The following is a 72,089-nucleotide window of genomic DNA, read 5'->3' on the forward strand; positions in this document are numbered from 1 at the left end:
ATAAAGAAATGAAAAAACAAAAGAAATCCTAAAAAAAATTTTTTTTAAAGAAATGCAACAATCCTCACCCCCCAAACCCCTTTCAGTCTCAGAAGTATTTGGGAACTGACTTCATCTGGTGGTGAACTTCTTAGATTTAAAAAAAAAATTAGCTAATAGTGAACTTCTGAGAGCTGATTAATAAAATTTCACACAATATAAAGATCACAAATGTTAAAATATAACAGCAAACCTCCTTTAATTCCCAGACTTATTTCAGAATCATGCACTTGTCTGTAATATTCTAAATTCTAAAATAATGACACTGAATTATCTGGTAGTGATTGTAGTCTTCAGAGAATTAAGTACACAATATGTACCAAAGAACCAAACAAGACTTCCTTCAAATAACAATGTACTTAATGCTTAAAATCAAAATTAGGGTCAGAAGCATGTTCTTCAGACAATAAGATTTGGACTGTTTAAAATAAATGATTTAAATTGTTTTAAAATCAAAATAACTTCTTTTTTAATTCAAAGAAGCAGGAAGGTGGGGGGGGAGAGAAAAATGACTAGAGAGTAGCTCAATGACAGCTCGCCTCTGTGTGTTCAGTTTTACCCTCTTACCTACAAAGTGAAAACTCTTCTTTGGCTACGCCTTACTTTATCCACAACAGTGCGTTCTTCTAGTGTTTGAACATAGCACTTGCAGCAACTAGATTGCCTCCATCTCCTAGATTCGATTAGGGTAACCCGAACAAAAATTTTATTCTTCAACATCTTTGCAGTCAGTTTTGTATGGAGAAATCCTAAATATAAAATACAGCCTTGCTTTTATTCATAGGTCCCAGTACAGGGCTTGAACTGAAGCACCTAGAACTCTGGCTCAGTTTTTTGTTTTTTTTTTTGGCTAACAGCTAGTGCTCTACCACTTGAATCACATTTCCACTTCTGGCTTTTTGCAGATTAACTGAAGACAAAAGTCTCATGGATTTATCTTCCCAGGATGGCTCTGAACCACGATTCTTCCACCTCAGCCTCCCGAATAGCTAGGATTATACATGTTAGTTACTGGCACTTGGCTTCAGGAGGAACATAGCAAACAAGATTGTCCCACATGGACTGATTTCTTACCTCATTTCCTAGCCTTATCTGTTAACAAATTCCTGTCACTAACACTGACTGTTCAGTTTACCAATGATAGTTATGCCCTCCACCCCAGGGCTTTTTGCACATGCTTTTACCACTCCCTAAAACGTTTTTTCTTCTGCTCCTTCACTTGGTTAGCTCTTTCTTTCTGTAGTAGTTTCATTCACTTTTCTGTTTCTGTGGAAACCTAAGTCTCACTTTATAGTATGTCCATGGACTTTTGAAGGACTTGTTAGGAATGCTTGTGCAGGCTGTTTATCTATGCAAACGTTCCCCCACTGAGGTCATGAGTGGGGCTCAAGTCAAGCTTAAATTCCACCAACCTAGCCTTGCATAGGAAGAAGCAAAGCTGTATCAACTTGGAACAGGGCATCTTTTTCTAACTCATCAAAAACACAGGCTTGCCAAGCTATGCCTACTCCAGGCTGTTTTAGCCTAGGGGAGTGCCTTTTAAAAATAGCACAAAGACACCATATGGACTAGCAGCAGCCTAACTTTTTACTTGTTTTCATACCACTTATTACAGTTGCAATCCTATTGAAGTGCCAGACTTTGAAGTCAGGCCCCACTTTACTACACGAACCCCACTTTACCACGTGAACCTGAGATAAGTAGGCCCTGTGAGCAAACCCAGGACAAGCTTATTAGGGACCAGTAGGTCAAGAACTCTAACTGCTGGGAATGCTTAACTCTAACCACCCCTAGAATGCCTCGAGCCCTGAGCCAATCAGATTTGTACCTGTGTTCTAATCTTGCTTGCTTGAACACCTGATTGCTGTAACTTTGTTTTTTGGCCTTTATAAGCCCTGTGCAATCGCAGCTCGGGGCTCCCTCCTAACCTCCGCTGTGTCGGTGGGTAGGACGAGGCCCGAGTTGCAGCTCGCTTAAATAAAGCCTTGCCTTGCTTTTGCATTTCGGAATGTCTGAGTCTCGGTGGCCTTCTTGGTGGTGGTCTTGCGACTTGGCACAACACTTTATCTATTTGGTTGTATCTTACTGGACAATAAACCGTATGCCTGTAGGAGCCTATTATTACTGGATTTCATGGCACCTGAAACAATGCTTGTAGTGAGCCCTCAGTAAATATTTAATTCATGAGTTTTATTTTTTTTTAATGCTGGAAGGATATTAGGCATTTTTAAAAGTAGAAACTGTGTCTTATTTTCCTTCTTATTGTAGACCCCCAGACATGGGGAGTTACCATCCTGCTTTGCTCATAAATAGCATTCAATAATTCTTTCTGAATAATTTCAAAATATTAAAAAAAATGCAGTGTTTTGCTCATGGAATACATCTGCCTGTATATGAGTTTGCATGAATGATGAATAGCTGCTGTTTATGAAGTACGAGACAAAAATGTTCAATGAGTGAGAAATAAGAGTTGAATTAAAATGGGAAGAATTTAGCTTTTGAAACTCATTTCCTGATGTAGAGCTGACAAAACATAAGACAATGCCAAGAGATTGTGATTTTCTTTTCTAACAGGGAAAAATTTCCAAGATAGTACAGCCACTTTCTTAAAGCCCAAGGGCTTTTTTCCCCCCTCTCAATAGGTTAATAAAATAGAATTTGAATTTTTACAATACAAAAGGTTTTTGGGGGAGATGGGCTTTACAGAAAAGTGGATAAGATAGTGTGAGAGTTCCTATATTTTCCTCATTGAATTTCCCTCACTAGTAACAGCTTATATTCCCCTGATATCTAAGTAAAAAAAAAATTAAAAAACATATTATACTGAAGACTTTGGATTCTCCAAGGTTTCCCAACTTCAGTCATCTTTCTGTCCTAAGTGAGGTTGTGTTTAGATGTTCTTTGATGGTGCATTTAAGATTGTGTCGTCTAACGACCAAATTTTTGTTAGTAGAATTACATAAATCAAGCCAGGCCTTGGCTCTTTATAATGAAGCAAAAGGACTTTGGCTTTCTAGTTAACTGAATATAATCTCTAGCTCTACTACTTGAAGAATTGTATATCTCAGTACAAAGTAATTATCCTAATCAAGTCTGTTTGCTCATTTGTAAAATATATGTAGTAATACTACTCTTCAACTGTGATGGCTACTGAAATCCTCATAGTTAAATTCAGTATTGAGAAACAGAATTTGTGTGTGTGTGTGTGCGCGCACACGTGCGTACCAATCCTGAGGCTTGAACTCAGGGCATGGCACTGTCCTTGAACTTCTTTTGCTCAAGGCTGGCTCTCTACCACTTGAACTCAGCTCCACTTCCAACTTTTTCTGTTAATTGGAGATAAGAGTCTCTCAGACTTACCTGCCTGGGGCTGACTTTGAACTGGGATCCTCAGATCTCAGCCTCCGAAATAGATAGGATTTTAGGCATGAGCCTCAGCGCAGGGCTGAAATTTAGGATTTTTAATAGATAAGACTATAAGCTAAATTAGTAAAATTAAATTATTTATAATGAAACTAACAAAAATAGTATAATATTTTAAGTTAGTGAAGAAGACTCTTTCCTTGATGAAACTTCAGTCAAGAGTCCCTAAGCCCTCTCCTAAAGGAGGCCGTTAGACCCTGATTTCAGTTGCCTGACTCAGGTGTAGCAAGAACTATGCTAAGTCAGTTTAGAAAGAACCTATCACCTTTTATGGTGGGCCATCTGGTCTGCTTTCAGCAAGAATACTGTTAGGTCTGTTTAGCAAGAATCCCCATACTTGTGCTATAAAACTTTCCAACTATGGATGGCCCTCTCCTCCCTCCCTCCCCTCTCCTCTTTTTGACTATGAATACCCACTTTTTTTTCTTCTCCAGTATTCAGTGTTGATAAAGATCTATTTCAATAGTTTTGACATCAAAATAGTCCTAAGTGAAGGCCTCTGTACTATTTTAACAAGTATCAGAATAACCTTCCTCCCCCACCCCCACCCCCCTTGTCATGGGGCTTGAATTCTGGGCCTGGGTACTGTCCCTGAGTTCTTCAGCTCAAGGCCAGTACTCTTAACACTTTTGAGTCACAGGGCCACTTCTAGTTTCCTGGTGGTTAACTGGAATTAAGAGTCTCAGAGGCTTTCCTTGCCTGGGCTGGCTTTGAACTACGATCCACAAATCTATCCTCCTGAGTAGCAAGGGTTACCCACTGGCATTTGGCCAGCATGTTGTTTTTTGTTTGTTTGTTTTTTTGCCAGTCCTGGGCCTTGGACTCAGGGCCTGAGCACTGCCCCTGGCTTCTTTTGCTCAAGGCTAGCACTCTACCACTTGAGTCACAGCACCACTTCTGGCCATTTTCTGTATATGTGGTGCTGGGGAATCGAACCCAGGGCTTCAAGTATACGAGGCAAGCGCTCTTGCCACTAGGCCATATCCCCAACCCATGGCCAGCATGTTTTAACAGTAGCAATAATAACTTTTACACTATTAGTCCTGATGGATAAGAAAAAAATTAAGAATAATCCAAGTCTTAATAAGACTATCAACAATTTTTGCTTTGTTACTGAACAAGAATACAAAAAGCCATTTTCCTCTCATGTCTTTTATTCAATGTTTGTTCTAATTTTATAACTAAATGTTGACTCCCAAGTTCTTACTACTTGACTCTGAAATGTTTTTGATTATCCTTTACGTGTAAAACTTTATTTCACAAACATCCGTCTCCACAGAAGTGTGCTTCAGCCCCTGAAAATGTCACACCAAAGCACATCTGATTTTCTTGGTAGTAGCCTCTACCTATACCTGTCTCATTTCTCTCACCAACTGACAGTAACTGATAGTGTCTGGCACACTAGAAGTGTTCAGCAATAACTACTTTACTAACATACGAACTTGTTGTTTTTCGTCATTGTAAAACCCTTACTCATTCTGCTGTCTTCCTTATTTCTGTTCTTTTATACAGCTCTCTTTTTTAAAAATAGTTATCTCCTCATCTCTGAAAGAATGCTGTCGCAATCTGCAGATAATGGAAATCTTGGTACGTTATAGACAGGGCACTCTTCACTGGTAATCCATGGGGAAAGGGAAGTGACATCTAAAAGAAAATATATAATGCTGTTAACGTGGGTACTCAAGAGATGTCAGGTCCTTTCTTACCTCCTCATTCTATTGATGAAGCTACAGAGGGACGGAAAGAGAAGTAGTCACAAGTATATCCTACGGGAGCACCTACCATTCTCCTTCCCCTGCTCTTCACTATCTCACGCCTGCTACTTAGGAGGCGGAGATCAAAAGCCAGGTTGGCCAAGAAAAGTCCCTGAAACTCCCCCAACTGACCACCAAAAAGCTGGACGTTGCGCTCTGTTCAAATGGTAGCGCACCAGCCTTGAGTTAAAAAAGAAAAAAAAAAGCCCCGAGACAGGGGACCGTGCCCAGACTCAGCGATGAGGTCCCAGCCCTGACACACACACACACACACACACACACACACACACACACACACACACACACAGCGTCTGACTTGCAGGAACACACACACCCCCCCACACCCCATATGACTTGCAGGAACAGCCCAGGTCGCCGTGAGACGTTTCGGGGGTCAAGGAGGGCAATTCCGATGCTTTTCCCTAAAATAAAATAACTGTGTCTGTCTAGTGCACACGTCGCCCGCCGTCAAAGTGTGACAATGGGCCTCGTTGGAGATGACCCAGGATGTATACTAGGCCTCGATCACCTTTCAACCCTGGGGCTGTAACTCCTGGGTCCCGGGACACGCTCGCGTCCAGCGATTTCTACTTAAACCCGTCGCTGCCAACGGGCACCAGCCAACCGGCCGAGGAGCTCTCGGCTGCCGGCGAGCCCGCGAGCGAAGCCGCCCGGCAGGAGCTCCCGGCGGCGCCCGGCATGCCGGTCGGAAGGCGGCCGCAGCCCGACTACCTGGAAGGGCGAGAGCTGGGGCGCGCGGAGGAGGGGCGGCGGGGGCGACTCCCGGGGACGCCGCGCGAGCACGCTCCGCGCAGGCGCGGCCGGGCGGCCGGGCGCTACCATTTGCCGGACGGGGGTGGCGGGCAGCCGGCCGTCCACCGCCGGGGAGCTCCCGTCCCCGAGGAAGCACGGGGATGCCCACCGCGCCGCCAGGGGCTGGACAGCGCGGTCGTTCAAGCTGACAGTGGAGGACAGCGGGCCTGGATGGAGGGCTGAGGCGGGAGACCGGTCCCCGTGCGTCCCCCACCCCCCCCCCGCCCCGGGGCCAGCAGTGGTCCAGGCCATTCCACCGACTTGCGCTCCCTCGCCGCGGGTCGGAGAGCCAAGGATTGAGCCAATTGCGGCCGAAACGTCTTTGGAAGGAAGCAGGGGTGAGGGAGCCACCCCCCCCCTTTGAGTTCCGCCTCGTCTTTTCGGAGGCGGTGGTGGGGGAAGGGGGTGCCCTCCGCGGATACCGCAGCCTTCCATCCGCGGACCCTAACCCCTGGCGCGCGAACCGCCGGGAGGGCGGCGGGAAAAGCCGCGGCGTCGGACGGGCGTCGGGAGAGGGAAGCCAGGAAGCCGCGCGGCTGGGCGCGCGCACGCGCGCGCGTGGCTTTTTCAGCAGTGTGGCGGGGTCGCACGCACGGCCGCCCCGGCGGCTGGGCGCGATTTGCGACAGTGGGGGGGGCGGCGGAGCTGGCGGCGGCGGCGGCGGCGGCTTTGCGGCAGGCTCCGGCCGGGCGTGCTTGACGGCGGTGTGGCGGAGGCCCCGCCCGAGGCGGCAGGAACCTGGAGGGAGGCGGAGGAATATGTCCGAGAGGGAAGTGTCGACAGCGCCGGCGGGAACAGACATGCCAGCCGCCAAGAAGCAGAAGCTGAGCAGCGACGAGAACAGCAACCCCGACCTCTCCGGAGACGAGAATGTGAGGAGAGTTCCCCCTGCGCTCGGGGGGCCCCCGACCAGAAAGTTTCCAGTTCTTTGGAAACTAGGCGCCCCGGGGGCGGCGGGCGCGCGGGGAACGCGGGCGCGCGGGCGGCGTGGGGGGCGGCGGTGTCCCCGCGCGGGGGACGCCGGCCAGGCCGCCTCGGGCGGGGCGGCGGGGGTTGGGGGGGGTCCCGGGCCGGGCGCGCCAGGGCTGCGGGGACTCGGACGCGGCGCGTGGGCTCCGGGGTCGGCGAGGCCCGCGGCGGGCTCCGCGCCCGCCGGGAGGAGGGCGCGTGGGGGGCCTCGGGGCGGGAGGCGCGGACCCGATCTCGCGGTCTCCGTGGCGAGCTCACGCCGCGGAGGTGGGGGGGGTCTTCTTCCGAGGAAAGTTGGCGAGAGGGCGCGGCCGGGGCCGGGTCCCGGTCGGGGCCGCGGGCAGCGCGGTGGGGAGTCCTGGAGTTCGTTCCTCCCTGGCTCCTCCTGACTGGGGCGTCCCCGGGCGTCCTCTTGGCGCGGAGAGAGAACTTTAGCCGGAGGAGGTCGATTCTGACTTGGGGAGGGGGCATAGTGGTAGAGTGCCCGCCTAGCATGCGTCCACCGTGGGTTCGATGCCTCGGCCCCACGTAAACAGCCTGAAGTGGCGCTGTGGCTCAAGTGGTAGAGTGCTAGAGCCTTGAGCACCGGGAGGCTCAGGAGCAGAGCCCAGGCCCTGAGTTCAAGCCCTAGGACCGGCCATAATAATAATGCAAAAATAAATAAAAATAAAAAGGGGCAAGTCTTGGAAGATTTTTAGCCCAGCAGTGGTAAAGATAGATACTGTTAGGGAAGTGTTAAATGGAGTGTTAGGCTTAAGGGAGGTAATTGCTCAAAGAATACCTGCCCATAAAAGTACTAGAAATTTTCCTGTACCAAATTACTGTACCAGAACTAATTACAGTACCAACTCTACACCTACTGTAGAGTTACGTTTCTGACCCTTCGTTTTATTTATGGCAGTACTGGGGCTTGAACTCCAGGCGTGGCATCTATCCTTTAGCTTTTCGATCAAGGTTGGTGTCCTACCGCTTGAGCCACAGCTTCACTTTAGGCTTTCTGGTGGTTAACTGAAGAAGTGCCTCAGATTTCTCTGCCTTGGCTGGCTTCGAACCATAATCCTCGGGTCTCAGCCTCCTGAATAGTTAGGATTACACAGGCTTGAGCCACTGGCATCCAAAAGCTTCCCTTCCACTTACTTAATGAACAGACAGAATGTAATAAAAATAGCTAACTATTTTGTAATGAGGAACATTTTCAGGGGACAAAATAAAATGTAAACTTACTATTTTGCACTTCTCAAGAGGAATACGTGTGCCCACGCACACTCATTCATTCATTCATTCATTGTGGGTCGCGGGGCTTGAACTCTTGCTCTTCAGCTCAAGGGTAGCGTTGTTCTACCACTTTGAGCCACAGTGCCACTTAGAGTTTTCTGGTAGTTAATTGGAGATCAGAGTCTCACCTTATTGCTCTGGATGGCTTTGAACCGTGATCCTTCCATCTCAGCCTCCTGAGTAGCTAGGATTACAGGTGTGAGCCACCATCTCCTGGCTGGGAAACGTATTCTATAACGCCTTCTAAAGCTATTCAGGACCAAATGAGTGGATTAATTTTTCCTTCCCCCCAAATGGAGTCAGGCATAACTATTGATTGAGTGTTCCTTGGACATAAAATGAGTCCTTTGGAACCTTCTGGATTGAATAATACCTTTAAACATACAAAACAACAAAGTTAAAATCAATTACAAAATTGTAAAACTAGTTTAAAAAATTTTTTTAATTGAGATTGATAGGAGGTTCTGGATAGCCCTCATCCAAAAAAAGTTTCTAGAAGTAGTAATAGATGTATTAATCTATTAGCACAATAAGGAGCAATGTCTAGCAGAGGCTTATTTTGTGACAGGCTGATTTTCAAGATCTATGGGATTGTCATGTTGACATTCAAAATGTTGAGGGTTTTAGATCATTATGAATTGAGGTGTTTTGTTTTTTTTTTTAATCTAGGGAGGCTCAACTTCTAAGTACATACTGATATCCCACAATTAAACAGCAACAACAAAAAACAAACTCAGATTGGAAACTCCTGGGGTCCCAAGCATTTGGGATAACGATTATTCATTCAATATGCTGTGAAAATATCTGTATTAAAATAGAATGAAGTACTAAATTTAAATTTCCTTTGAAAGTGGTGGAAATTAAGTCACAATTTTTCCCCTACTGGATTTGAGAAACCCTCTGAATCCAAGACTGTAAGATCAGGACATAGGGAAGAGGGTCAAAGAACATTGTATGAAAAATGACCAGTACACTGGTCCTATTCTTGATTGAGCAGATAAGGATAAAAGGCCAAAAGCCAGTAAGGTGAGAATCCGTTTTTAAGCCAGAGTTGAAGGTTGCCTAATCAGTTATAACTGTTAAAGACTTGAAGAGCCTATCTTAACTTTGTTGGATATATTGTCTTCCATTAATATTGAACTTGTAAAGTTTGTGTGCCCGTAGTTAGTTTTTGAAAGAGTACTAATGGTTGTGGTTAGGAAGATTATAGGGCTCAATCTGGATGCTTGTCTTTTGCCTTAGTAACTTGTGGTAAGATTAAGAGACAAATTGCTATCCAGTCTGTTTCCTTGTTGAGCAAATAAAGATGGTATTATGTCTGTTGAATAGTATTATTCAGTAATTTGAGGAGAGGGTATGGGGGAAGTTAGCCTGGATGCACACCTACCATTCAGCCGACTTCTAAGGATGAAGTGAAAGCATTTTGATGGTACTGTGTTTTTGTCTGGTTCTGGCTTGGTTTGCCTTTGAAGGTGATAGATTAATGGTCAGACGAAAATGTCAGTGTGCTCTTTTGGACAGTGTTTTGGGCAGCCTTCTTGATTGGCACCTATTTTTTTTTTAGCTAGAATATAAAGAAACTGATATATGTTTTAAGAGTTTTTTTTTTATTTGTTTACTGATAGAAGGTAATTCTCCAGAAAATAAGAGAACATTGTTAAAAATGTTATTTTTGTGAAAAACTAGGCATATGTTATAACGGGTTAATTAGAAAAATCCAAACATTAAAAATTTATCCGAAATAAGTGGTTGCAGAGAATTACAAATGATGGAAATCTTTTCCCATGGAGCAAAAGAGAAGCATATTTAGAGTTATAAGATGCTTTATAGGACTGGGAATATGGCTTAGCAGCAGAGTGCTTACCTTGCATGCATGAAACCCTGGGTTCAATTCCTCAGCATTACATAAACAGAAAAAGCCAGAAGTGGCGCTGTGGCTCAAGTGGTAGAGTGCTAGCCTTGAGCAAAAAGAAAGTCAGGGACAGTGCTCAGGCCCTGAGTCCACGCCCCAGGACTGGCAAGTAAAATAATACAGAAGATGGTTTATAGACAGGGAGAAAGGATCTGATTACTTGAAAGGGTGTGTATAGTTTTTTTCCTTGGTTGACTTTTCCATACTTGATTTTATTTTATTTATTTATTTATTTATTTTTTGGCCAGTCCTGGGCCTTGGACTCAGGGCCTGAGCACTGTCCCTGGCTTCTTCCCGCTCAAGGCTAGCACTCTGCCACTTGAGCCACAGCGCCGCTTCTGGCCGTTTTCTGTATATGTGGTGCTGGGGAATCGAACCTAGGGCCTCGTGTATCCGAGGCAGGCACTCTTGCCATTAGGCTATATCCCCAGCCCACTCCATACTTGATTTTAACTAAATACAACTATTAGTTGGGTAGAAACAGGAAGAGAAAAATCTGTCTTTCCCTCTTTTTTTTTTTGTTAAGGCAGATTTTGCTCTGTAGCCCTACACCCTTCCATCCTTAGTCTAACTCCACTACACCTGGATCACAACATGGGAACCCAATTAAACAGTCTTATACTTCCTGTTTCCATATATTTATATTAAGCTATAGTTTGAATGTTAGTTGCACATTTACTTTGTACCTGTCCTTTTCATTCCTTTTTTTATGCTAGAAAATCAAATGTTCCAGGGTAGTCTGTTTTTTAAAAAGATAGTTCATTTTGGGAGCCATGTGAAGTTTGAAAAACCTAGAACTCTACATCATACTGTTTTAAAGTGAAGTAATGTTTTTAATATACCTTTTGACACTTTTTTTACCTTCTGTAACATAAAACCAGCTTTAGGAAGCAATTATTTAGAAATGGACCCTAAAGACCATGTTAACAGCTATTAATAGGCACCGTTGAAAGTAGGTTCCTCTGGAGTGCATTTAGGAACTACTCTAACTTCATAGGTTTAAATTTTATTTGAAATTCAAATACATCTTTTTATACCACAAAAGACATTAGTCTTTTGGACTGGAGATAAGAAACTTTAGTGGAAGTTTCCAGGTTTCCTTTCTGTATTTGGAAGGATTATACTTTAAAATACATCTCTACAGTTTAGGCTTGATGTGTTAGCTTGAGGCTGTGATTCCATCTGAATGTTAGGAAAGAAGTCTGAGAGCTGGCCCCTGTCACCCTCTCCCTCCCCCCCCCCCCCGAAGATATTTATCTGGAAAAGGAAGAAAAAAGGGTAAAAAGTGGTGCAGTGTCTGCCAGCTAAGGTTTAAATCTCAATGCCCTCCCCCATACTCACAAAAGACAAGTTCTAATGTATGATTAGTATTATTACCTTGGAACGTAGAAGCAAATTTGATTTACAGATAGCATAGAATTTGTAGGACTTTCAAAGATTCCAAATGGTTTGTTACTCATATGCCCAATCTGATAACAGGTGTGTGTGTACGCGTACACACACGTGTGCAGTCCCCTGAGCTTTTTTTTTTGTTTTTTGCTCAGGTTAGTAGTGCTTTGCCATCTAAGCCACAGCTCCACTTCTGGCTTCTTAGGGGCAGATAATTGGAGGTGATAGTTTTAGGAGCTTTCTTATCAGGGCTTTGAACCTTTATCCTCAGATCTCAGCCTCCTGAGTAGCTAGGATGACAGGCACGATCCATTCATGCCTGGCTAATAATAACAAGATTTTTAAAGCTACATCTAAAATAGGAATTGCCATCATAAGACTTCTACCCTAGGTGACCACCTTTCTACAACCTTTGTGTCCCAAACTCAACAGCAGCAAGTAGATCACAAGGGCATAGGGATTAATCAGATTATTAGTTATGGTTTGGGGATTGAATCTTGGCAGGGTTTACCAGCAAGAGTACAATTCTATTCTCTCAGTAACACTTCCTAATTTAGAAATTCTTTCTGAGAAGTGTGGTTAAGTCTAAATGATGGGTAGTGCATTACAGTATCTGATACACTGTCTTACTATGCAAAGACCATGTTACATATTTTTCCTCATATACTCTTACAGGATGATGCCGTAAGTATAGAGAGTGGTACAAACACTGAACGTCCCGATACACCTACAAATACGCCAAATGCACCTGGAAGAAAAAGTTGGGGAAAGGGAAAATGGAAGTCGAAGAAATGCAAATATTCTTTCAAATGTGTGAACAGTCTCAAGGTAAGAACAGAAAGACAGACTGTGAGCTCAATGCTATATTTCATAATTATTTCTCAGGGATGTCATGCTTTATAATGAAGTCCTCTCGGGTTTTACTTGGTGTTTTGAATTTTTTTAATATTTTAAAATTTGTATTGAATTGCCAGGTGCCAGTGTCTGTAATTCTAGCACTCAGAAGGCTGAGATCTGAGGATCTTGTCTCCGAAGCCAACCCAGGCAGAAACGTCCTCATGAGACTCTTATTTCCAACTAACTACGCAAAACCCAGAAGTGGCACTGAGGCTCAGGGACAGCACCCAGGCCCTGAGTTCAAGCCCCACAACTGATCCCCCCCCCAAAAAAAATATATATTATAGCCTATCCCATGTTTAGTTGTTCTGGCTTTGATTTTGTTGTCATTTTAATTTAAATGTGTAAAATACATATTGTAAGCTGGTTTTACTTAATTGATACAAATACAAGAATTGGGGAATGTTAGTTTACTCTTTATATTCTGGTAAAACTTGACATGAGCTGTTTTGAGCACCAGTTATTAGAAAAGCTGACTATAACCTGGTAGTTGAGTCACTATAATTTAAAACACGTCTTTGTATAGTTTTTTAAAAAAAAACACATTTGTACTTTTATATAAAAAAGCGACATTTTAAAACTTAAAATTTTTAATACTTGGGGAAAACAAGGGTTAACGTATTTAAATTACTGCCTCAGCATTTTCATTTATAAGAAAAGAGTACTGGTGTGCATTTTAGATGTTTTCTTTTTTATATGTCTACTTAGTCTTTTTAAAATTTGGGATTATTTTTCCTCAGGAAAAATATGTATTACATTGTCTCATATGTGTCTACACCTTTTCTGAATATGTAAATACACGTGTAGGTCTTGGCAAAGCATAAGCATTTGTGACTACATACATTTTCCTGTCTATAACAGAAATTGTGTTGGACATGTTGAATTGTATCATAAAAGTGAAGTTCATCTTAGCATATTGAAAAGGTATCCATTATGGTTTATGTTCATAGTTACTAGTTTTAGGTACTGTCTCTGGAAAATATTTTTAATTGCAACTTAAATATTTCAAAAGTCTAAAGTTACAGCTTCTCAAGTGATTAAATGAAAGCTGTGAATTTTAAAAGGGAAAGCAATGCCTTTAAAATGAACATGGAAGTTAGTGTCGGAATTGCCAGTGAAGTTCTAACACTGAAATATAAGGAAGAAAACAAAAGTGAATTATCTTAGGGTGTGCTTGCCTAGCATTCATGAGGCTGAGGGTCAATACTCCAAAAAAAAAAAGTGAATAATCTCCTTACATAATGTCCATACATGAGCTCTCTCCATGAACATCTGTAAAGGTATAGTCCATTCTCTCCCCCAGATCCTCTTGTTCAAATGGTATTGTTCATTATAATATTTTTTGAGAGGATATTTTTCTTGAATGACCCAAATTTAAGATTACTTAAAGGTTGATTACTCACAATGATCTTAAAATTACTATTATTATTGTTAGGTCCTCTGCCAGAAAGAAGGGAGAGAGCGAGCGACCCCCACCCATCCCTGCCTTATATCTAGGTCAGGGGCAAGGGGTGTGGCCAGGTGGATTAGGATGTGACCTCAGGGAAAGGGGAGGTAACTGCCTCCAGGTCTGCAGGTTACCCAGGTAACTGGGTGGAGACTTAATGAGGTGGGGGCATCTACAAGGAGCCCTCAGGGAGAGGACCTAACAATTATTATTATTGCCAGTCCTGGGGCTTGAACTCAGGACCTGAGCACTGTCCATGGCTTCTTTTTGCTCAACTAGCACTCTACCACTTGAGCCACAGTGCCATTTCTGGCTTTTTCTGTTTATGTGGTGCTGAGGAATGGACCCCAAGACTTCATGCATGCTAGGCAAGCACTCTACCACTAAACCACATTCCCAGCCCTAAAATTATTTTTATAGGCCTAATAAAAAGCAATGGTTTGGGTGAAGTGGTATACTTCAGTTGGAAATTTAAGCCTAATTTAGTTTAGTAAATGCAAAGGAAAAAGAAACATGTAGGTAACTAGGGGCTAAATGGTAGTCGTTGCTCAGTGTGTACTCTAACCTGTGCTTAGTTTCCACTACCACCAAAAAAGAAAAATTAGTAAACAACAAAGAAATTGTATTTCACCTTTAAAGCCACTTATTAGCTTCTTATTTCACAAACTGTGCCCTCATGGCCTAAGAGGTTTAATGAATCTGCCAAAATTATTCAGTTTATTGTGACTTAGAATAAGATGGTTGAGCTTAAGACAATGGCTGGGTTTAAGCTGAGTGGGGTTGGGGTGGGGGGAAATGACAAAGTGACTATTCAAGATGCATCGTATTTATAAACTGACAAGTTGAAGTATAAAATCCCTTTGTACAGTGCAGGAAGGAAGCTAGCTACAAGGCAGATATCAAAGTATTTTCATAGATAAATAGCTGTCCCCTATCTTAGTATGTCTTTGCTTGTAAGAAGACTTTATCATACACATGGTTTTAAGATGGATACCTTAAATTTGATACCTTAATTTTCCTGTTTAAAGCCAGGGAGTACAGGCCTGAGTTCAAGACCTAGTACCAGCCAAAATACCAGCAACAAAAAAGTCAGTATACTGACTATAGTATAATAAACAAGATAACTGACTGTATTAAGGTTAGTTTAATTATCATTTTCTTTTGGTTTCTAAGATCCATTAACATGTTCCAATTTTTTTATTGTTTTGTAGGAAGACCATAACCAGCCATTGTTTGGAGTTCAGTTTAACTGGCACAGTAAAGAAGGAGATCCATTAGTGTTTGCAACTGTAGGAAGCAACAGAGTGAGTTTTAAGGGGTCTTGTTTGGCATTTTTGGCTTGATTATTTAACCTGTGATTAATAATTGTATAGAAATGAAAAGACTGAAATAAATTTTATGACTTTTAATAACATGATTTTATGTAAGAATGAAGTTTTAAGGTAATTGTCAAGTTAAATGTAATAGTCTTAGTTGAAGAATACATCTAGGTTTTATGTTTTTCCTCATAAGTACTTTGAGTGGTTAAAGGAATAGACCTTTTTTCCTTTTTTAACTGATTTTAATTATTATTTAAATGGGATAAGTCTGTGGTTAAAAATGTAATGAATGGCTGTGTAAATGAAAGCATAAATCCTTTAGACTTAAGTAACAATACAGGGTATGGTACCATACACACTGAAGCTCAGCATTGGCGGGGGTGAGGGCATGTAATGATGGAGAATTTTGAATTAGAGGCTAGGCTGTGTAGGAGTTCAGGGTTAGCCTGGCATATAAGTGAGATCCTTACTCATAAAAGTAATAAGCAGCATTAATAATAGTAATGGAAGTGTTTCAGTTAATTTTAGTAGGTATTTGAGCTTGCTTTTAAGGAAGCCAGATGTATTTGGAATGGAGAGAAATGGTGAAGAGAAGAATCATGTTATCAAATTTTAACATAAGCCATTATTTAGTGTTTTAGTCAAACAAGGGCTGAACAGTGAGTTGCTAACACATATATTCATTTTATTCGCTTGTAAATGAGTGAACAAGATTTTTTGATTTCTAGTCAAACACCTTAGGAGAAAATTGTTCTCTTAAGTCTATAATTAACACTTTTAGTGCCCATTAGTACTGTGGTAGCAATAGCAGAAAAATAGGTTAAGGAACCCACAAAAAGGAATATGTGGAGGAAATTGACTGAGTATGGGTAATTGGATATGATTGTATTTGTGGACAAATACAAGTTACCTCAGCTTAAACGGGGAAAGAGACATGTTCCGTGGTTATTGAGTAAAATAAAAATGTATGCTGCTTTAGCAAATATATTGAAATTTTTAGAAAAATCAAAGACTGATCTTGAATGTGTACCACTTGTTTCCTATAATATTGGAATTCTATTCTTAATCAAAATTAACCAGCTTATTTTTCTAATGTCAGCAATTGCCTAAGCTGGTTTTGTTGTTGTTTTTGTTTTAGAATATAGGATAATGTAGCCATCTGGTGTTGAATTTTTGCTATATGTTTTCTAAAAAGTAAAATTTAGCTTTTGCTCATTTTTTCCCCTGGGTATTCTTTTAAGGGAGTTTGAATAACATAGAAGACTCTGGTGCTTTTACTGTTTGACAAAGTTGTTGAAATTCTAAACATTTGAAAGTTACCACTGAAATGATAAAATGAGATAACTTTTCTTGGTGATTAGCCAGATTAGGCTGTGTTTTGCAGTTGGCTTATCATTTTGCTTAGTTCCCAAATTCTTCAAAAGTAACAATTCAGAGGAATGTAATGTAGGTAAGAAAAAAATTGAAGTTACCTTTTTCTTTTTTTGGCCAGTCCTGGGGCTTGGACTCAGGGCCTGAGCACTGTCCCTGGCTTCTTTTTGCTCAAGGCTAGCACTCTGCCACTTGAGCCACAGCGCCACTTCTGTCCATTTTCTGTATATGTGGTGCTGGGGAATCGAACCCAGGGCCTCATATATATGAGCCAGGCACTCTTGCCACTAGGCCATATCCCCAGCCCCAAAGTTACCTTTTTCTTGTTGGCAATGTAGTCCGATAATTAACTGTGGCTTGGGAGGATGACTATATCTTTCTTTTACCTTGCTTTCTGGGAGGCATATTTTCACATACTTAAGGTCAGGGAAGGAGGACTCAGAAGATAACACTACTGATTAAACACAATTGACTATAATGTGTGATGACCTTTTCCTCATCACTAGAATTGCATAATGTATACATAGAGATTTAAAATTTTTGTTCTTAAAATTTGTTTTGATATATTTTGTTATTTGAATCCAACTTGGTCAAGGCTGCATGTAATAAATCTCTGAATAAAACTGTCCAACTATGTCATAAAACTGAGAATGAATGAATGAATGAATGTATGTATGTATTTTAATGCCAGTACTAAAGCCTGAACTTAGTGACTTGAGTTCTTCTTTGAATTCTTTTCTCTCAAGGCTGGCACTCTACCACTTGACTCACATTTCTTCCACTTCTGGTTTTTTGGTGGTTTAAGTGGGGTTGAGGTTGAGTGTGCCCAGGCTGACTTTGAACTGCCATATTCTGGTTTTTTCTCTTCTTTTTTTGCCAGTCCTGGGGCTTGAACTCAGGGCCTAGGCACTGTCCCTGAGCTTCTTTTCTTTTGCTCAAGGTTAGCACTACCACTTGAGCAACAGCACCAATTTGGCTTTTTCTGTTCATGTCGTACTGAGGAATTGAACCCAGGGTTTCATGCGTGCTAGACAGGCACTCTATTACTGAGCCACATTCCCAGTCTACTGAACTGCCATATCCTGATGTGAGTAGCTAGGATTACAAGTGTGAACCACCGGTGCCCAACTCTTTATATTTTTGATTTTAGAATCTGTGAAACTTTAAAATGGCCACCATACAAAAGAAAGTATTAGATTGGATGTATCAGAGAAAATACCAATTCATTATTAGGCAACTTGTCAAGTGTTTTCTTTTTCCTTTTTTTTTTTTTTTGGCCAGTCCTGGGCCTTGGACTCAGGGCCTGAGCACTGTCCCTGGCTTCCCACAGCGCCCCTTCTGGCCATTTTCTGTATATGTGGTGCTGGGGAATCAAACCCAGGGCCTCATGTATACGAGGCAAGCTCTCTTGCCACTAGGCCATATCTCCAGCCCCTTGTCAAGTGTTTTCTATGGCTACTCAAAACTTTTTAAAACTGATAAATAATAATGATCCATATGGGATATATGGAGTATAAGGTTTCAGCAATGAATATATTGTGTAATGCTTCTAAGTAAATATATTTATCTTGCTTAAATATTTATCATTTTTATGATTCCAAAGACCTATTTTTTTTGTTGTAAATTTAATTGAATAATAGCGCATAATTACTTTGGGGTTTTCACTTGTGTGTGTGTACGTGCATGTGCGCATGGTCCTGGACTTGACCTCAGGGCCTGGGAACTGTCCCTTAGCTTTTTTGCTCAAGGCTAGTACTTTTGGTTAATTGGAGTTAAAGAGCTTCAGGGATTTTCTTGCTGAGTCTGTGATCCTCAGATCTCATTCTCTTGAGTACCTAGGATTATAGGCATGAGCCTCTGGCGCCTGGCACAATTTGTCACTTTTAAAAACTGATGTAAGCCAACTTGAGCTGTGACTAGCTAGAGTACTTGCTTTGAGCAAAAAAGCTAAGGGACAGCGCCCCAAGCCCCATATTCAAGTCCTAGGACCAGAAGAAAACAAAGTATAATTATATAGCTGAAACAAATGATTGAAAATAGAAACTTATTGGAATGTTCAGTATTTTTTGATATTACATAAAATGTGTTAGAGTTTTTAATGTTTTTAGTAAGTTTGAAGGAGCCATTTTAAAGCAATATTTTCTTCTGTATCTCTATGATATAATTGTGACTAGAATGTTTAAAAGCCAAGGAATGTTTCTGTACTTGAGATAATATTTATTTTTTTTTAACTAGGTTACCTTATATGAATGTCACTCACAAGGAGAAATCCGGTTATTGCAATCTTACGTGGATGCTGATGTATCCTTCTCTTGGTTTTTAATGTTTGGTCCAAAATATTTATTTCAATAAGTCTATTAAAACTTTCCTAAACTGGGCTGGGGATATGGCCTAGTGGCAAGAGTGCTTGCCTCGTATACATGAGGCGTTGGGTTCAATTCCCCAGCACCACATATATAGAAAATGGCCAGAAGTGGCGCTGTGGCTCAAGTGGCAGAGTGCTAGCCTTGAGCAAAAAGAAGCCAGGGACAGTGCTCAGGCCCTGAGTCTAAGGCCCAGGACTCGCCCCTCCCCCCCCCCCCAAAAAAAAACTAAAATAGGGGCTGGGAATATGGTGTAGTGGTAGAGTGCTTGCCTCATATACATGAAGCCCTCGATTCCTCAGCACCACATACATAGAAAAGGCCAGAAGTGGCCCTGTGGTTCAAGTGGTAGAGTGCCAGACTTGAACAAAAAGAAGCCAGGACAGTGCTCAAGCCCCAGGACTGGCAAAACAACAACAACAACAAGAAACTTTAAAAAAGGACTAATATTGGGGGGAAAATGACTTACAAAGAAAAAGAAAAAAATTTAAAACCAAAGAAATAGACATAGTAGCATAGTAGTAGTAAAAGCTAAGTGATATGTTGTTTCTTTCAGATCTATTTGAAAAACCTAACAAGCCTGACCCAGCACAGCATGTCATTTTCTGTAGATGATAAGAAAAGAAATGAACTCTTGTCATATTGGGAAGTTCTCATACAGAAACGTGTAGAAAATGGAATCTTTGTTTACAGATTAATAGCCTCAGGTCATCAGCAGAGAAGAAACCTCAGGCTGACATTTTGTTTTGTACATAAAGTTATTGGAGAACATGATGCCCACTCAACAGAATTAAGTAGTTGTATGAACAGCTAAAGAGTAAACACCGTTGAGTGGGAGGGACTGATTCTTTGATCATTTGGTATGGGTCTTACACCCAAAATTTCCATTGTATACATTAGGTTTTTGTTTTTGTTTTTTGCCAGTCCTGGGGCTTGGACTCAGGGCCTGAGCACTGTCCCTGGCTTCTTTTTGCTCAAGGCTAGCTAGCACTCTGCCACTTGAGCCACAGCGCCACTTCTGGCCGTTTTCTGTATATATGGTGCTGGGGAATTGAACCCAGGGCCTCATGTATAGGAGGCAAGCACTCTTGCCACTAGGCCATATCCCCAGCCCTTACATTAGGTTTTATTAAAGAAAAATGAGAGCTGCTACAAACTTAATTTCTTCTGAGGCAACTATTTTCAAAAATTATTTTTCTTAACAGTACTATTAGGCCGATGAAAACTTTTATACTTGTGCATGGACCTATGATAGCAATACAAGCCATCCTCTGCTGGCTGTAGCTGGATCTAGAGGCATAATAAGGATAATTAATCCCATAACAATGCAGTGTATAAAGGTGGGTCTTTTGGTTAAATACAATCATAGACTAATATTTATGATTTGATTAATACATTGTTCTATTGCCTTCTTCAAGTAAATCCTTTTGAGATTCTGGTGGCATTTGGGCAGTGTGAATTAAGAAATAAGTGGGAAAGTGTTAGTATTTGCACTTTTCGTTGTTTAAATACTGGTCTTACTTGAGTTTCTACTTATCCATTTTAATCAGAATATCAGCAAGTGGCACTTTATTCATTTATTATATTTTCATTGGTTGGGTTGTTTAATGTGGAGGCAAAATAAGGACTGCCATCTTAAGTGAAACTACTTGTTTGTTATTTTAAGATTTATGAAAGAGAATTCATTGATTTTGAAATAGAAAACTTGAAATATTTAAAATTTATTGTAGCACTATGTTGGCCATGGAAATGCTATCAATGAGCTGAAATTCCACCCACGAGATCCAAATCTTCTCCTGTCAGTAAGTAAAGGTAAGCGAAGCAAATGTTTTCTTAGTCCTGTTGAGTTGGTTATAATTGTTTATAAGAGACAGTATTCTAAGGGGGAGAGAATTGGGTGGGTGGGGGGTAACAGTAAATTTTTATTTTTATCTTTTTTTTTTTTTAATAGTGCCAGCCCTGCAGCTAGAACTTACATAGTCTGGGCTCTGTCCCTGAGATACTTTACACAAGGCTAGCAATCTACCATTTGAGCCACAGCTCAATTTCTAGCTTTATTTTGGTGCTTTATTGGAGATAAGAATCTCATGGACTTTCTTGCCCGGGCTAGCTTCGAACTGTAGTCCTCAGATTTCAGCCCCCTGAGTAGCTAGGATGACAGGTGTGAGCCACCACCAGTACCCGACAGTAACAGTAAATTTTAATAGAAAAACCTTAGGCTACATTAGCATCTCACAAACCAAGAGCTTGAGAAAGGAACCAGGACATACAGTTGTATTTGTTGATCTCAGATATAAGTAAAATAATTGTGACTGAGATTTAGGTATGGGTGGCCCTTTTTAGCTTACTGTATTATAGTAGATCTAGAACTTTACCCTCATGTGAATAGTCACATCATTTTGTCTATTTTAAATGATATGCCATCAAAGTTAAGACATTCTGAAATGTTCTTAAGATGGTTTCACAAACTATTTTACCTGTTACCATCACTGTTCAATCATGTAATAAGAAACATAGCATATGAAAACTTACATTGCACTGGGTGCCGGTGGCTTGCACCTGTAGTCCTAGCTATTTACGATGCTGAGATCTGAGGATTTTGGTTCTCTGAGACTCTTATCTTGAATTAATCAACAAAAAGCCAGAAGCTGAACGTTGGCTGTAGTAAAACACTAGCCTTAAGCAAAAAAGTGTAGAGACAGTGCCTAGGCCCAGAATTCAAGCCCCTCCACAGGCACACACACACACAAATAGAACACAAAATGCTTGTTTGTGAAAGCCTTATTATAAGAAATTTCCTGTAGAATTCCTTAAAATGCCAAATTCTCCTGCATAAACTCTGAATATGTTACATAAAGAGAAAGCATTACATTGCTCTTTAGGGCTATACTGTCATTATAAACTTTATTCTGGTCTTAGGCCTTCTGGTTATTCTTAATCATTTCTAAGCTTCTAAATTCTTCTCTTTTTTTGTTTTTGGTTGTGACCTTAAACTCTAGGTCCAGGCACCATCTCTGAGCTTTTTTGCTCAAGGCTAGTACTCTACCACTTTGAGCCATAAGCACCACTTCTGGTTTTCTGTTGGTAAACTGGAGATAAGTATCTCACAGACTCCTGCCTGGGCTTGGATCATTTGATCCTCAGAGCTCAGCCTCCAGAGTAGCTAGGATTACAGGTTTGGTTTTTTTCTTTTCTTCTTTTTTTGTCTAGGTGGGAGATGGGGACCCAAACTCCGTACCTTTTGGTTTGGCTCTACCAACTCAGCCACCCCTCCAACCCAGATACCACACCTTTTAACCCTGGTTTCCAATTGTGGCATCAAGAACAGTTTCAAAAATCAAACAAATGAGTAGCAATTTTGTTGCAAATGATACCTTGCCAGTGGGTCACACCTGTAATAATCCTAGCTACTCAGGAGGCTGGAGGATTTTGGCAAAAGTCTGTGATATTCCATACCTACAAAATAACCAGCAGAAAGCCGGGCTGGAGGTGTGGCTTAAGTGATAGAGAGCCAGCCTTGCAAAAAAAGGGTTCAAGCTTGGTACCAAAAGAAAAGAAAAGGAAATAAAAAGACAACTTACAAACAGGAGAAATTATTTGTAAATCATATATTTTATAAGAGACTTTTATCAGGAACTCTTTAAGATTTAACAATACAAAGACAACAGAACTGAAAAAAATGGCAAAAAGTTATGAATAGATACTTGACTGGAACACACAAAAATGGCCAATGAGCACATTAAAAAATGTTCAGTGTTACTAATAATTAGGGAAATTCATACCATGACCATGATGAGATATGGCTCAGAAGTCGGGCAAGTGCAACTTGGGAACTTTTCAATCGCTGGGAATGTAAAATGAAAACCAGCCTGGCTTTTCCTAAACTGTTGAACAGAGAGATGGGGTGGGGGGAGGGTTAGAGACAGATAGGGAGAAGGAAATGATTGGAATCAAGAAATCGTACAAGGTGTCAACATTGGTTATATTTCAAGATCTATATGTCCTTTTTATTATATTATTATATATTATTATATGTCCAATTGTTAATAGTATTTAAAAGATTGGGGTTGAGGTTATATTGGTAGAGTGTTTGCTTAGCATATACAACCTCTGGATTTGATTACTTAGCACTGCAAAAAGAAAGATGATTGAAATTACAGCTACATAATTTTTTTTAAAGGAGGACTATTATACTATTACATTGTATCCCAGTGTATGTAGTTTCCCGTCATTTTTGGCTTTCTGTAGAAAAGTTACAAATCTGCCCCTTCCCCCTCACCTTATTAAAGTAAACATGGTAAAGGGATTATCCTGTTTTATGGTATGATAGAAAGTGATTTATGCCAAGCTTTATCAAATCAGCATATTATTTAAGGAAAATTATTTGAGGTAAAATAGTTTTTTTGTTGTTTGTTTGTTTTTTGCCAGTCCTGGTGCTTGGACTCAGGGCCTGAGCACTGTCCCTGGCTTCCTTTTGCTCAAGGCTAGCACTCTGCCACTTGAGCCACAGCGCCACTTCTAGCCATTTTCTGTCTATGTGGTGCTGGGGAATCGAACCCAGGGCCTCATGTGTACGAGGCAATCACTCTTGCCACTAGGCCATATCCCCAGCCCCGAGGTAAAATAGTTTTAAGACCACATATTTACCTATTAAGTTCTTCATTTGATATATAAAATTTTATTGCTGTGTAATGTGGATCCCATCCTTAGTCTTAATTGTGCATGACAAATCTAAGCTTAGGTAAAGTTTTACGTTTTGTTTTTGGCTGGTCCTGGGGACTCTGGATCTGGGTGGTGTCCCTAATCCTTTTGTACTCAAGGCTGATATTCTACCACTTGAACCACAGCTCCATTTCTGTTTTTTTCTGGTCAATTGGAGATAGGAATCTCATGGACTTTTTCTGCCTGGGCTAGCTTTGAACTGTAATCCTCAGATCTCAGCTTTCTGAGTCATTAGAATTACAGGTGGGAGCCACTGGCACTGGCTTAAGTTTTTTCATTTTTGTCTTTTGGTACTACCAGGCTTTGAATTCGGGGCCTCATGCTTGCTAGGGAGGCACTCTACCACTTGAGCCATACCCAACCCAGATTTTTACTTCTTTAAGGAGATGTAGAAAAGTTCATAGTGAATGAGTGACAAAAGTTCATTTTGATTTTTTTTGTATGTTTATACTAGATCATGCATTACGATTATGGAATATCCAAACGGACACTCTGGTGGCAATATTTGGAGGTGTAGAAGGGCACAGAGATGAAGTTCTAAGTGCTGTAAGTTGAAAGATGACGCTCAAGTTCACACAGCTGTGAGCATTCCCCATTGAACTGTGTTCTTATTGGAAGAATATGTTTGTTTCTGCAGCCTGCCAGGCAGTCATATTTATTTCACATACAAGATACTAATCTTAAAAGGAGCGAGCAAATACTTGAAAACTCTGTTTTTGTTTTTGTAAAAATTACCTGAACTTATATCATCCAGTGCTCGGACTGATGGAAGAATACAATGGACTTACTCCTTTTATTTATTTATTTTTAGTCTTCAAATTCTTGATTCTCTTGTCTCAGCCTCCTAATTGCTATAATTACAGATACTCACTACCATGCACAGCTTGTTTCTGTTTTCTTCTAGTTTAAAACCACTGAGTTAGAAAAAGTTCACTACAGGAAAAAATACAAACTTAGTCTTCAAGAAACATTTTTAATGGGTGTGGTGGCTACACCTGTAACCCTAGTTATTTAAAAGGCAGAGATCTAGTTGACAGTGCATTATGCCAATCTGGGCAAAAAGTTAGTGAGACCCCCCTATCCTATCCAATAACTGAGCAAGATAGCACATGCCTTTCTTCCTGGCTATGTAGGAGGCATAAATAGGAACTATAAGATACATCCAGGTCTAAATTTAAACCAATATCTAAAGCAAAAGTGGTAGAATGCCTGCCTAACAAGTGCAAGTCCCTGAGTTCAACCCCAATATCAACCCCAATAAAAGAAAAACATTTCCATTGAAGCTGAAATAAGTTATCCACTTTCAGGAAGAATTTTAATGTGCTCACACTGAGTTTTAGATAACCTCTTTGGCATAGTTTTTCCATTAGACTAATAGTTGATTGGGTTTAAAGATATCATCTTCATACTGATGCATTGATCTATTATAATTGGACTATTAGTGTTTTTTGGTCTATTTTCATGTTTTGAAAAAATTTATTATAAAGGTGATATACAGAGGGCTTATAATTACATAAAGAGTACATTTCATTTTGGACAGTGTCACCTGGCATTCATGTTTTTAACATTATTTTAGCTTATATTCCATGTTAACTCCCTTGATTTCCTTAGCTTGTTTTTATGAAATTATTTGAAGGACCACCATATTTTGGGGGGCTTGTATTACTTTAATGGAGGTATGACAGTATTGCGATCACTGTGGTTTGTGTGCCTTTGGGAGATTATAGCTACTTTAGACCACTCTGTCAAAATGGATTTTCTAAAAGTAATAGTAACATTCTGCATCTAGCTTTATGTGTGGGAGTACAATGTATTGCCCTTTATTAAGAACTCTAAATTAGAGCTGCTGATTCTAGGTTCTTGGTAGTGCAAGTAGTTAGAAGTAGCAGCAACTAGGTTTGTAAATTCCATGAACATTTAAGCATACAGTAAAATTGGGGTTGGAGATTGGATCAATACAAAAATCTAGGTTGATAACAAATATCTTCCTTCAATAGAAGTTTTTCTTGCTGTTTCTTAAACTGAAAGCATTTATCATTGGAATACAGATGTTTACTACTGGAAGGATACATATATGAGATTTTCATTAACCCATTGTGTACCTTGTGCTAAATTAGACAGCATTAAGGTTTCTGTAAATAGTTGATCTGTTCAATGCCTATTAAAAATAGTAAAGTGAAAAGTTAAACTCTTTTTTTTTTTTTTTGGCCAGTCGTAGGCCGTGAACTCAGGGCCTGAGCACTGTCCCTGGCTTCTTTTTTTGTTCAAGGCTAGCACTCTGCCACTTGAGCCACAGCGTCACTTCTGGCCATTTTCTGTATATGTGGTGCTGAGGAATCGAACCCAGGGCCTCATGTATACGAGGCAAGCACTCTTGCCACTAGGCCATATTCCCAGCCCCCAAAAGTTAAACTCTTATTTTATGATTTAGATATTTTCTTTTAGCCCTTTAAAAAGTGAGCTCTAAAACAAATGTAACTGAAATGTTTTAACTTACAAGAAAAACTGAAATTTGAGCAGTTTAAGGTTATTTCTTGATTGGAACTGGTGGAGAAAGGTAATATAACTGCTCAGCTTTTAGTGCCATAGAATAATTTTTACTTTAGCATTTGATAAATATATTCAATATTATTTAATTCAGTATTCAGTTTTTAATTTGACTGTACTCAATTAAATATACTTAAAGATTAAACTAATATGTAATTTACTTTATTGTTTTCTATTTTAATCTCTAAGTCTTGTGATTAAGAAAATTAAACTTTAAATCTTGAAAGTAGTAAACTCTGTGGCTTGGGACGTATATAGATGAAACCCCAAATGTACTTAGTGTTGTACAATTTTCATTGTATGGTATATCAGGTGAAAACTGGATGAGTATAATTTGGGACTAATTCATTCACTTATCTTAAAATTTCCTCTATTTTGCATGTAGGATTATGATCTCTTGGGAGAAAAAATCATGTCCTGTGGTATGGACCACTCTCTCAAACTTTGGAGAATCAACTCAAAGAGAATGATGAATGCCATTAAGGAATCTTATGATTATAACCCAAATAAAACCAACAGGTAACAATATGGTTTGTGTTGCTGCTGAGTAGATATGTTTTACTTTTTCCCAGAGTTATTAAATTTCAGCATTGATTTTAGAAGCTCTTCTAAGTTATAAGGATAAAAGTCTTTTAAGTCAAACTTATTGTGGATTTGACAGGGTAAAAGACAGATTAATGAATTTTAATTTAAGCTAGTAAACCATAACTTTTGCACCACAATATTTTCTTCTAAATGGTACTCCCATTGTTAAATAAAGAAAAATTCATATTAAGTATTCTTGTTCCGTGATATAATAGGCAGGAGAATCTTGCAGTTTCCTTATGTTTTTGAAATGTTACAATTCTTCCTTTTTTCAGATACTTCAGTTGTTAACAGACTACTAACAGCCCTTTTGTTTTATTATTTATTGTGTGCCTGTACTGGGGTTTGAACTCGGGGCCTAGACACTTAGCTAGCGTTCTTTCCCTTAGTTTTGTTTCTTTTTTTTTTTTTTCTTGCTGAAGGCTGGCACTCTGCCACTTGAGCCATGGCTTCACTTACAATTTTTTACTGGTTAACTAGAGATAAGAGTCTCAGGGACTTCTGTCTGGGCTGGTTTTGAACTGTGATCCTCAGGTCTGACCCTCCTGAATAGCTAGGACTACATGCATGAGGCCACCACCATCTAGCTAGTAATAGTCCTTATAGACTCTAATCTAGTTGTCCTTAACACAACTGTAAACATCATAAATTCATAATTTTAAACAAAGAGTTTATTTGTTATTTTTTAAGTCAGATTATTTTAAATATCTCCTCATTTTAAGTAAATCCTGAGTGTACTCAGCAGACCTCTGTAGCCTTAGAAATTAGTACCACTTTCAGATTTTGATTTTTAGGCCACCAAGGACTAGTACATATGATGTTTGTGTTTTAAAATTTTTCTTCAGATCTCTGAAGTAAATACAAATTATATTTCACATTTTACAGAAAATGCCAGAGTTACACTAATCTTCTCCTGGAAAGAGATTAAACTATAACATTGTTATATGTACTTCACTAAGGAACAATGATTAGGGGCTCAGAATGTGGCTTAGTGGTAGTGCTTGCCTAGCATGTATGAGTAACCACATAAACAGAAACAGCCAGACTGGGGCTGTGGCTGAAGTGGTAGAGTGCTAGCCTTGAGCACAGAGAGGCTCAGAGACTGAGCCCAGGCTCTTGAGTTCAAGCCCCAGGACTGGCAAAAAAGAAAAAAAAAAGATTATAATAATAATTTAGGCTGGGGCTGGAGATATGGTCTAGTGGCAAGAGAGCTTGCCTCGTATACATGAGGCCCTGGGTTCGATTCCCCAGCACCACATATACAGAAAACGGCCAGAAGTGGCGCTGTGGCTCAAGTGGCAGAGTGCTAGCTAGCCTTGAGCAAAAGGAAGCCAGGGACAGTGCTCAGGCCCTGAGTCCAAAGCCCAGGACTGGCAAAAAAAAAAAAAAAAAAAAAAAAAATTTAGGCTGGGAAGAATGGTACGTGCCTATATACCAGCTCTCTAAGAAGCAGAGGCAGTAGGATTGCCAGTTGGAGGCCAGCTTGGATAGTTAGTAAATTCCTTTCTCAAGAACAAAATATAAACAAAAGGCCTGAAGGTATGGCTAAAATAGGTAGATTGCTTGCTAGCATGTGTTAAACTCTATGTGGTCAGTCACTAGTATTGAAAACAAACAAAAAAATTATGTCATGTTGTTAATTTTTTATTGCTTTAACAAGTGAGAGATCCAGGAATTTGAGAACACTTGTTTGAGATGCTGCAGTCCAACATGGCTTTGAAATATAAGCGAAAAGGAAAAGGGGACTTGTGAAGCATGTAAGATATAATTCATGGCATATCGCACGTTTGCACTACTTTGGCATAAAAGCTTAGTCATAGCCCAAGCCTATTCTCCTAGCTTCTTGGGAAGCAAAGAATAAAGGGATTGCAATTCCCAGCTGGAGCATGAGACTTCATGTCAGGGCTGGGCATGGTGGTGTTATGATCCTCTGTGGGAAGCACAGTGGCTAGGTATGGGGATTCACACTTCTTATTCCCAGTGACAGAGTGAAGCACAAGTAGAATTGCAGCCCAGGCCAGCTGGGTCATAACTAGAGAGTCTACCTCAACAACACAACAATGCCAAAAGTAGCCAGGGGTGTGGCTCATGTGGCAAGGTGTCTGCCTATCAGTCAAGAGGCTCTAACTTCAACCCCTGGTTTAAAAAAAAACTCATGGGCTGGAAGTAGAGCACCAAGAGCCCTAAATGTAAAAGCTAATAAGCAAGAGTACAAGGTCGTGAGTTCAAGTTCCAGTACCTGAATTTTAAAAAGTGCGGTTAGGGGAGGGGGGGAGAGAAGGAAAATTCATGGGGTGAGGGTGTGGCCCAGTGGCTGTGTTGCTTGGGTTCAATACCTAGCATGCAAAAACAAAAGATTAGGCAGTACATTTGAAGTGTTAAGGGTACTGTTAATTTACGGGATAGCTTATTATCTTTGTCTTCTCACAAATTTCACATTTTCTTTCTCTAAATGAAGAAATTACTTGGAAAAGTTTTTATGTCAAATATCTGTGAGGATTGTTATCAGAATTTATTGCTTAAGGCAGTACTCTTACCTAAACTTATAGTAGATTTGAAACGTTTCATTGTTCCTAGGATAACTGTCTTGAAATATTTGTAGAGGATTGATTAGGTAGCAAAGTATATTTTAATGAGAAATTTTAACCCCTGAAATCAGCTCTTTTTATCATTGGCTAAGAAAACCAGAATTAAAGTAATTGTTTTTGAGCTATAGATAGTAAAAGGAAGGAAGCAGAAGTTAATGTGAGACAAAAATAAAAATGAATTTGAAGCCAATAATGGATATTAATACAAGAGAAAAAAATAGACACTTTAGCTCTCAAATTCAAATACTAAAGTAAGAACACAGAACGTAGCTCAGTGAAAGGTTGCTTACTAACATGTTTGAGGTCCTGGGTTTGGTTCTTGGCACCACCAAAAACATTTAATAAAGGCACAAAGTATATTTTACTATACTTTTAATTTTTAACATTTCCATTCTTCCTTCAGGCCATTTATTTCCCAGAAAATCCACTTTCCTGACTTTTCTACCAGAGACATACATAGGAATTATGTTGATTGTGTGCGATGGTTAGGCGATTTGATTCTTTCCAAGGTATGGAAAACTGCAGTTAAGCTGTATTGTGTGTGTGTGTGTGTATGTGTGTGTGTTGATAACTAAGTGAATGTCTAGCGTTAACTGACTCAGAGACTGTAGTTTGCTCACTGTACTCTGAACGTGTTGGATATAGGTATACATTCAGCCCTCCATATCCATGAGTTCCATACTCTTGTAATTCAACCAATCTCTGATCAGAAATATTCAGGGGGTGGCTGGGTGCTGGTAGCTCACGTCTGTAATCCTAGCTAGCTACTCATATGGCTGAGATCTGAGGATTTTGGTTCAAAGCCAACCTGGGCAGGAAAGTGCATAAGACTCTTACCTCCAGTTAACCACCAGAAAACTGGAAGTTGTGCTGTGGTTCAATTGGTAGAGCTACAGCCTTGAGCAAAACAGCCCAGAAAGAGTGCCCAGGCCCTGAGTTCAAGCCCTATGACAAAAAAAAAAAAAATCGGGAAGAATTGCATTTGCATTTGTAATGAACATGTACAGACTTTTTTTTTCTATATTCCCTATAAATAATATGAAAACTATATTGTATTAGATGCCATAAATCTAGAGATGATTGAAGGTAGGTATATGGAAGGTTGTTCCATAGGTTGTTAGAATATATTAGACATTGCCAGAAACCATGGCTTACCTAGGTTATATGCACATCCTGTGCCATTTAAATAAGGTACTTGAACATCCATGATTTATTTGTAGAGGTCCTAGAATCAGTTCCTCAGATACTGAGAGCTAACCATACATTAAAAATAACTTCTTAAAGTTGGTAATTCACAGAAATTATTGGTGATATTATTGGAATGTTTAAGATTTTTAACTTCAGAGAAATTGCTCTCATTTCTTGATGCGGATTTCAGCGTATTCCACATTTTCTTGAACATATAGCCTATTTTTTTCTTCTTATCCTTATGGAAGTTGTTTTACTCTTTGGTGTGGTGTGTTGGTTTTTGTCCTTAAACTTTTGATTTTGAAATAGATTCACAGTTTCAAAGATAGTATAGAAAGGTCTGTTATGATCATTACTCAATTTTCCACGATGGTTATATCTTATTTAACTGTCGCATGGTAACTAAGGCAGGAAAATGATATGATACAATTTGTGTATATTTCATTATCAGCATTCAACAATGTGTCACAGTTTGGGATCTTTGAGATTGTGTTTTCTTACTCAGTACAATGTCCTAGAGTTCTACCCATGTTGTTGCCTGTATCTGTAGCTCTCCATTTTTATGCTTAAGTACATTCTGTGGTGTGGCTGTACCGTCACAGTTAATTTCACCATCTATTATAAGTTGTCTTGGTTGTTTTGTGTTTTCAGCTATTAGGAATCTGCTAATCAACTGTTGTGGACTGGATTCTTTGTGGATAGGATTCTTAAGTTTTTATTTTTCTGGGATATCAGCCTAGAGGAGCAAAGGTTAAGTTTATTTAGTTTATAAAGAAGAGTATACAGGAAACAAATACTTCCCAAATAAATTCCTCAATACTTCAATATAAAAAACTGCCTTTGTCTTACCCTCAAAATGAAATGCCAGCCAGGTGCCTGCCAGTGGTTCATGCCTGTAATCCTAGTTACACAGGAGGCTATGATCTTAGGATCATGGTTTGAAGCTAGCTGGGGCAGGAAAATCCATAAGACTCTTACCTCCAATTAATGGCCAGAAACCAGAATGTTGCTGTGACTCAAAGTGGTAGAAACTAGCCTTGAGCAAAAATTGCTCACAGTGCCTAGTCTCTGAGTACAAGCCTCACAACTGCCCCCCCCCCAAAAAAAAAAACCAAAAACAAAAACGAATGCTAGTTAGGCTGAGAAATGAGGATCATGGTTCAAACCCAGCCAGGGCAGGAAAATCCTACTTAAAAAAAAAAAGCCAGAAGTGGTACAAGTGGAACTGTAGATCAGGTAGTAAAGCACTAGCCGTAAACAGAAAGGCTCAGGGACAGCACTCAAGCGCTGAGTTCAAGCCCCAGGACCAGCACAAACACACACAAATTTGGTTTGAATAATTTGATAATTTGTCTAGATAATTTTGAAATGCAGTTATTAGTTGTGGTAAATTCTTATATCTATATGCTTTGTGTTTCCATGAGAGGTCTCCACTAATAAAACATTTTTGTCTGTGGATGTAGCTCATTGGTAGAATACTTGCCTAGCATACACAAGGCACCAGAAAAAGAATTATGTTTGCTTTAGATGTGAGAATCAGACTTTTAAGTTATACTAGGTGGTATAAGTAGGGAAAAATACCTCTACTGAATCACCTTGGAAGCAGCAATAAAAAGTTCATAGACTGGGGCTGGGGATATGGCCTAGTGGCAAGAGTGCTTGCCTTGTATACATGAGGCCCTGGGTTCAATTCCCCAGCACCACATATACAGAAAACGGCCAGAAGTGGCGCTGTGGCTCAAGTGGCAGAGTGCTAGCCTTGAGCAAAAAGAAGCCAGGGACAGTGCTCAGGCCCTGAGTTCAAGGCCAAGGACTGGCAAAAAAAAAAAAAAGTTCATAGACTGTAGGAAGGACTGCTGGATGTGGCTGGGAGATGAGACTGAATTATATATATTGGTAGTGTCAGATTTGGAGAGCATGACAATAAGCGATTCCTATATCTCTTACCCAGAGGGTCTAGATCTGGCACACGTGAAGAGCTACTTTACATTTCTGCTTCTGCCTCCCTCTTAGGAATTCCAGTTGAGTAAAGCTGGGCCCAGATGAGTCTTGAGAGAACTCCAAAGTTACTGATCCAGTTAAATCATTAACAACTTTCTAGATAATCTCAGGTGCTTTGCAGTTAAGCATTTGTACAAAATATATAACACTGGAATTGCAAAGTCTGAAATGAGTGGAGAAGTGTGCTGTCCTCACTTCAATCTTGTTGCCCGATGGTTAAACTGCTTAATGCTAGTGACTCCTGCAGCGCTGCCACCTAAGATTATAATGTAGACTGTCCTGTGGAACTCTTGGGGACACTGTTCACCTACATTACTTTTTTTTTTTTTTTTGCCAGTCCTGGGGCTTGGACTCAGGGCCTGAGCACTGTCCCTGGCTTCTTTTTGCTCAAGGCTAGCACTCTGCCACTTGAGCCACAGCACCACTTCTGGCCATTTTCTGTATATGTGGTGCTGGGGAATCGAACCCAGGGCTTCATGTATATGAGGCAGGCACTCTTGCCACTAGGCCGTATCCCCAGCCCACCTACATTACTTTCTTAGTTTTGGTGCTGTTGAGGTTGGGCTAAATAGCTAGGGGAAAGGGAGGAAGAGGTATCCTGTTGATTATAAGATGCAGCATTCCTCGCTTCTACCCGAAGTCCTAGAAGGTCACATGAACAGCCATTTCCCTCAATTTTGCAATTTTCTTTTCATTGTTTTTTTTTTTGGCCAGTCTTGGGCCTTGGACTCAGGGCCTGAGCACTGTCCCTGGCTTCCTTTTGCTCAAGGCTAGCACTCTGCCACTTGAGCCACAGCGCCACTTCTGGCCGTTTTCTGTATATGTGGTGCTGGGGAATTGAACCCAGGGCCTCATGTATACGAGGCAAGCTCTCTTGCCACTAGGCCATATCCCCAGCCCCTCATTGTATTTTTAAAAAAACAAATTGCTGCTTTAAGTAGAGTGTGTTCCAAAGATTAAATATTAGAGGATAGGGAAATATAGGCCGTTTTCATCCCATGGGCACTCTCTTGATGTTAAAGCAGTGCTTTTAGTCCTTTCTCTTACCCTAGTCATGATGTGATTGCTAATGTCCCTTTCAATGGATCCATTTATTGTCTGTGAGCAGCTACAATGTGGTGTAGACACTGCGTAGATGGATTAGTAGTTACCAAGGTAAAGGGAAGCACTGGAGGCTAGAAGCTGATCAGGAAACTGTGGAAAGATAAAACTAGTAAAGTAAGTAAGGGCCAGGCTATGAGAAGCGGTGTATTCTAATATTGTAGTCTGTTTCTGTAATTAAACCCTGCTGTCAAATACCTCTGTCTAGGCACCAAAATATCTAGAGCTGAGGTAGGAAGAGAATTCTTTTTATTGTTTGATTCTATATATAATCAGATGTTTTTCTCAAGTATGGATGCTGACGGTGTAAATGCAGAGTATATCAGTGAATTAAATAGTTTGAGCTATTCTAAAATAGCAAGAGAGTCATGTTTTAATTTTAAGTCCAGTTCTATAACTAATACTTCTTTTTCTCATTCCTCTTTTTTAGTCTTGTGAAAATGCCATTGTATGCTGGAAACCCGGCAAAATGGAAGATAATATAGATAAAATTAAACCTAGTGAGTCTAATGTGACTATTCTTGGGCGATTTGATTACAGCCAGTGTGACATTTGGTACATGAGGTTTTCTATGGATTTCTGGCAAAAGGTAGCAGCATATTTTTACATTTTGAAATTATTTGACTTAAAAAAGACCATTGTAATTCTTTTTCTGTTGTGTCCATGTTTCTTTTCCTCTTAGAATCTTAGAGTGTTTTGTATTGATTATTTTGCTTGTTGATATTGTACATCTACTTGTGTGGTCAGCACTTTTTGCAGTGCCTGGTGTAAAAGCACAGGCAGTTGGGTGTCAGTGGTTATATATAGTCCATGATACCTGTACTAAGGCTTATTAATGTTTTGTGATGAGAGTGCTTATCTTTTTGTGTAGCTTTTTGTCTTAGAAAATTTAGAGAAAAATCAGTATAAAAGACATAGACAAAATGCTGATTACCTAAAATTGTAGAGGAATCTGTTGTTAGAATTTTGTGGTGACAAATTAACTGAGTATTTCTGTAACAAAGTTTTGGAAGAGCTTTCCACAGCTTTTTCTACTACTATGATAGAAAAAAGAATATCATGCTAATAAACTGTAAAGCCTTCCATAAAACTGCACAGTGCATTATTTAATAACTCAAGATACCTGTGAAATAATAATTCCTCTTATTCCTATTTATAAATCAGGAATATAAGATCCAAAGAAATAGTCAAGAGCGCAGTCAGAGACTGGAGCCGAGGTTTTTCTGAAGTAAGGAAGATGTCTTAGGATTGCTTGAATGCTTTAGAGCTTGATGGTTTTATTAATTTGATGTTTTTAAAAATATGTTTACACAGATGCTTGCATTGGGCAATCAGGTTGGCAAACTTTATGTTTGGGATTTAGAAGTAGAAGATCCTCATAAAGCCAAGTAAGTCTTTACACATTTCCAACCTATTCAAAATGTCTCCTTTTTTATTCAAAGTTATGCCAGATTAGAGGAAACAATTGATTTCCTAGATCATGTAATCATTTTGAGTTGCATGTTTATATTTTTGTACACATTATGGGGTCTCTTCAAATTAATGAATTACTCAAATTTCATGAAAATTGAAAATAAACTCTTAGTGAAGACCTTCTGGTTTGAAGTGCTTTTTATGAGACTTGGACTATGTTTGTTTTTTCACTCTTTTAAGGTAATGCTGACAGTGTTGTGTACGATATTTAACTTCCTGTCTTGTTTTTTTTTTTCCCAGATGTACAACACTGACTCATCATAAATGTGGTGCTGCTATTCGACAAACCAGTTTTAGCAGGGATAGCAGCATTCTAATAGCTGTTTGTGATGATGCCAGTATTTGGCGTTGGGATCGACTTCGATAAAATATTTTCCTAAGCAAACTAGAGTATGTCTGTGTAAAATAGAATTAATGTATCTTGTTAGTAAGGGCACATAGAGCATTTAGACTTGTTTTCAGCATTCAATCAGGCTGAGCTGAATGTAGTGGTGTTTACATTGTTTACATTCTTTGTACTGTCTTCCTGCTCAGACTCTACTGCTTTTAATAAAAATTTATTTTTGTAAAGCTGTGTGTTACTTTACTTATTTTCATTGGGATGAGAGGAAGTTTGAAAGTAATAAAGTTATGATTTACCTATAACTTTCTTAATTGGAAAAAGGTATTTAATCTGGAAATAAGTGTTAAATTATATTTAAATCTTGGCTCTTCCAAGATTAAATAAATAACTTTTCTGAGTGTGTAAAACAGGAATAATAGGGCTGGGAATATGGCCTAGTGGCAAGAGTGCTTGCCTCATAAAACAGGAATAATAATATCTACCTCAGGGAGGTCAAATGGTGTTTAATATATTAGTTTAAAATAGTATTTGCCACATAAGCTCTGATTTGTGTGAACGCACATGTGTGCGTGCACATAGCTTGAACTTGGGCCTGGTTGCTGTCCCTGAGTTTTTTCTTGCTTAAGGCTAGTACTCTACCACTTAAGCCACAGCTCCACTTCCAAGGGTTAATTGGAGATATGAATCCTACAGATTTTCTTGTCCAGGCTGGCTTTAAACTGCTATACTCAGATCTCAGCCTTGTGACAGGCATGAGCCATCAGCACCTGGCTTTCTAATGGAGTTTAAGTTTATGGTGATTAGAAATGCATACCTTATAGTTTCATGTCTCTAAAAGTTTCTTCTGCCATAGTGGGATCTTCCTAAGCCGGGTTAGAGGCATGAGGAACTGGTGTCTGATAGTGATCCAGGCTCTTAGGTCAAAATATCATGTGATGGGTTCTTTCCTTTTTGCTTGACTATTGGGCGAAAGCATCTTTTCCTCTCAGTCCTTAGGAATTCATTACTCAAAATTCGAGGTTCTAAGATGTAATCATCTGAACTCAGGTTGAAGTTTCACTTGTATAATCAATGCTGTCAGCAACATTAATGTCTAGAGTGCCTTGTCTGTCTTTGTTCCAATTCATCTCATGCATACAAAATGAAAAACATGGTTAGTATGTGTTAAGTGTACTCTATATTAGAGTGCACTGATAGAAGTATACTTAAGTAGTGCAACAGACTACAACCACCTAGATTCATGACTCTTGAGTGCCTGAGTAATACTGGTTGGTTTTCTCTAGTATAATTTCTCAGAGTATCATAAAGCCATTTGAGTGGTATGTGGAACATAAAACTGGGTCCTGGTATGAGTGCCAGGAATGTGTTGAGGACATCTATGTATACGTGTGCACATGATTGAATCCAGAGCCTCGCATTTTCCAGTCAATTGCTCTATTAGGTAAATTTCTGCTTGGACAAAGTCATAAATGCTACTGGAAATTGAACACTGGTCCTCATGTCTTGGACCTGGGTAACTGCAGCCATAGTCAGGACATGGGGGATGCAGAGGCGAGTGGACCAATGCACACTTTATTTCAGGAGGGCCAGAGTTTATGTACTGTTTTAGGAATAGGGTCGAGTAAAGTTCAAACAAAAAGATAGACATAAGATAAGACTTATCTAAACATGGTTACATCTGCCAGTACATTATAGGATTGGACTGGTCAAGGCAAGGCTACATTTATCTCCTGTTTTCGCTGAGTTAACTATCTTAACCATAACCCCCCCCCCCCACACACACAGAAAAACCCCTTCCCCATGTAACTGTACATAAATCTTCAAGGACCTCTCTTGTCGGGAGGAATGTCTCATGATCAATTGGTTTCTTTCAGCCATCAAACACAGAAAATTCCTTAATGGAGGTGTGCCCCCATTGGCCTATTAGTTTGCTGAGGCTGAGTCCACCACAGGTCAGAGAAATCATTCTCCCACACTCATGCCCAACACTACTACTGGAACTGCGGCTCAAGACTCTGGCTCTTTTAGTTTCATGGCATGTTTGAGGCTCTCTCATACACTGGGATTTGGGTTTTCCTGGAACATGATTCTTTAAAGAACTTTATAGTTGTTTAGAGATTTTTGATTAATTTTAATTTGGGGGAGGGGCTTGAACTTGGCTTGGGCACTGTCCCTGAGCTTTTACTCAAAGCTAGCACTCTACCACCTGAGCCACAGTGCCACTTCTGGCTTTTTCTGTGATGAATTGGAGATAGTCTCACAGACTTTCCTGCCTAGGCTGAGTAGTTGCAATCCTTAGATCTCAGACTCCTGAGATTAAAGGCATAAGCCACCTGGCACCTGGCTTTGAATTCATTATTTTAAACACATGAAACTACATAATTACAAAATGCCATGTGATGTTTCAAAATGTACTGATTTTTATATGTACTGTGAAGTAAAGGTCCAAGTTCATTCTTTTATATGACTGTCTAGTTGTCCCAGCCTCATTGGCTGAACTATTCTTCATTTCCTATTTCTTCACTTAATGGTCTAGGCACTCTTGTAAAAAATCAGTTTACCACAGAAATGTCATTTTGACTCTGTACTTTCACTTTTATTGCATTCATCTCTCCCCTGTATCAATACCATACTGGTTTGATTACTGTTTGTAGTTGTTCTGAAATTGGGACATGTGAATTCTAGTGTGTTGTTTTTTTCCAAGATAGTTTTGGCTTTTCTGAATCCTTTGCAGTTGCTTGTAAATTTTAGCAGGTTTTCAGTTTCTATGAACATAAGTGAGGTGCACAGTTGCCTAGAATGTGCAAGGAACTGCATTAAGTATAAACGGAACTAGTGTGTGAAGTACTGCCATCTTTACATGAACATGGGCTGTGTTCCTATTTATCCTTTTAATTTCTTACAGCTCTTTTGATAGTTTACAGAGTATACGTTTCTTCACTGCTTATTCCTAAGTATATTATTCTTTTTGACACTACTATAAGTAGAATTACCTTCTTAATTGCATTTTTTTTTTTTTTTGCGCCAGTCCTGGGCCTTGGACTCAGGGCCTGAGCACTGTCCCTGGCTTCTTCCTGCTCAAGGCTAGCACTCTGCCACTTGAGCCACAGCACCGCTTCTGGCCGTTTTCCATATATGTGGTGCTGGGGAATCGAACCTAGGGCCTCGTGTATCCGAGGCAGGCACTCTTGCCACTAGGCCATATCCCCAGCCCCTTAATTGCATTTTTTTTAAATTATTCAAGTGTATAGAATTAGGATTGGCATGCATACTGGTCTCATATTCTTCAATTTCACTGAAATGACTGGTTTTTCTTTCTCTTGCCTAGTTGTCTTGGTTGGAACTTCCATTGATTAGAAGTGGCTAAAGCTGACATCTTTGTTTCCTCCCTGATCTTAGAAAGCAAGCATACAGTCTTTAAACACTAAGTATGATGTTAGCTGCAGTTTTCATATATATATATATATATATATATATATATATATATCCCCATTAACAGGGTGGGGAAGTTCTCATCTTTTTTCTTTTTTCAGTGCTAGTGATCAAACTCAGGGGCCTTGTACTTGTGATGCAAGTGCTCTACTGTGAGCTACGTCCCAGACTCTCTTGATTCATTTTAAAAAAATTAAAACTTAAAAAAATTTTTTTAAAAATTGAGTGTTGGATTTTCACATGAATTCTTTTTAACAAGTTATCCTTATCCTTTATAGCTGATATTAAAAGAGATCTGTCTGCATGGACCATATAGAAGGCATAGCCCCATACTCCACATGGATATGTAAGAAAAAAAGTCACTCTGGGTGGAAAAGTCTTACACTGACCAGATTGATTGCCAACCCATGTGCTTGCAACATTGTGGTCCCCTTAATCAGGACCTAGTTCATTTATGGTGGCCTTGTCCCACAACCATTGTTTTATAGTAGCTATTTTCTTAGTATGTAGCATATCTAGTTCATTTTTTCCCCTAGAGGTTTTATAACAGTATGAGAGTGATATAAAAATCTTAACACTGATTTTAACGATCTCTTCTTAGTCTACTGTTCTCCCTTGTCTTCTGAGGCCATTGGAGTGAGTCTCTGTTCCCCTAGCTCCTTTGAAAGTGACATTTCTCTTTTGGTAACTATGATCTTCCTCTGCTGTGCTGAATCATTTTCCTTTCGTCAATTTTCATAGATATCTGCTGAGAATTGGAGCAACAGTTCTCTTCTAGCTCAGAGAAGATGGAATATCCATGTCTGTTAAATGTTTCTGCTGTATTCAAATATGAATTCAACTGTAGTTTACTAGGAAATTTTCTAAGCTAGCCAGCTTTTAAACTACTAAAGATTAGCATAGAAGGAAAGAACTGATTATTTGGTGGTCACAGAAAGATTCATGAAGAAAATTGAGGATGTGTAAGAAACTACCAAGTGCATAGTATAGACATACAACAAGTTGCATAAGCACATAAAAGTTGAAAAGTGTGAGAATCAAATACATGCATGGGCACAAGGTGGGTATGCCGAAGATGTGGACAGTTAGGAAAGGATAATGGTAAACACCCTTCCTGCACTATAATTTGGCCACTATGTAGTACTTCACATGCAAGAACTCCCAACCTTATTTAGGCAAATACAATGATCCCAGTTTCAAGATGGAGCAAAGGAAGCACAGGAATGTTAGGGTTACCAGTCTAAGTGGCAGAAATGAGCTCTGAATCCAGGCAGTGTGACTGCCACTTATGAAAGGGTGTAATGAATGGCCTTTCTGTTCTGGAACTTCTTAGGTAAAAACTTGCAGGTACTGGTAGAGCCTTTCCTACCTTTTCATTTTGGCTCAGCTATATAGGAAAGTGTCATCTGAGATAAGACAGGTGATCAGCTTACCAGGCCTGGGACTGATTCTTCAAATATAATAATCCAGGAGGGGAAGACAAACGTGTTTATGACTAGTGACCTAAGTGGATATATTTAAAGTTGAGTAAAGACCTCATACCACCCCCATCCCTAAAGGAAAGGGAATTGAGGCTATGAAACAGTACCAGTAGCAGTAAGTACTTGGTGCCACTTACTTTCGCTATTGTTTTGTATTTCCTATTAATCTTTCCTGCAAACGCAATAGGAAAGAAAAAAAAAACCAACCTGGACATTTCACATAAAACTAATCAATGACAGGCATTGCTACCATTCTCAGCAGATAGGCACAATTGCTGTTCTTACTTTACACAGGGGGCCACTGCAGCAGCAAATAGTCATATAACTTGCCCACAGTTGTACAGTAAATTACTGGAAAAGAGTAAGCAAAATGGAAAGAGCTAAAATAGCATTGTAAACAAGTCCCAAACAACTTGCTAGAAATTAGTACACGTGAGACATCGCTAAAGGTACCCATTCATTGGGTTAGGACTTGAAATTCAAACCCAGTATGTATTGGGTAAAGACTGGGAGCTGATCAGACCGAAAATCAACTTCCGAACTCTAAGGTCGGCCCCCGGAGGGCTCCAAGCAGAACCGCCCCCCTCCCCCAGGTTAAGTCTCCATCCAGTTACCTGGGTAACCGGCATACCTGGAGGCAGTTCCTCCTCCCTTCCCTGAGGTCACATCCTAAGCCACCTGGCCACACACCAGCCCCAGCCCTTAATAAGGCAGGGGGTGGGGGTGGGGAGAAAGGGTGCGTGAGCCAATCACAGCGTTCAGACTGGCGGGCTGGGCCTCACCGGAAGTGACCGCCGTGCACTCTGGGACTTGTAGTCTCCTGGCCCCGGCTCGCTATTTTTCCCCCTTAGAAGGTAGAAGCAAGCAGGGGTAAGGCCCCGGAAGTGCTCGTGTCTCAGGGGCGTGCTGGTTAAGGGGGAAGGGTCAGAGGTCGTGGAGACCGAAGGCGGTCCGTGCTTCTGGGCCTGGTCGCGATGTAGCGGTGGGGCCGGCTTCCTCTGGCAGGTTCTAGAAGGCTCCTGCGCTCCATTAGGACTGTAGCCCCTGGATCCCGGGTTTCCTGTTGCTGGGCTCCGCGGGCTGAGCGGGGCCGCCGCCGCTGCCGCCATGTTTGGCTGCCTGGTGGCGGGGAGGCTGGTGAGCATGGGCGGGACGGCCTCGGGAGAGGCGGGGAGGGCTTGGGGAGCCGGGGGGGGGCAGTGGGGGAGGGCGCCGGTGCGAGGGCCGGGCGGCGGACTCGCGCGTGGTCTCTTGTGTACACCGGCGTGTGAGGTGGGAGTGGGGCGCACGCTTGGGTGTGTGAGGTGGGAGTGGGGTGCCCCCTTGGGTGTGTGAGGTGGGAGTGGGGTGCACGCTTGGGTGTGTGAGGTGGGAGTGGGGTGCCCTCTTGGGTGTGTGCGGTGGGAGTGGGGTGCAGGCTGTGAGGTAGGAGTGGGGTGCTCTCTTGGGTGTGTGAGGTAGGAGTGGGGTGCACGCTTGGGTGTGTGAGGTGGGCGCGGGGTGCACGCTTGGGTGTGTGAGGTGGGAGTGGGGCGCACTCTTGGGTGTGTGAGGTGGGAGTGGGGCGCACTCTTGGGTGTGTGAGGTGGGAGTGGGGCGCACTCTTGGGTGTGTGCGGTGGGAGTGGGGTGCACTCTTGGGTGTGTGAGGTAGGAGTGGGGGGCACTCGGGTGTGTGAGGTAGGAGTGGGGTGCCCTCTTGGGTGTGTGAGGTGGGAGTGGGGTGCACGCTTGGGTGTGTGAGGTGGGCGCGGGGTGCCCTCTTGGGTGTATGAGGTGGGAGTGGGGTGCCCTCTTGGGTGTATGAGGTGGGAGTGGGGCGCACTCTTGAGTGTGTGAGGTGGGCGCGGGGTGCCGGGTGTCCTTTTCGTATTTGAATAGCAGTCTCCCCGTAGGGCGGATCGCCACGCACCCTGGAGTCTTCTTGGTTTGCCTTTTGTGAGGCGCCCCTTGCATTTAAGCCAAGTGACTTGAGAGCCTCAAGTTGAAGGATTTAAGCTTGAGCTTAGATTCAGTGTCAGTACTCCGCCAAACTCGTAACCTAAGGTAGAAGTAAACCTAGGACTTTGCAGCTAACTTTGAGTGCTGTTACTTGGGCAGTGTTGTTTCTTTGGAAGGCCCTTAATAACAACCGTGCTTAGCTTAATCAGAAGTTGTCTACTTGTAATGCCCAAAATTTAGGTGTGAATCAAATCTCTCTCTCTGTCTCTCTCTTTCTCCCTCTCTCTCCTCCCCCCTTCCCCGCCCCCTCCAGACTTGGGGCTTGAACTCAGGGCCTGGGCACTGTACCTGAGCTTCCTTTGCTCAAGCTAGCACTCTACCACTTGAACCACAGTGCCATTTCTGGCCTTTTCTGTTATGTGCTACTTAAGAATCTACCCAGGACTTCATGCATGATAGGCAAGCACTCTAACACCCAGCCTCAAATGTTTCTTATTGGTCAAAGAGGTTAAGTGTCTTGACAGATTTTGTAAGTGAGATCTGCACCAGTAATTGTGGGGGGTGGAAGGAGATTTTGCTTTCTTAGAAACAAACATCCCAGAGATACATTTTTAAACTCGACCCCTTTCACTCCTTTCTTTTTTGTTCTGGCTTTGTTAAATATTAAATAAAGCCTTTTGTTGATTTGGGCTTGGACTCAGGGCCTGAGCACCATCCCTGGCTTCCTTTTGCTCAAGGCTAGCACTCTACCACTTGAGCCACAGTGCCACTTCTGGCTTTTTCTATATATGTGGTACTTAGGAATCGAACCCAGTGCTTCATGTATACGAGGCAAGCACTCTACCACTTGGCCATATTCCCAGCCTCTTTTGTTGATTTTTAAAAATTAGCTTTAGATAACATATCCTATGCAAGTACTACTAGCTCAGTTTGTTTTTGAATGGTGGAAAGCCCTTGTAGAGAAGAGGATAGTTGGTAACCCTAGTGAGATTTTGGGTTGTTCCTGTTGTGGATAGGGAAAATGAGGGACCAATTTGGACCTGGCATGGGACTTAGATGAATTTCATTAATAGATGACATTAAAAATCTGTGTTTTTAAAGAAAAAAGCTTATATGGAATATATGTGTGTGTCTATTTACCTGACGCTGATTAGTTCCCCCTTCTCCTCCTTTCCTCTCTCATTTCTCCTCTCTCCCTGCCCTCTCGTGTGTGGATTGAACCCTGAGTTCAGATCCCCTGTGTGGTAGGCAAGTGCTCTACCAGCTGAGCAACATCACCAGCCACCAACACCAAATTTCATTTCTATAATGGCTAGTGCCTTCTCCAAGAAAAAAACTTTGGGAGAAGTTGGGGGTGGTATTTGGTACCTAAGTTCTGTAGTATTTAGAATACATAAATCAAAATGAAGAGCCAAAAGCCCTAAGGCAGGCAGGCAGGCTGCCTCCCTCCCTCCCTTCCTTCCTTTCTGTCTCTCTCCCTCGCCCCTCCCCTCTCTTTCTCTCCTCTTTCTCTCCTCTTCTTGTGCCAGTCTTGGGCTGGAACTCAGGGCCTGAGTGCTTGTTGTTCCTGAGCTTGTTTTTCCTCAAGGCTAGTGCTCTACCATTTTGAGCCAGCGCACCATTTCCTGCTTTTTTGATAATTAATTGGAGTGTCTCCTAGACTTTCCTGCCTGGGCTGGCTTCAAACTGTGATCTTCAGATTTCAGCCTTCTGAATAGCATTTGAACATCATAACTTTAAGCTTTTCTGTTTAAAGCTATATTTAATATGTATTGTTGATTAAGCAATATTGAACTTCTGTCTCAACTTCTTTATAACTCGTGCCTGAGCAAAACTTACTTTAATACCTGCATTTTCTCTAGAAAACATTTTACGTTTTTAAGTTTGAAACTCTAGCTAACACTTTATAAAGGTGGGCTGTTTTAAGTTGGAAATCCACAAAGAAGTACAAAATGTAAAATGTGGCATTAAATAGACTGGAAAAGACACTCATTTAAGGCATGTGGACTGAAACCAGAAGGCACAGCGTAACCTTTTCAACTCAGATGGTTTGGCTGTGTCATCCACAAGAGATTGCAGAGGTCATTCATTGTATTGTTTTGGGTTATAGATAACTTGAGTAGCCAGATTTGTCCACTTCAAGTAATTTCAAACTAATTACTTCTGAATTGCTTATCCTTTTTATTTCTTTACTGATAAGAGGGATTTTGAATTCAGAGTATCACATTTGCTAAGCTTATACCATACTGCTGAGCTACCCCTCCATTCTTGTTTTTCAGTGGTTATTTTTGGCATAGAATTTTGCTTCCTACTGTAACAAAGTTGGTTGATTTTAGGCCCCCTGTTGTTTGATGGTAATCCAGCATATGCCATCTCTTCCAGCTTTTCTCCATCTCTCCAAGCTGGCCTAGCACCTCCATTCTCTCAGTCTTAGCCTTCTACTTTCCTTATGATGACAGTTGTGCACCTCTGCACACAGATAGTTGAGAAGGGGGTCTCACAGACTTTTCTTGCCTTCATTGGCCTCAACCCATTATTTCCTTGTTCTCAGCCTCCAAAGTACCTAGGAATACAGATGTGAGCCATCAGTGCCTGGCCTGCTTACCTATTTTATTTTATATTTATTTATCTGTTATCAGTTATGGGGCTTTTCTGGGCCTGGGTGCTGTCCCTGAACTCTTCAGCTTCAGGCTAGCGCTCTACCACGTGAACACAGTTCCTGCTCAGGCTGGCTTTGAACCTTGATCCTCAGAGCTACACCTCCCGAATAGTAGCTAGGATTACAGGTGTAAGCCATCATCGCCCAGCTTCTTACCTATTTTAATTACCCAGAATACTGTATTTTTTCAAACAGAAGGATAAGAGCTTGGGAATGTGATAATTTTAACAGCCTGCATCATAACATTCTTAAGCTGTAGTTAATTGGACTTAAAAATATTTTTCATGGTACTTCTGAAAGGAGTAACCATTTTGAAAAGATTACATTCATTAAGCAATCATTTTAAGGCTAAATATGAGTTTTTAGATTTTCTAAGAAAGGTAACACTTTTCTGGCATATTTGGTAGTTTCACAATGGTACTCTGTTCTTAACATTATCCTTGATGTAATGACCACCATCAACCATGCGGGTGATGTAGTTTATAGTGATACTATGAAGGCTATAGGAACTCATCAAATGGTTGAACTAAGACGAGTTTCTTATTTTCTAGGTGCAAACAGCTGCACAGCAAGTGGCAGAGGATAAATTTGTTTTTGACTTGCCTGATTATGAAAATATCAACCATGTTGTGGTTTTTATGTTGGGAACAATTCCATTTCCTGAGGGAATGGGAGGATCTGTCTACTTTTCCTATCCTGATTCAAATGGAATGCCAGTATGGCAACTCCTAGGATTTGTCACGAATGGGAAACCAAGTGCCATCTTCAAAATTTCAGGTCTTAAATCTGGTAAGAATAATGTTAATTTCATAGTTAAACTTTTTTGAAGTAGCACAACATGGAATATAATGATGCAGAGACATTTGAAAAGTCTAGATGGAAAGGCTTCCTTGGCTCATTGGCAGGAGCCCTTGTCTCAGAAGAGAGCACTTAGCGTTCTCTTTGGATTTTTCTCAGTAAGTGGGTGTTTTACTATGTAATGAGAAAAATTGTCTCATAATTTATAATATGCATATCTGTAATCTAAATGAGTAAACCAGGTGGATTTGTATAGGAAACAGGGTAAGAATATTTTTCTTCTTGAACTCTTAAGATATAATTTCCTCCCCATGTTTGTGTTTTTGTTCTGTCGACATTGAAGGCTCATAATCATTGCTTTAGTACTTTGTAGAAATGGGAGATTGCAACAAGGTCAGTTGCCATTCACTCCCACTGAATCTCTGCTTTCCTTAAATCTAGATGAAAACTCAGATATAATATGCAGGTTCACCTTATCCATGGATATATTGCACACAGTTTTGATCAAACACAGTAAAATAATAGTGAAAAACTCAAATTTCAAACCCCGAAACTTTAAATTCCCACATGTACATTATGTAGCTTACTTGATGGTGAAGCTCTCAATCTTTTTTTTATGGAGGAGGTACCTGGCTTAGGTGCTCTCTCCTACAGCTTCATTTTGCTCAAGGCTACCTCTACCACTTGAACCACAGCTCCACTTCTGGTTTATTTGGTAGTTTATTGGAGATAAGAGTCTCTCGGACTTTCTTGCCTGAGCTGGCTTCAAACTATGATTCTCAGATCTCAGCCTCCTGAGTAGTTAGCATTACCAGCATGAGCTACTGGCACCTGGCTTGAAGATCTCGATCGTCCTATGTTATGGTCAGATGTGTTTAAATCATTTGTGATCTACTGAGTGTTTTCTGTCCTTAATTTGACGAAAACCTGCCTTCCCAGAAGCAAATGGTACCCCAAACAAGGCAAAAAGAAATGTGCTTAAGTGATAAAGCAAAAAGTTTAGATGGTCGAAAGGTAGCATGTCCTTAGAGATAAACAGCATGAAATATGGTTTTGTTTTTGGTGAGCAGTATTAATGTTTACAGTGATAATTTTGTGACAATAATGTAGTCTACTTTGTGCCATTTCAAGTTATGGCTGCTTAGATCTACTGTCCATATTGTATAAATGTCGAGGCATGTAGTTACTGAACTCTGCATTTGTGGTTTATCCTCAACAACTGGATATTACATATCCATGGTACCAAGCATCTGTTATATATTCTTGTAGAAGTTTATGGAGCTAAAGGAGAAACTACATTTAGGCAGCAGGTAAACAATGTTTACCTATAATGAACCCTTGAATATCAACTATGGGAATTTAAAGATAATGATTTAAGCTCTTCTCTGAGATAAGCAGGGATGGGAAACCTTTTTTTTCTGCCAAGGGTTATTTGGATGTTTAACATCATTCTTGAGCCATACAGAATTATTCAGGCAGATGGGCCACTGACAGCAACAAGAAGCACTGTGCCTGTTCCATGACTGTCCTGTCACATACCAAATGACTTTAGTGCTACCAAATGATCAGACAGTGTGTAGACACCTAACTAGAAGAATGGATATTGTTTTTGAGGAAGAATAGAAAGGGAACAATGAATTCTTAAGTGGTTTTGGGAAGCATTTCCTGGAGGAAATTGTAGCTTTTGGGTAGACAACTAGTTAGGCTTATCCGAGACCTATTGGACATTGTATTCTAGCTGTGAATAATAATGGTTTAAGATAGTATCTAGCCTGTGCTGAGAATGGTACAGGGTAGAATGAATAGGAAGAATAGGTAAAGATTGTGAAAATGTGGAATGGTTCATTTAAAATTTAGTAGGTCTAATTTTATCTTTTTGGAGGTACTAGGGTTTGACCTCAGCCTCACACTTGCTTGGCTGATACTCTACCACTTCAGCCATGCCTTCATCCCTAAGAACTTTATTTTTTAATATACTGGGGTTATATACCTGTCTGATAGTCTTACTAAAAAAAAAAAAGAATGTCTTGGGCTGGGAATATGGCCTAGTAGCAAGAGTGCTTGCCTCATACACATGAAGCCCTGGGTTTGATTCCCCAGCACCACATATATAGAAAAAGCCAGAAGTGGCACTGTGGCTCAAGTGGCAGAGTGCTAGCCTTGAGCAAAAAGAAGCCAGGGACAGTGCTCAGGCCCTGAATCCAAGCCCCAGGACTGGCCAAAAAAAAAAGAAGAATGTCTTGAATATATACATACTATTGATACAAAATTATGACTATATCTGTACAGGAAATTCAAATTGAACTGATAATTTAACAATTTTTATTATAAACAATTCAAGTTATTCAAAATTCAACCAAAAGAAATACTGTACTCAGCACCCAGTTTCTAAACTGATCAGCTTATGGATCAAGTTATTTAATTTAGGTTCTCATTGACTTCTTCCTGGAAGCAGATTCCTGAATCACAGTGTGTAATTGGCAAACATTACTATAGTACTAAAAAAAAAAAAAAAATCCATGATGCTGTTATCACACGTAAAACCAAACAATAATTCTTTTATTTTAATTGAATATCCAATGTTCAGATTTATACTCAGAAGTTGTTTTTTTTTTTGTGTTTTCTTTTTTGGCCCTGGGGATGGAACCCAGGACGTTGCACTTGCTAGGCAAGCGCTTTGCCACTGAGCTACATCCCAGCCCTATACTCAGAAGTTTTAAGCTTATGCAAGCTGTGGGTTGTGGAGATGCTCTTTGAAGGTCAGTCCTGTGTTTGCTCTTCCACACACCCACTTCTGTAAGTTCTGTCCTTCATAGGCCCTTTGCCTTTCTCAGCAAAATGTGGGTTGGGTTGCCTTGAAACAATGCTTCCGCCTACACTGGGCTAGGAGGCTTAAATTATTTTATTGTTTTAGAGGTGGTATACAGCAGGGTTAGCTTTGCATCCGTCAGGTAATGAGTAGTGTCATCTGTTGCCTGATTCTCGCCCATTCCCTCCCTTCCATCTCCAGCTAGGAGCTGCATGGCTCACTTTCATCCGTGTTCAGTGCAGCCAGTGGGCCCTGCTGCTGCCCTTTTCCACCCGTGTTCCACTGATTCTGTGTCCTCCCCACACCTTCCCTCAGATGTGTAGGGTGGCTTTAAGCGCTCAGGCTGCTGCTGGGCACAGAAAGCACACTGGCTCTTCAAAGGACATCTCAACCCACCTTACTGTGTCCAGACACCCAACTCCTTCCTCCCCACTTGAAACCCCAGGTCAGAGGTGAGGGGCTGCTCCGGCGAGACTTAATGCTTCTGGTCGTCCTCTGAGGGATTTGACCAGCTGTGGGCGCTTGACACCGGCTTCCTCCATGGGAACTAGGTCAGCCTCCTCAGAGCTTTTCCCTTTCACCGGGCACATGAGCTCCCCACTGGGGTCTCTCCAAACCCCGGGCAAAGCCTCCGAGCTTTTCTGACTTTTTTTTCCCTTTGATTTGATTTCCTCTCCCATATCTTCAGAGTCAGCATCAGCTTTACCTTGCCTCCCTCTGATTTCTGTCTTGTGTGCCGTTTTCTGTGCCTCTAATCTCAACAACAAGGTAGGGGCGGCACAGGTTCTATTTGGCGCCCATGTATGGTCCTCATCTGACAAACCCTTTCGGGTTGCCCTTCGCAACATGATGGTGGAGAACTTTTTCCCCCACATGTCCTCTTCCTCCACTTCTTTTGTTTTTGTCCCATGTGCCCATCTACTTTCTGTAAAGGGTGACACTGCTCAGAGCAGTGCCCAAGAGTCAGAGAGAAATGGGTGCCACACCAGCTGTGCCCGGTGCTGGATGGCCGAGTAAGTGGTGCCCAGGAGAGCACCTCCCCAGTGTCCGCGCCGGGCCCACTCTCGGAAGGGGTGTACTGCAGGCCCAGCCAACGGCCCTACCCCCACCAAACGAGCCTCGCAGATAGTTCCCGCTTAATCCGAGAACATTGAGTAATCAAAAATAGAAATTTTAGGAGTAACCATCCAGTGAGATATTTTCGATTGTAGAATTAGCTAAGACAGTCTAACAATAGGAGAGTAACAGACACAATACTTACTTAGTCCAGTATGGGAAATGGATTACCTTATAAGACAAGTTTTTTCTTGCCTTTTAAAGTTTCTCGGGCTGGGAATGTGGCTTAGTGGTAGAGTGCTTGCCTAACATGCACGAAGCCCTTGGTCCAGTTCCTCCGCACCACATACATAGAAAAAGAAAGAAGTGGCGCTGTGGCTCAAGAGGTAGAGTGCTAGCCTTGAGCAAAAAGAAGCCAGGAGCAGTGCTCAGGCCCTGAGTTCGAGCCCCAAGACTGGCAAAAAGAAAAAAAAAATTCGTAGTAAAACACACATGATTATAAAAATACATTTATATTTTTTAATCTTTTTTTTTTTTTTTTTTTGGCCAGTCCTGGGGCTTGGACTCAGGGCCTGAGCGCTGTGCTTCTATTTTTTTGCTCAAGGCTAGCACTCTGCCACTTGAGCCACAGCGCCACTTCTGGCCATTTTCTATATATGTAGTGCTGGGGAATTGAACCCAGGGCCTCATGTATATGAGACAAGCACTCTTGCCACTAGGCCATATCCCCAGCCTATATTTTTTAATCTTTTAAGTGGTCTAAATGGGACTGTTTTGAACAAAAGTAACTAGTATAACAGGATGAGAGAGAGAGAGAGACTAGCTGAAGTAATATCAGGCAATTGTGATTGAACCTATTATTACAAACCTTTATCTTGCTTTCCCTCCTCACTTTCTTTTGGATTGAGAATTTTCAGTCTATTTGTCTTCTGTTTTTCCCTTTTGTTTTTTAGCTATGTTTCTTTGCATTAGTTTTGTAGTGAGTGGGTTCTGTAGAAATTAAAGCATGCATTGTTAACTTTTCAGTGTTCCATGAATTAATCTTATAGAAATAAATATGTATTTGACAACTGTGAAACTGAATTTGGTAAATTTTCTTTTCTTAATCCATGTAACGAAATTGTGAACATAATTAAAACAATTTTAGGCCCCAAATTCCATTTGGGTGATTTTTTTTTGCCAGTCCTGGACCTTGAACTCAGAGCCTGAGCACTGTCCCTGGCTTCTTTTTGCTCAAGGCTAGCACTCTACCACTTGAGCCACAGCGCCACTTCTGGCCATTTTCTATATATGTGGTGCTGGGGAATTGAACCCCGGGCTTCATGTATATGAGGCAAGCACTTTTGCCACTAGGCCATATTCCCAGCCCCACCATTTGGGTGATTTGCTGCAGATTTTTATCTCCATACTCATCATTTTTGTTAAATTGAAGTTTAACAATTCTGTTCTCATGAGGCATGCAAAGGAGATATATAAGGGGAAGCCAAAGGCAGACTTTTAGATATTCTGTATATTTTCCCCCAAGTTTGGAATTTCTACATCTCTCAGAGTTTTAATAACAAACCGAAGAGGTTTATTCATTTTTGTTTGACTTAGTTGAAAGCAGCATTTCATGTTCAGGTTGTCCTGAACATTCTGTCAGGGGACTACATTTTTTTCCAATAAATTCCTGTGACTAGCCATCATCTTAGTTTTCTGATATAATGCCCACTTTATTAAAATAAATGTACTTTTATTGGAATGATAAATCTGTCTCCCACATGTATCTAAGCATATTTCTTTTTTTATTTGTACCATCACATTTTTCGAAGTTCTTTTTTTAAAATATTTTACCTGAGGTCAAAAGTGGTATCCAGCCTTATTGGAATTAAAATTTAAGAATCTTGTTGGATGCCAGGGGCTCATGTCTGTAATCCTAGCTACTCGATCTGAGATCCAAAGGATTGAGGTTAAAGCCCTGCAAAGGTAGAAAGGTTTGAGATTCGATTTCCAAAATACTACAAAAAGCCTAGCTGTAGGCATAGCTCACATGGTAAAGTGCCAACTCAGCAAGAGCACAAGGCCCTGAGTTCAAAGCGTGGTACTGGTGAGTCAATTTTATCAGTGGATTATCCCTATCCTAGCTACTCACAACACTCAGGCCTGACAGTCATGTTTAAAGCCAGTTGAGGCATACAATCTGAGTGACTTATCTCTAAATAACCAGCAAAAAGGCAGAAGTGGAGGTGTGGCTCAAGTAATAGAGGGCTAGTTATAAGTGAAAAAGCCATTTGAAAGCTAGAGCATCCAGAACCAGCAAAAACAAAACAACACAACCTAGTACTAGAAGGAAATACACATGCGTGTGTGTCTTACATACCTGTGAGTGTGTATATGTATGTACCAGGCAAGTACAAGACGAGTTCAAACTATGGCAATGCCAAAAGAAAATAAAAAGAGAGGAAGGAGATGAAGGAAAGGAAAGGAAAAGAAAGACAAATGACATTTTTTCAACATTCAGCTAAACTGTCAACTGAATACTGGTTTCCAATAGTAATACACATCTGTTAAGACCTAATGGCTAATGAAATGACATGTAATGCTAATCTTAAGAAGTTTTGGTTCATGATTTTGAATTTGGGAGGAGAAAACAAGTCTTTTTTAGTTTTTTTTTTTTTAACCAGACTAAGTAACAGTATATGTGTATTTGCATATTTATATGCATTTGTTAAAGGTTGTATAGAATATATACTATTTGAAGAGTTTATGTAAGCCACATGCACATACGCTTCCATACACATGAAGTTCAACTCAAAACCTTCCTTTTTTCTATAGGTTAACTATTTGTAAAGTGTTTCAACAGACAAGGAGGACATGGCTCAATGCCTCAGTCAGGGAGAATTCGAGTGACATCTACAGTGGAGAATTATATGGAGAATGGGAAACAGAAGAGACCGAGATTGGAAGAGCAGGTCTGGGAAAAGGACATTAGGTCAGATATAAAAACATGTAGAGCTTTACAAATATTTTTTATTGTGTTATAGCACTTTAATATGTGATTGTACTTAATAAAAGAATAAGCAATTGTTGCCTAAATCACCTGTGGCATAAGAAAGAGCACTGTCTCTGTGAATGAGTATGTAGAAATCTTGTAGAATACTTCATGACAAAAGGCCTTCATGGTAAATTAGGCACTTTATAGTTGAGTTTTTTACTTATTTTGGCCAGGGCTCTACTGTGAGATAATGTTAGTACGGAATCAAGTTTTTAAATACTACCAGGCATCAGTGGCTCACACCTGGTGATAATTAAATATCGCTGATTTAGGAAGATTGCAGTTCAAAGCCAGCCTGGGTGGAAAAGTCTGTGAGACGCAGGCTGATCTATTAACAACCAAAAACAAAACAAGCAAAAAACCCCAACAACAACAAACAGCTCATGCCTGTAATCCTGGCTACTCAGGAGGCTGAGATTTTAGGATTGAACTTCAAAGCCAGCTTGGGCAGGAAAGTTTGTGAGACTTTTATCTCAACCATAAAAAAACCCCAAGTGTGGAGGTGTGGCTCATGATGTAGAGTGCTAGCCTTAAGCAAGAAAGCTTATGAGCAGTTCCTAGGTTCTGCGTTCAAGCCCCAAGACGCACACCCATACACAAAAATTAAATATCAGTTCTAATAGATTATAGTTTGGTATTTTATATTAGAAATGTAAGACAGCTTTACTTTGAAAAACATTAAATTACAACAGAATTACAAGAATAATACAAGGAATTCTTTACATTTTTTTCCCCTGCACTTACCATTTTTGCTGTTACTTTCTCTGGATCTTTTTACATATGTATTTCTTGTGAAACTTTTGAGAATAGTTGTAGATTCCTAAATACATAAGCATGTATTTTCTGGAGCAATAGTTTTTGCTTTCTTTTATAGCCACATCAAATTCAGTAAATTTAGTGAGAATACAAAGCTTTTTCTTTTTCTCCTCGTACTAGATCTTAGAAGTCAAGGCCCGGAGCTTGTTCACAGCTGGTGCCCCACAACTCAGTTTATGATTTTTAGAGATATATTTCGGGGTGTTGTTTGCCCATGGCTGCCTCCAAACTCAGAGCTCAACCTTCTGAGTAGATAGGATTTTTAAGAGTGAACCATTGAAACCTGGCCTGAATAGAATGCCTTTACTAGCCAGGCACTGGTGGCTCACATTTATAATCCTAGCTACTCAGGAGGCTGAGATCTGAGGATCACAGTTTGAAGACAGCCTGGGCAGAAAAGTTCATGAGACCCTTGTCTCCAGTAAACTACTCAGTAAAAGTCAAGGGGTGCTGTGGCTCAAGTGGGAGAGTGCTGTCCTTGAGCACAAAGAGGCTCAGTGACAGTGCCCAGGCCCTGAGTTCAAGGCCCTAGGACAGGCAAAAACAAAACTACAACAACAACAAAAAGGTTTAGCATCAAAGAAGAATTTTTAGAAAATGTTAAAATTACCATTTGAATTTTTTCTTTGTAATTCCTATAGTTCTGCTCTTTTTTTGAGCTTTCAGTCATATTTTAATGTCATTGCTTTTTGCTTTCTCTCTATATAGCATTTATGGTATCTCTTTTCATCTGGCTCAGTTGCCAAAATCTAGTTCTTGTTTTAAAATAGTTTTAGAGGAGTAGACAATATGAATAAAGCTCAAGGAACAGCTATTAGACCATTCATGTGAAGTGAGCCAGAATGGAAGGAAATGTCTTACTTTCCTTAAGTTTTTTCTTTTCTCTCTCTTTTCTTTTTTGCTAGATCTGCAAGTTTGACAGGGCCTTGCAATCACTCAGGTTGATTGGTTGGTGCTCTTATCATTTGAGCCACACTAGCTTTAAAATTTTTATTTTGGACATGGTCCCTTTCAGACTTTTCTGTCCAAGCTGGTCTTGAACTTCAGTCTTCTAGGTCTTAGCCTCCTAAGTAGAATGACAGGCATGAGCAACTGGTGCTTACTTTCTGACATTTCTTGACTTAGTTTCTTAAATGGCTTCACACTGAACTAAATAATGAATAAAAATTAGTTAAGTGTTAATACCATAGAATTAAACAGCATATATTAAATATGAACTGGAATGAGTTTTATTTTTGTTTTGTTTTTTTGCCAGTCCTGGGGCTTGAACTCAGGGCCTGAGCACTGTCCCTGGCGTCACTTCTGGCTTTTTCTGTATGTGTGGTGCTGAGGAATTGAACCCAGGGCTTCAGGCATACGAGGCACTAGGCAGTATTCCTGGCCCTGGAATGAGTTTTGACTTTTAAATTTGGAAGGTTTGTTTTGACCATTAATAACAATTGTTACAGAGTGTGTACTTTTTTGTTTTGTTTGTTTTTGCCACCGAGTTTTGTTTAGGTTGCTCAGATTGGTCTTAAAACTCTTCTGGCCTAAAGTAATCTTCAGCCTTAGCCTCCGAATTTGCTAGTACTAAGATCGTCACATCTGGCTGTGTATACTCCTAGTCACGATGATTAGCCTTAAAGGGAAAGAGAATTGAGACACAAGTGTTTTTTGCAAGCACCGGGAATGTCTAATAGTGCCAGACATGCAGTTAGTACACAATAAATGGCTGGGTTTTTATAAAGTCATACAATGACAGTGCTAGCAAGAGGAGATCATCTTGATAATAAAAGCAGCTTAGAACATTTTAAGTGTGTTTTACTGCACAGGTGGGAGTGTGGGTCCTTGAGAGTAGGAACCTTTTCAGAGGAGAGTGGTACTGGAGTTTGAATGTAGGACTTTGTGCTGGTCAGGTGCTTTAGCACTTGAGCCAGGACCCCAGCCCTTTGTTTTCTTTTTCCTCTTTATTAGCATATATTAATTGTACAGAGGAGGTTTTGTTATGGCATGAAAATAAATTATGTTGACTATATTCTTGATTCAGCTCTGATTTCAGTCTCACTACCTCTTGTTGGGACTTACCCCTCCCCTCCAACAGATCCTTTTTTGCTTTTTTTTGCTATTCATCATTTTTGTGTGTGAGTTGGTCCTGAAGCTTGAACTCAGTCAGGGCTTTGGCACTGTGTCAGCTTTTTTTTTTCCTCCAGGCAAGCACTCTACTACCACTGGAAGACACAGTTCCACTTTCAGCTTTTCTAGTGTCTAATTGGAGATAAGAGTCCTGTGGACTTTCCTACCCAGGCTGCTGGCTTTGAATCAGATCTCAGTCTCTTGAGTAGCTAGGATTACAGGCGTGAGCCACCGCACCCAGCGTCATTCATCTTTTTTTCTAGTGTGTATTAATTGCCCCAAAGAGTTTCAGCATGGTATTTCAGATGTGCATATATTGTATTTTGTTCAGAATAACCCTATTTGTTTTTCTCTGCCCCTCCAGCTATTGATCAACAGCTTTCATTAAGGTTCATTATTTTGAGATATGGTCTTGACTTTTGCCCCACTATTAAATGCTTCCCACATACCTGAGATGACAAGCAATGCCTTTTATTGATTGAGATAAGCATCTGAATGTTTTTTCTGGCTGGCATCAACAGACTTTCCTCTCATTTTCTGCCTCGAATTACATGTGTGAGCCACCATGCCCAGCTACATGCTGGTGTCAGGGCTTCAACTCAGGACCTAGAACTCTCAACTTACAGTCACAACTAGTGCTCTATCACTTGAACCACATCTCCACCACAGCCTTCTCACTGGTTAGTTGGAGATAGTATATCTCTGATTATGCTGCCTGGCTGGCTTCAAATCTTGATCCTCAGATCTTAGCCTCCTCCATAATGAGGGTGACAGGTCTGAGCCACTAGAATCTGGCTCTTTAGTTACTTCTTATAAGTACATTTCAAATATCCAAATCAGATATATTACCGTGTCCGATATATTACCACTAGAAAAAACAAACCTAGCTCAAGACAAAATTTTGAGTCATATAATATACTCTTAGAATATACATTAGTGAAAAATGTAATTTCAGGCTTGTTAAAGCTATCAGAAATGAAACAAAGAAGGTTTGGAAATACAGATTTCTAAATTTTCATATCCAGTACTAAGATTGCTGTTAAACAGGCATAAATAAGGTATTTTACTGTATACTTAATAGCATGTCATCCTATCCAAATGCTACTGTATAGTGAATTACTTTGCATAGTATTTTTTTCTTCTTAGCTACTTTTAGTCACCCTCTGTTACTGTGTACATTTACAGTGTCTTAGTGTGTTTTTACTTTCTTGGTTTCTTTTTTTGAGCATTTTAAATATCACAGCTACTGATAATCCATGACAAAGTTTCTTTTGTGGAGGTCTTCCAAAGAAAAAAGACATTTCTTGTATACTTGGTTTTAAAAAATTATTTTTATTTTGTTTTTGCTTTTTTAAGTTATCTTTAAGAGGTTGTGTAAAGGAATTGCCATTTTAAAAATTTTTTTAAATTAAAAAAAAAATTTTTTTTTTTGGCCAGTCCTGGGGCGTGGACTCAGGGCCTGAGCACTGTCCCTGGCTTCTTCCCGCTCAAGGCTAGCACTCTACCTCTTGAGCCACAGTGCCGCTCCCGGCTTTTTTTTCCCATATATGCAGTGTTGAGGAATCGAACCCAAGGCTTCATGTATACGAGGCGAGCACTTTACCACTAGGCCATATTCCCAGCCCCAAAGAATTGCCATTAAACAAAGTAATTTATGAAAGTTCACCCCTTTGAACATCCTCATCCGTTCCTTCCCTTTACCCTTCCCTTATTCTTCTTAATTTTGCAGGATATACTTTGGATTCTTACCTGCATTTTCCCCCTCTTCATTTGTCTACCCCTTTTTCCTTGACTACAACCCGAACCCTTTGAGTACCCACTTCCTGATGTTTTATTTTGCTGCACTTTTATACTGTTTGAATTCTCCCTTGAGTCTATCATATTTCATCTGTATACACTTGCATACCACCCAATGTATTTACTTAAGAGTTCATAAGCGAAATCTACCTTTCACATATAAGGGAAAAAATGGATCTTTAAGTCTCTGGGCCTGACTTACTTGACTTAGCATAATTTTCCAAGTCTTTTCCTTCCTTCCTTCCTTCCTTCCTTCCTTCCTTCCTTCCTTCCTTCCTTCCTTCCTTCCGTCCGTCCTTCCTTCCGTCCTTCCTTCCGTCCTTCCTTCCTTCGCCAGTCATGGGGCTTGGGGCCTGAGCACTGTCCCTGGCTTCTTTTTGCTCAAAGCTAGCACCCTGCCACTTGAGCCACAGCGCCACTTCCAGCTATTTCTGTTTATGTGGTACTGAGGAATCAAACACAGGGCTTCATGCATGCTTATTAGCAAGCACTCTACCACTAAGCCACATTGTCAGCCAGAGGGTTTAATTTTTTTTAAGTTCTTTGTATATTCTGAAAAAAAAAAATGATTTTGTCTTGGAATTACTAATATGAGCCCACTGGATCACTTTATAAATCTTCAGTAAAATTGTTTTGGGGAGACTAGTGATCTTATTTTTCTTGTATCTTGAAACGTTTTTAATTCCAACCAGGAAATTATTTCATCAGTTATTGTCAACTATTGCTAAAAAAGAAATGCCTGGAGAAATAAAAATAGAAGAGTGATAGAATTGCTCTGAGAAGAAGTTGGCCATTGTAAAGGGCGAGGTAGTAAATACTTTAGGCTGTGGAGACCACAAATAATCTCCAGGACATACAACTCTTAAATTTGTTTTAAATATAAAATTAAAAAAAATTAGCTTCCAGGTTATACAAAAATTGGTTGTGGGCCTCATTTGGCCTGTGGACCTTCGTTTGTCATGCACTATCCTATAAGTTTCATATTGCTCAAGGGATTTTTCCATCTTCTAACACATAATAAAAGGAGACTACAAACATCTTTATGGTTTTTAAGTTCCTACTTGCTCATTTTATTCATAATGGCTAAGAGAAACAAACTGGAAGAAGTTTGTAGTTGGACACATCAGAAAATGAATGCAGTGTTGTAGATACATTCTATACTAACAGTGGCAAAGTTGCTTGCTCATAAAAACAAATCTCAGGGGGCTGGGGATATGGCCTAGTGGCTAGAGTGCTTGCCTCGTATACATGAGGCCCTAGGTTCGATTCCCCAGCACCACATACACAGAAAATGGCCAGAAGTGGCGCTGTGGCTCAAGTGGCAGAGTGCTAGCCTTGAGCAGGAAGAAGCCAGGGACAGTGCTCAGGCCCTGAGTCCAAGCCCCAGGACTGGCCAAAAAAAAAAAAAAAAAAAAAAAAAACAAATCTCAGGTTACAGTTTTTAAAAAATTTTTGCAGGTAGTGGTGTTTGAACTCATAGCCTCATTCTTGCCAGGCAAGCACTCTTCCATACCACTACCCATAAGATCATGAATCTTTAGATGACAATCTTCTTATCTGAGTTCTCTCAAGTAAATAATTGATGATTAAACAGTATATTTCTAAAAGTCAAAAGGAAAAATGGTGTTTTGTAACCACATCATAGACAGTATGGTGAAAAGATAAGACAAGTGCTAGTATTTTGTTAATCTCTTATATTTGTGCTCCAAATTTGAGTAGATATGATTTGTAAGTGGATAGATCCTGAAAGTAGCTATATATACCAAGGTAAAAGGCAATAAATATAGAAATTGAAAAAATAACTGGATTAGTTATTCTAAAATAATGTTTGAAGATGTACAATTGAGACTTTTAAAAATTATAGATTCGATAAGGAGCTATCCTTACAATGCATATGCCAGAAAAAAGAACCTAATGAAGATCTGACTTATGTAAGACCTATGAGTTAGATGTACTTTATATTCATTCTCTGATGGTTGATGAAGTGTTGTATTCAGAGGACATAGCCCATTTCAGATATAACTTGAAGATAAGGGAAATAGAGAGTATACTTTTTTTGTTGTTGTTTTGTTTTTGTTGCCAGTCCTGGGGTGTGGACTCAGGGCCTGAGCACTGTCCCTGGCTTCCTTTTGCTCAAGGCTAGCACTCTGCCACTTGAGCCACAGCTCCACTTCCGGCTTTTTTCTATATATGTGGTGCTGAGGAATCGAACCCAGGGCTTCATGTATACGAGGCAAGCACTTTTACCACTAGGCCATATTCCCAGCCCCTAGAGAGTATACTTAATAGAATTCTAGTTAAGTTTTTTCTGAACTTTTTTTTTTTTTTTTGAGAAGAGAGGTGCTGGAGACCCCTCCAACATTGAGTTACATGTACTTCAGTCTCCCTCGTGAACATTCTTTATAAAAAGTTCTATTGGATACATAAAGCAAATTATGACTGCTTTTTCTTGTATATTGATATTAAAGAACTAGCTTACTAGGATTTATTTCTCTGAGTTATGCTTCATTAGATTGTTGACTTACAAGGAGGAAGGCTGTTTTGAGAAACAATCTTCAGAACTTTGCTACTACATTTACTCTTTGAATAACATTGAGGACTTAGGCTAATGTATGTTTCAGTTTAATCTCATATATAATTGAACTGATAAAGGGTAAAAAGAGACTTTTAAAAATACCACATATAGGATCGTTATAGCTGATTTCACAGTCGAGACTTAGAAGTCTAGGAGGCAATCACATGACATAGAATTATGTCAGACTAAAATTTGTGAAGCGAGACTTGTATATCAAAACTATGTTTAAGTATGGAGGTTTCTCAAAAAGCTCAATATAGACCTACCCTATGACCCAGCCATACCACTCCTAGGCATCTATCCTAAACAGCAAAACCCAAGATATCAAAAGGACATTTGTACTTCCATGTTTATCGCGGCACAATTCACAATAGCCAAAATTTGGAAACAACCCAGATGCCCCTCCACAGACGAATGGATCCAAAAAATATGGTACTTATACACAATGGAATACTACATAGCGATTAGGAATGGTGAAATATTGTTATTCGCAGGGAAATGGTCAGAACTCGAACAAATAATGTTGAGTGAGACAAGCCTAGAACACAGAAAACAAAGGGGCATGATCTCCCTGATATATGACTGTTAACAAAGGGAGACGGAGAGACAGTAGAGACCAAGTCTGTGAACACTGTATATGTGCTTGATACATTGTATATTGCATATGGGTCTACCTGACCTAGACAAGGGATGGAAAAACAGGTTGTAAGATATCACAAGAAATGTACACACTGCCCTACTATGTAACTGCACCCTCTTTGCACAGCACCTTGTAAAAAAATTTATGTTCAAATTAATAATAAAAAATATTTTTTAAAAAAAAACTATGTTTAAGAAATGGAGAACTTCCCACATAAATAAAAACTGAGTAGTTGTTGGCAGACCTACCCTGTGACACATGGGAAATTCCTTCAGGCTGAAATGAGGGGACTAAAGATAATAATTCAGAATCACTGGAGAGGTTTTATTGGTCCTAGAGGTTGTAGCTAAGGTATATACTTGATACAGTAAGATACTTATTTTCTTTTTATCACAGAATACATAGCACACAAATTATTGAATGTGAATATCCACAGTAGTTAATGAAATAAGCAATATTGGTAGAAAGGGCAATTTGAAGATCTTTTTGTAAAGGAATAGTCAGGGATTGTTAATATTCTAAAAAGTCTTTAAAAAGTATACCTCTTCCAGAGTTAGCATTGAGGGTATTCTACTTAATTTATTTTTACCTATATCTTTTTCTGTTATTTCTTCTAACTACAGTAGTTTGTAGTTACTTTTTAGACAAACAACAGGTAGGATTTTTTGTTTTTGATGATACAGTTTGAACTCAGGGCCTAAACATTGTTCCTTAGGTTTATCACTCAAGGCTGGTGCTCTGTCACTTGAGTCACAGCTCTATAAGACTATCACAGACTTTCCTGCTCAGGCTGGCTTTGAACTGCCATCCTCAGATCTCAGCCTCCTGGGTAGCTAGAATTACAGGCTTGAGCCACTAGCACCCTAACTAGGTAGAAAACATTTAACTCTTTGTTAATTTGTTTTTAAAAACTAACCTTTTGCATTTATCTGAATAGAGACAAATTTGCTAGTTTTTAGTGTGGATAGGTTCACATAGTTACAGAGAAATTTGTATGAATACAGGCTAAATTTGAAATACATGGCATATATTTCTTTCAGGAGAAGGAAGCCAACACCCTTTTGGAGCCATGAATATTGTTCGAACTCCATCTGTTGCTCAGATTGGAATTTCAGTGGAATTATTGGACAGTCTGGCTCAGCAGACACCCGTAGGCAATGCCGCAGTATCTTCAGTTGACTCGTTCACTCAGGTAATGCAATACATATTGCATTCCTTTTTTTCTTTCCACTTTATTATAGTTATTTATTATATTAAAGTTGTATACACTATATGTAACTATACAAGATGAAGTTTTGATACGTATTTGCATTGTGAAATGATTAAATCAAGCTAGCTAGCATGTTTACTTTTTTTTTTAGAACAAGATTATGGTCTAGTGACTTAACAGATTTTAAATATATTATCATATAACATACTTACATCTCCCCAGTTTCTTCCTCTTTACTCCCTAACCCTTCACAGCCACATTCTAGCCTCTACTTCTACAAGTTCAATGCTTTTGGTTCCCCAAATAAGTGGTATCATCATACAACATTTGTCTTTCTGTATCTGGATTATTTCACTGAGTATAATGTCAAGATGGAAATGTTCCTTGATGTAGGAAAGACTGGAGCATTGCTGATGCATTGTCTTTTGATTTTCTTTGTGGTGCTGGGGATATAATGTGTTTCTTTGCTCATCTTAGGCAGATGTTCTACCACTCTATTTCCAGGACTTGATGCAGCAGTATTCCCTTTTTGCTTGAAATCAGGGCCTCAAGCTTGCTTGGCTTTCTTGTTCCACTGGCTTTCTACTATTTGAACCATACCTCTCTCCAGCCAGCCTTTTTTCTGGTTATTTTAGACATGGAGGTGTTTCTTCGGCTTTGCCTTGGCTGGCTTTGAACCATAATCCTCCGGTTCCTAGCCTCCTAAGTAGGCAGGATTACTGGAAGTAAGCTGCTGATGACTGACTGAAGCAGTACTCAGGCTTGAACGCAGGGTCTGGGCACTCAGACTTTTTGGCTCAAGGCTGGCCATCTACCACTTGAGCCACAGTTCCATTTCTAGTCTCCTGAGTACAGGCATAAGCTACCACCACTCGGCAGAAAGTAGTGTTCTTGATAGAAGACGTGCACGTGTAAGCAGCATTCACCTTAGCTAGTAGAATGAATGGATATTAGGAGATTGTTGGATGTGGGGGTGAGAACTTCTCTCTCCTTCTCTTTCAACTTTAACTGAGGGAGAAAAGCTATTGGAAATTTCAGTGGAAGGGCTGTTAAAGTAAGTCCTTTTAGGGAGGATGATGGAGAATGGGCTAGGTGAAGGTTAGGAGTTTGTCAGGCAGCACCATGGGCTGTTACATGCTGTTTTGAGAATGGACTGAAATTAGAATTACAGAGTTTAGATCTCCCTCTCAACCCATGCCATTCAGGTACCGGCTAGGCACACACATAGTTTGGGTTCAATCTCCAGCAGCAAAATAATAGTAATAATTTTTTCCAAGTAATTAAAAAATAAACTCATCCTAAAATATGCAAGCTATAACACAAACTTTATATTATCTCCTATAGATGGCACTAGAAAAGTATTAGGGCAATACACCCCAAACTGGTGTTACCCTTACAGAAAAGGAAGTCTATTGCTACATTTTTGAGCTATTTTACAAACAATGCATATGTTTATTAAACAGCTTATTATGAGATGTTTGAAATACACAAAAAGTATAGAAAATAACTTCCATATTCTGCAGATGTTTATTGTATTCCTGCTCTGTGCCAGAGGCATGTTTTAAGCATGACTAGATACGAACAGGTCAAGGAAATAAAGTAACATCTGCTCATATAGATTCCATTTATACCAGAAAGCTACAATTTCTTTCTACTTGAAACTGATTTAAAACAGGAAAAAAGCATTAACAATTTAGTCCCATTGATGCCTGCCTACCTGCATATCTTTCTTCATTTTACTTCCCAGGCTGGCCATGAACCATAGTCCTCCTAATCTAAGTAGTTGGGATTGCAGGCTTGAGTTTGTAACCAAACATGGTTTAGACATTTTTATATAGGTAAATTTTGTAGTTGTTTCCTTATGATTTGTGGCGAAAAGGGTAGGATATGTGAAGATATTCTTTTATTTAGTTTTCTTTCTGGTGTTTGCATTAATTATGCAATATACTTGTTTTTATTGTCACATTTTCATATATGCTTATGATATACACATAAATACTGTTTATCCTCTCCGGTTCCTCTTTCCCCTCCTTTTCCCTTTCTCTTTCAAAAATGGTTTCCTCTTCTACTTTCATATGCGTGTTGTGTGTGTGTGTATGTGTTTCACACCTATATTACAGAAAATGTGCTTTTTGTCTTTTTTTTCTTTTGGTCCTGGGGCTTAAACTTTTGCCCTGGACACTCTCCCTGAGGTTTTTTTTTGTTTTTTTTGCTCAAAGCTAGCACTCTACCACTTTGAGTCACAGCACCAGTTGTGGTTTTCTGGTAGTTAATTGGAGATAAGAGTCTCATGGACTTTTCTGCCTGGGCTGGCTTAAAACTGATCCTCATATCTCAGCCTCCTGAGTAGTTACAATTACAGGCGTGAGCCACTGGTGCCTGTTTGTCTTTCTGTGTCTAGCTTTTTTTCATTTTGGCATGATCTCTAGTTCTCTCCATTTTCTAGCAGATGACATAATTTCATTCTTCTTTATTGGTGAATGACACTCCATTGTCTCTCTCTCTCTCTCTCTATATATATATATATATATATACACACACACATATATATCACACTTTAACATCCCCCCACACTCCCTTTTTATTGTGTGTAAGGTAAGGTTTTGTTCTCTAGCTCATGTTAAGCTTGAACTTGCAGTTCTCCTTGCTCAGCTGAAATCCCGAAGCACTGACTTGAATGTTTTTCAGGTTTTTTTTTTTTTAACTGGTGTGGAGGGCTGCTGTTGATTAATAATCTTTTGGACCTTTACTAAGCTCTAAGTTTTAATTCAAGTACCTTCATAGTAGAATCTTTGTGTGTGTGTGTGTGTGTGTGTGTGTACATATAAATGTGTGTGAAGATAGGCTAAATGTGTATAAATAGCAGAGTATAGGCTAAAATTTCTTTCTACTTGAAACTTGGCTTAAAATTTGTCATTTGCTACTATTTTTTTTTTCTTTCTGTGCTGTGGTTTGAATTAATACCATTCTGCATGTGGTCTACTACTGAGCCATTACTATTTTTTTTATTTTTCTGTTTTATATATACTGAGCCCTGAGTTAATTAAGTACCTTCATGGTGGTAGGATCTTTTAGAATGTTTTTAAAACCCTGATAAGAAAGTCCCTGTAGGGTAGAAAAGCCTTCAGGCCTTGGATATAGTTTTGAGAAAGTGATGCTAGGAAGATTATTTTTCAGTGAGTCGAAAGCAGTTCTACTTTTAGTTGTTCGCTTGCTTCTTGGTATATTGCTGAAACCTATTTAATTCTGGAGGAAAATGAGGGAGTGTGTTTCTGGCGTTTACTAAGAACACTTGGCGGATCTTAATAAAAGATTGGCCATAGTAGGGTCAGTGAGAGAGACAAGTAACAGAGGTAATAGAATAGCACTTTTACTTTTCCTATAGTAATTAATGGTCATCAGTAGCACTTATACTAGTATTTAAGCCTTTGTTTTTTAAGAAATAGTATTTTCTGTGAGGAAGTAGGTTGGTTAGGAAGAGCTGTGCTAGTAGAAGTCCATACAGCTTTGGAGTTGAAAGAAAAAGTTTTCTTTCTTCCCCCCCAAAATGTCATTTTATGACCACTTTTAGCTTTTAGCATTTAACTGAGAATGTAACAGTTCTTATAATTGATTTGACATAGGGACTGAGAATTTAGTATAACCCGCTAACCTATGAATTATAAACTTTTCAGTTCACACAGAAGATGTTAGACAACTTCTACAACTTTGCTTCATCATTTGCCGTGTCACAGGCCCAGATGACACCAAATCCATCTGAGATGTTCATTCCAGCAAATGTGCTTCTCAAATGGTAGGAGGCACTTTCTATTGCAAGTATAGAAACTATATATTTTGCCTGTGACACTTAAACCTATTTAATTATGGACATCAATATATGTTAACATTTTACATGGCAAAGGTATGTGTGCTGAACAGTTCCAATCATGAATGATCTGCACCCTAACTCTTCAGTTCATTAATGGCCATGTGAATTTGTAAAAACAATAAGAAAATATAATTGCCCCTGTTTTAGAAAGCATTAAAGATTGTACAACCTTGTATATTTTGAATTAGAATTAGCAGTACTGTATGTGAGTCTTGAAATATCAGCCAAAACTCTTTTTCCTTGTTTTTTTTTTTTTTAACACCTATGGATCACAGTGTTTTATACTATACTGTGAACTTGAAAGTCTGATTGAAGTCTTTGCCTTGTTTTTGTTTTTGGAGGCATTTCTTTTCCCTTTGAGGACCCCAGTGATGGGGGGGTCTTTCAGAAGGTTTTTTGGGGGAAGTGGTACCCTGATACAGCACTGGAGTGAAGTAGGTTTGAGTTCTGTCATGATATACTTACGTGAATTTGAGCCAATTACTCTCATCTACTCATGTACGAAATGAGAGTTTTATTTTTGTCTTCTCTCCTTTGTAGCACTCAGATTTACCAAAAATAAAGTTACTAAAATTTATGATTTGTACCTTCTGATAAAATGTAATCAAAACTGTTCTCCCATGTGGGGAGAAAGATGGCGCCGAGACAATAGGGAGGCACCCCGACTCGCACCAACTGAATAGCGAGCTGGGAACTCCAACACCCAACACTCCACCAAGAACCCAGCAAAACCAGCATCCAGAAGCAGTGGAGAAACGCAGGAAAACAAAAAGGAGCAAAAAAGAAGAACCGAAAACCTACACGGAGCCGGAGATTAATCGGGGCACCCTCCCCCCACCAGCCGGCCCTGGCCCAAACAGGGTCAGGCTGGGAAAGGGAAACCCGGCGATCGGCAGACAGGTTGCCAGGAGCGCAGAATCCATATAGCGGGAGACCCCACGGACACAAAGCAGGGTGCGGACCAAGACACACCCAGCAGCGACGAGAAGTTCGGGTCCACACCGGATTCGGACAAGGGAACCCAGCGCGGCAGAAAGAGGGAACGGGGGAGCCACCACGACACTTCGCCAACCCCTGAAGGGCCAACGGCGGTGCGGGACACACACACAAAGCAGCAAAAGTGAGTCCCCCATAATCCCTTCCCCCAACGGGAGACCCAAGCCCGACAAAGACGATATATCTCCCTCCCTCCCCCTCCCCACTCCCGTGGGAACAAAGATTCCCCAAATCAGGCGGGAAGCTCCCAGCAGGCACTGGGAAGCCAGTCTAGCAGGGGAAGGGCGGAACAGCCCCAAGCCCCCAAAGGTTCCTGAACTGGCAGAACCGGCCCCGTCCCCTTCCCAACAGGGGCCAGGGACGGCCGGCAGGGCAAGCCCCACCCGAGGCGCCTAGACCTTGCGGACTCTTACAACTAAAATCACAGGCGCTGGTGGGCAATACCAGCCCAGCAGGGTCACCTGAGCCTGATCTCGTTCCCCCTCCTCGAAGCGGAGGCGAGGTCTGAGGGTGCCAAGCCACACCCGGACAGTCGATCCCACTGGGCCCCACACATACTGCTTCCCCCCCCCAACGGACTCGCGGGAGGGCGCAAGCACAACCCAACAACCCAGGGCTCGCTCTGGGAGGCAGACCCCACTTAAGTGCCTGTTGTAGGGGACTCACAGTGCACAGGAGGGCGGGGCCCCGGCGAAAGCGCCCGCTCTGATAGGCGTGCCCTGCACTGGTGGGCGGGGCCACAGCGACAGCACCTGCTGACGCAGACACGCCTACACAGAAGGGAGGGAAGATCTACACAGACTTCCAGATGCGCAAATCACAAAGAAACATAACTCAGTTCATCAAAGGACAAGCCAACTCGCCAGCTCCAAAAAGCAGCACGACTGGAGAGGAGATGGAGAATAAAAAAGCAAATGAGGACATGTTAACAGGAATGATCGAAACCGTCAGAAATGAAATCAGAAAACAATTCCAGGAGTTTAGAGCGGAAATCTGGAAGGACACCCAGGAAGCCAAGAAAGAAATGGAAGCAAAACTGGATACAATGCAAGCCTCGTTTAAAGAAATGGAAGCAAAAATGGATACAATGCAAGCCGCCTTTAAAGAAAATCTCCACACCCTGAGAATTGAAATGCATGAAAAAATAGATTTAAAATACAACTCTTTAAAGGAAGAAATTTCCACGATCAGAGCTGATATGACAACCATGAATAGCTCTCTGACATCCATAAACTCCGCAATTGAAACCATAACACAAAGAGTGGACCATATGGAATCCAGAATCTCTCGCCTGGACGATGAAGCAGCTGACAACAACCAGAAAATGACCACACTCCAAGAAAAGGTGAAGCTTCAGGGAAGATTACTCCAGGAACTAATGGACAAAGACAAGAGATATAATCTGCGCATAATTGGAATAGAAGAAGGAGCCGAATATCAGAGCAGAGGGCTTAATCATGTTCTCAATAAAGTTATTGCAGAAAACTTCCCCAATCTCACAGGGGACCCCATCCAGGTAACCGAAGCCTATAGGACACCTGGCAGGCCAGACCCCAGGAAAACCACCCCAAGGCACATAATATTCAAGACTACAGACCTCAAGATTAAAGAGCAAATTCTGAATTCAGCCAAAGCGAAGAAGGAAACTTTTTTCAATGGGAAGAGGATTCGAATAACATCCGACTTATCCACACAAACTTACCAAGCTCGAAGTGAGTGGAAGAACACCATCCAAGTACTTCAGAATAACAATTTACAACCTCGGATCAAATATCCAGCGAAACTGGAGTTCACATTCGAAGGGAGAACCAGATCTTTCCACACCAAAGAGGAGCTAAAGGAGTATGTGAATAAAAAACCAGCCCTACAGCGAATATTAAGAGGGGAAGCCCACCCAACAGAGATCGTAAAAGACACACAGACAGATTCAGAAAGAAACTTCAATAGCCAAAGTCCAGCAGAAACACAAGCTCACTAAAGACAAGAAGAAAAAAAAAACAACAGGAAAAAACAGCCCAACAAGAAAATGGAAGGAGAAAAAACACCCTTATCCTTGATCTCTTTAAATATAAATGGCTTAAACTCCCCGATCAAGAGGAGCAGACTGGCAGAATGGATCCGCAAGCAAAAAGTTGACATCTGTTGTCTACAAGAGACCCACCTTACAGCAAGGGACAAAAACAGGCTTCGAATGAAAGGATGGAGCAAGATCTACCAAGCAAATGCACCCACCAAAACGGCAGGTGTAGCCATCCTGATCTCAGACAAGCTGGATTTCTCTTTAAAGTCCACTCAAAAAGACAAAGAAGGACACTACATATTGATACAAGGAAAAATCCAGAATCAAGACATCACGGTGATAAATGTATACTCACCGAACAAAAGAGGCCCGACATATGTCAAGCAAATTCTCACAGAATTACAGAGCAAGATAGATGCAAACACAATCATAGTGGGTGACTTTAATACTCCTCTCTCTCCAAGAGACAGATCCAACACCCAGAGGATTAGTAAGGGAGCTGAGGACCTAAATAACACCATTGCCCAAATGGATCTAACAGACCTATATAGAACCTTCCACCCTACAGAGACCCAATACACCTTCTTTTCAGCAGCCCATGGATCATATTCCAAAATAGACCACGTCATAGCCCACACAAAGAACCTCAGCAAATACAAAAGAATTGACATCATCCCATGTATTATATCTGATCACAGTGGATTAAAGGTAACCCTCAACAACAAAGGATACCACAGAGCCTATACACACTCTTGGAGGCTAAACCCCACGCTGCTATCCAACACTTGGGCCACAGATCAAATTAAAGATGAAATCAACGAATTCATAAGCCACAATGACAAAGAAAACACATCACAAAGAAACCTATGGGACACAGCTAAGGCAGTACTGAGGGGCAAGATCATTGCACTCAGTACCCACATTAAAAGAATGGAAGCAGAGCAGGTGAATACCCTCACGATGAAACTAAAACAACTGGAGAAACAAGAAATGACAGAATCTAAAACGACTAGGAGGAGAGAGATTACAAAGATTAAAGAAGAGATAAATCTGATTGAAAATAGAAAGACCATTCAACAAATAAATAAGACTAAAAGCTGGTTCTTTGAGAAAATAAACAAAATTGACAGACCCCTTGCAAGACTCACAAAAAAAAGAAGAGAAGAGACTCATATTCGTAAAATCAGGGACTCCACAGGAAAAATTACAACAAATACACACGATATTCAAACAATCATAAGGAGCTATTTCCAAAACCTCTACTCAACAAAAAACAATAATTTTACAGAAATGGATCAATTCTTAGAGAAGTACAAACTGCCCAAACTGAACCAAGAAGAAATAAATCAACTAAATAAACCAATAACTTACGGTGAGATACAGGAGGTAATCAAGAACCTCCCTACTAAGAAAAGCCCAGGCCCAGATGGATTCACCAATGAATTCTACAAAACCTTTAGTGAGGAGCTAATTCCAATACTCCTCAAACTCTTCCGCGAAATAGAAACGGAGGGAAAAATCCCGAACTCATTCTACGAAGCTAATATCATACTCATCCCCAAACCAGGCAAAGATCCAACAAAAAAAGAGAACTACAGACCAATATCACTAATGAACACAGATGCAAAGCTCCTCAATAAAATATTAGCTAACAGGATCCAGAAAGTGATCAAGAATATCATACATCATGACCAAGTAGGCTTCATCCCTCAGTCACAAGGATGGTTCAACATCCGTAAATCAATCAATGTAATTCACCACATAAACAGAACTAAAATCAAGAATCACATTGTTATCTCAGTCGATGCCCAAAAAGCCTTTGACAAAATACAACATCCATACCTATTAAAAGCTTTGGAGAGAACAGGAATAGATGGAACATTCCTCAAAACAATAAAAGCCATATACAACAGACCAACTGCTAATATCATATTAAATGGAGAGAAACTTAAATCATTCCCCCTAAACACAGGAACAAGACAAGGATGCCCACTCTCCCCACTTCTGTTCAACATAGTACTGGAATCCCTAGCCATAGCAATAAGGCAAGAGGAGGACATCAAAGGGATACACATCGGCAAGGAAGAAATCAAGTTATCCCTATTCGCAGACGACATGATCTTATATCTCAAGGACCCAAAAAACTCAGTACCCAAACTCCTACATCTAATAAACCAATTTGGCAAAGTAGCAGGATACAAAATCAATCCACAAAAGTCAGCAGCTTTTCTGTACACCAGCAATAGACAAACAGAAAAGGAAATTATGGAAACGATTCCATTTACAGTAGCCAAAAAAAGAATAAAGTACCTAGGGATCAACTTAACCAAGGACGTGACGGACCTATTCAATGAAAACTACAAAAATCTAATAAGGGAAATCAAAGAAGACACAAGGAGATGGAAAGACCTCCCATGCTCATGGGTAGGCAGAATCAATATAGTGAAAATGGCCATACTGCCCAAATTGTTATACAAATTCAATGCAATACCTATCAAAATCCCAGCCACATTCTTCACTGAAATAGAGAAACCAATCCATAAATTCATATGGAACAGCAAAAAACCTAGAATAGCCAAAGAAATTCTAGGCAAAAAACATAGTGCAGGAGGTATCACCATACCAGACTTCAAGCTCTACTACAAGGCCATCATAACAAAAACAGCATGGTATTGGTATAAAAACAGATCGGAAGACCAGTGGATTAGAATTGAAGACCCAGAAATAAAACCGCACTCTTACAGCCAACTGATATTCGACAAAGGAGCTAAAGACATACAATGGAATAAACATAGCCTCTTCAACTACTGGTGCTGGGAGAACTGGGCAGCCATATGCAGAAAACTCAAAGTAGACCCAAGCCTATCACCATGCACCAAGATCAACTCAAAATGGATCAAGGACCTCAACATCAGACCTGAATCCTTGAAACTACTGAAGGACAGAGTAGGAAAGACACTAGAACTTATAGGCACAGGAAGGAACTTCCTGAATAGAGTCCCAGGCGCACAACAAATAGGGGAAAGACTCAACAAATGGGACTACTACAAATTAAAAAGTTTCTGCACAGCTAAGGTCATAGCCACCAAAATAGAAAGACAGCCAACGATATGGGAAAGGATATTTACCAGCACAGCAACAGACAAAGGCCTGATATCTGTCATCTACAGAGAACTCAAAAAACTAAGCCCCTCCAAGCCCAATAAACCTATTAGGAAATGGGCAAAAGAGCTAAAGAGAGACTTCACAAGAGAAGATATAAAAATGGCAAAGAAACACATGAGGAAATGCTCAACATCCCTGCTAGTAAAGGAAATGCAAATAAAA

General features: G+C 40.4%; 2 protein-coding genes across 3 annotated transcripts in view; both read left to right on the plus strand.

Moving 5' to 3' along the window:
* Positions 1 to 6,277: 6,277 nt before the first annotated feature.
* Positions 6,278 to 35,746, plus strand: Eed (embryonic ectoderm development). The gene is made up of 12 exons (XM_048360193.1): positions 6,278 to 6,901; positions 12,250 to 12,402; positions 15,130 to 15,222; positions 18,844 to 18,909; positions 20,186 to 20,311; positions 20,702 to 20,783; positions 24,148 to 24,239; positions 26,626 to 26,759; positions 29,817 to 29,922; positions 34,134 to 34,292; positions 35,018 to 35,091; positions 35,417 to 35,746. The coding sequence occupies exons 1-12, from the start codon at positions 6,788 to 6,790 to the stop codon at positions 35,541 to 35,543; spliced, it is 1,326 nt and encodes a 441-aa protein (XP_048216150.1). The 5' UTR covers positions 6,278 to 6,787; the 3' UTR covers positions 35,544 to 35,746.
* Positions 35,747 to 41,330: 5,584 nt separating this feature from the next.
* Positions 41,331 to 72,089, plus strand: part of Hikeshi (heat shock protein nuclear import factor hikeshi) — a 31,742-nt gene continuing 983 nt past the window's right edge. The window contains exons 1-4 of one of the 2 annotated variants that reach the window (XM_048360578.1): positions 41,331 to 41,569; positions 45,583 to 45,820; positions 61,709 to 61,860; positions 65,553 to 65,671. In XM_048360578.1, coding sequence (XP_048216535.1) covers positions 41,540 to 41,569; positions 45,583 to 45,820; positions 61,709 to 61,860; positions 65,553 to 65,671 — 539 coding nt within the window. In that variant the 5' untranslated portion in view covers positions 41,331 to 41,539. The remainder of the gene's footprint in view (positions 41,570 to 45,582; positions 45,821 to 61,708; positions 61,861 to 65,552; positions 65,672 to 72,089) is intronic. The other variant, XM_048360579.1, reaches the window with a different exon arrangement.

The sequence above is a fragment of the Perognathus longimembris genome, chromosome 13, assembly GCF_023159225.1.
Source record: "Perognathus longimembris pacificus isolate PPM17 chromosome 13, ASM2315922v1, whole genome shotgun sequence".
In the NCBI taxonomy this organism is placed as follows: Eukaryota; Metazoa; Chordata; class Mammalia; order Rodentia; family Heteromyidae; genus Perognathus; species Perognathus longimembris.

Excerpts from the sequence above, each read along its gene's own strand:
- Eed (XM_048360193.1), top strand. The coding sequence starts at position 6,788 with ATGTCCGAGAGGGAAGTGTCGACAGCGCCGGCGGGAACAGACATGCCA. Across the intron at positions 6,902-12,249 it reads ACCTCTCCGGAGACGAGAAT|GATGATGCCGTAAGTATAGA; the intron begins GTGAGGAGAGTT and ends ATACTCTTACAG. Across the intron at positions 24,240-26,625 it reads GAGATGAAGTTCTAAGTGCT|GATTATGATCTCTTGGGAGA; the intron begins GTAAGTTGAAAG and ends TTTTGCATGTAG.